The sequence below is a fragment of the Lygodium microphyllum genome, chromosome 10 (genome assembly GCF_053477565.2).
Source record: "Lygodium microphyllum isolate KBCC chromosome 10, Lygodium_microphyllum_v1.1.10, whole genome shotgun sequence".
Lineage (NCBI taxonomy): Eukaryota > Viridiplantae > Streptophyta > Polypodiopsida > Schizaeales > Lygodiaceae > Lygodium > Lygodium microphyllum.
The window spans coordinates 13,778,652-13,850,740 of NC_141144.1; the positions used below are offsets into that span (position 1 = coordinate 13,778,652).

Here is a 72,089-nt window from a genome sequence, read left to right on the forward strand (position 1 = left end):
CCTAATTATTCCCCTAAACAAGCAAGCCATATAGCTTCCTTGTTGTAAGCTTTAGTGGCTACAACATACTCTACCTCAATGATAGATAAATCCATGCATGGCTACAATCAAGAGACCTAAGGGGCTACACCACCGATGAAAGTAAAATCGAAATTATGAAGACACAAAAATAGAGCTTCATTAATTAATGTGTTGCACAATTTTTGTTGAATGCCTTTAAGTATGACATAAAAGTAGATGAAAACAATCTTTGTCAAACAATGTTTAAGCAATTTGTATTAGAATAATCCAACTAGTCTCAAAACATAGACTAAAGGGATACTTTGACCCATCTTGATTTCCCATCCTCCATCCAAGCTCTAATATCCCATCATTGGATATTTCGTGAGTCCTTCTCATCCTAATGATTTCTTCTCACACCATAGAATCATGTAGGATTAATGTTAATAGTATTAGAGCCCTCATCTGGCCCCACATCACCATAGAAGAAAACCTTCCTCACACATTTGACCTCATCATCTAGGTGAGGATCTCACACTCAAGATGGTATTATCCAACTGGTTGGAAAAACATCCCTAGCAAGACTCACGATAGGAGTACAATGCTAATCTCAATTCTACAATAACCTCATTATATCAATGATAACTATGATAGTTCTCCCTATAGTCATAACCTCAAATAGCTAATTTCTTACACTTTAAACCACTTACTTGCATTGACAAACATTTAAAGTTAATACCATTGCATGATCCCCATCTTCATCACATTCACCCATACACAAGGTATGATTCCAAAAGATCATTACATCTTAGAACTATCCCAACAAGATACTATAGTATGATCCCTATCTTCTAGTACTTTCATGCATGCACAAGATGCCATTGCATAGTTCCTATTTACAATAACAATACAACATAAAAGCACAAAGAATGATTCAAGAAAGCATTGCATTTTCATGCCTCAACTAACATCGATGTGCACATAGGATATCACTGCATGATCCCTAACTTCAACAAAGATGTCTCTATAGAAGCACAAACTACTATTTAGGAAACATAACATCTATATAACTCTTCCTATCTTACCTAGTCTTTTAGTGCTACCATTAGTGTAATTCCTATCTTCACCTACACTACAACTACAAGTATCATTCAAGGAATCAATTGCCTTGTACTCGCTTCTCTAAATTGTCCCCTTATGCACAACACTTAGCCATTATTTGTTACACACTAAATTGGGACTTATGCACAACACTTAGCCATCATATGTTAGACACTAACAAGTACTTCTTCCTTTCTAATGGGGTCATGTTTTGATAACATGATTTGTTTATGGTATCTTATGATGCTAGGCTTATGTCTCTTTCCCTATTTAGGTAAGGTTTTGCTCTAGGTGGATTGACTTCTCTTAGGTTTTGATAGGTGTATCTACTTGTGTTTTCCAAGATTTACTAATTATCTCTCATTTTTAACACCCATAACATAAGATGGTGTGCCTTTACTGAATACCTTAAGTAGCAGACCTCTAGTCTATCTATAAAATACCAACGCACACTATTTACTCATTATTTATTTATTTTCTTTCCTCCAAATTTTCTAGTGGGGGTGAGAGGAAGAATTATAATTTTCTTAAACAAATATATAGCATAAATATATAAGTAATCATGATGAAAGGTAGTGTATTAAATGGCATGTGGAATCATGCTTGAGAGACAATCTATAATAGCCATGTTGGAAGGTAGATAGTGACCCTTTCACATTGAACCCACTCCTTAGTACCAATGTTGCTTTGGGCTCCTTGCAAGCTGATGTTGAATTTGTAGGCATAATGAGGGTTAGAGCCATGCCACACCTATGCACATACGCGACTGGGCATGGTGTGCACTTACCTAGGTCACAACCACATCTTAGTCCAAGTACAATGTCAATGGTACCCATTTAACTATCTAGCCAACATTTGCTCTCTCTCTCTCTCTCTCTCTCTCTCTCTCTCTCTCTCTCTCTCTCTCATGCTCCTTTGTCTATGTGAAGCCACAACAATGGTCAAGCTCTCCCTCCCACTCTTCATTTCTCTCTCTCTCACTCTCACTTCCTCTCTCACTATCCCTCTCTATTCTTTCCAGTGCCATATTAGAGGTGATGGTCCTCTCTCTCTCTCTCTCTCTCTCTCTCTCTATAACATTTTAACATAATAGACATCTCTCCCACTCTCTCTCTCTCCACATCTATCTCACGTCTAGAAACCATAAGACCAACAAAAGTACTGAATCACAAATCTCCAAAAGAACCTTTATAAAAGCAACACAATTACTCTTTCCACATGTTTCTTTGTTTTGATGTGAGACATCACAAACTCGTTTTTCTTCAATATGTGCCTAGATGAATATTCTCTATTGAGCAAAAACTAGCCATTGTTGTTCTCCGTCTCTCATCACCCATGTGGCACATAGATGTGTTAGAATATCAAGCTCATAGTATGTGTGACCTGACATTAGTCTTGTCCAAATGTATCAGCAAGTGTGGGACATTAAATAAGTCGGTGGTCTTAGACCCAGTGTGAATGGTCCTACGGACCTTAGTACACTTACTCTTTGTGTGTGGTTATGATAGAATGAATGAATGAAGAAGATGAGAGTATGCTTGCTCCTCACTCTCTGTCTCTGTCTCTCTGAATCTCAACATGGTATCAAAGCACCCATGATTGGGCTCTGTGGAGAATAACATTATGGAAGAAGACCTGGAGATTGAAGGAAAAAGACTTGCTGTGTAAAAGGACTGACTATCATTGTTTCTCCAGAGGTATGTATTGAATGCATCTTCAGTATACTTGAAGGAGAGTGTGTCAGGACTTGTCTGGAGCCTTGTAAAGGCTTGGTTGGTCATCATTGAGTGGATCTACAATGAAGTGGTCATCAGTGTGAAGAAGGAGAAGCCCAGATTAGTCCACGCAAACTGCGCTAGTTTGCTGATCTACATATGCTGGCTGAATAAGCACATTGGAATGGAATGGAGCACTTAAATGCTTGCTGAATCATCACTAGAAGATGGTTTATTGTCCTGGAATGCTAACCCATGATGTATAGCTCATTTATGAGCTGTGACAGTTGATCACAGATCTGAAAACAGTGAAGACCTGCTGTAATCAGTGAGTATACAGCATACACTTGACTCTATTCAAGAGCCTTGATCTTCTTGGCATGCTCAGGAGAACTTGTTGAAGCATATACATGCTCTGGGAACCATATGCATTGTCTGACATGGTTGTGGATTGAAGTTATTGACTGAAATGCTCAGTTTTGGGAAGTCAATGACAGGTTGAAAACTGTCATAAAACTGTCAATAATATATACTCATTGGCCTTGAAGAAGTACATGCCTTCTGTTACCTACAAGGAGTAGTATGATACGGGATATGAATGTTGAATGCTATATACATTGATATGAGCACTGGAAGCTCTTAAAAACTAAAGTCTGAGTTTGGAAACAAATGTATTCACAGGGTATTGGCTGGTCATAAACAGTGAATGCATTATATGACATTGCCTCTTACAGATAGAGTGTCTGCGGATGCTTGTTTGGCGATGTATTGACCTGTACACACAGTGGCATATGTATGAAGTGGTTTGAGGATCTCCTGGGCTGAAATACATCTTGGTTTGACATTTTATTTGCTGAATGCAATCTGTGAGCAGGAAGTTTGACACCTATACGTGCTGATTATGCACTATTTTGTGCCCGTATGGTTATGCTTGGACTGCTCATGTACTAGCAGTTGTCTATGAAGGTTTGGGACATGTATGACATGGATATGACTCAGTTTTGGCTTTGAATAAGCTGCTGGTCACACTAACAGTTTACAGTTTTCAGACTGTATGTATTTATCCTGGCAGTGAGGTTGCAGGAGTTTAAGTTGAAGCAACTCCAAAGCATATGTCTTGACTGGTATACTTATGAGTTAGACCACTGATTTGTGGACTATTTTGAGCTGTCACTGGGCTGAAATACCTTGGTTTTTTACTGCAATTAATTGCAAAAAACTGTCATAAACAGTTGAGGATTGAATTTGGTCAGTCATACTTGTTGGCTTGCAGGAAGTCAGGCAGACTGACAACATAACCTAGATAGTGGGAGAAAAGCTTGACATTAACAATTATGCCATATGGAAGCTCCGCATGGAGAACTTCTTAATAGGGAAAGGCTATTGGGAGTTGCTGACTGGAGCGGAAGCAGAACCTGAGCTCCCAGATCCACCTACGACTGATCAGAGACGATTACACTGAGCTTGGATAGAAAGAGCTCGTAGAGTCTTGCACTGGCTCTCTTTATGTATCTTAGATGCCATGGTAATGCAGATAATGAACTGCAGCTCTCCTAAGGATGCATGGGACATTTTGGTCAAGTATTATGGCACAACCACAAGCGCCAAGAAGATACAGTTGAAGCAGAAGTTCAATAACATGGAGAGGAAGAACAGATCTATACAGGATTATGTCACGGAAGTTAAGACCATTGCGGATCAGTTGGCATCTGTTGGTTCACAGGTTGAAGATGAAGACATGGTTCCTGTGACCTTAAATGGCTTGGGGCTTGAGTATAAGTCTTTTGACACTTCTGTGTCTGTGCGGGCTGAAATGCCTGATTTCAATGAGCTGGTTGCATTGCTTATCCATGAAGAGGTTAAGCTTGGTTTGGCTATAGGATCTAACAGTTCTAAAAACAAGGATGCAGTTTTTTATTCCAATCAACATGGCCGTGGAAACCATGGTAGAGGCTATGGATTTGGCAGAGGAGGCCAGCAAAATGCATCCTATGGCAATAACAACCAGCAGGTATCAAATGCACGAAGTGGTGGAAACTTTAGAGGCAGGGGGAGATCTAGTCCTAGAGGTAGAGGCTCCTAGAAACAATAGCCTCCATCTGACAATCCGAACAAGGATAAGGATTCTCATTACTGCGGGAAGTATGGGCATATTGCCAAGGATTGCTGGAAGAAGCAGGGCAATCAGAAAGCAAACAACATGGGCATTTTGCTACATCTAGTCAGGCAGATGATACTTCAGGAGATAGATTGTTTGCCATGCAGTATGTAAAAGATAGAGTTGCTGAAAAATGCACTGATGATGCAGTTTGGTACATTGATTCAGGGGCATCAAACCATATGACTCCTCATGGTGATTGGTTCACTGATATGGTGGCTGAAAAAAATGGCTATGTCTGTACAGGTGATGATACGCAGCATAGCATTGAGCATAAAGGCAAAGTGCCCCTTGTGGTTCATGATGGCAAAAAGAAAAATTTGCATGATGTATTGCATGTTCCTTCAATTACGAAGAACCTACTGTCTATTGGTCAGATGACGGAGCAAAACTTGCAGGTTAGATTCAACAAGCATGGTTGCTTTATTGAAGAGTTTGGTAATGGATGCAAGTTGATAGCTCACGGTCACAGGAATGGCAGAATGTTTACTCTTGATGCTACCTTGCCAGAGCTGAATTCAGCTATGTTTGCCCATGGTTCTTGCACTATCAGAGATTTGAAAATTTGGCACAAGAGAGTGGGGCATGTAAATTTGCAAAGGCTGTAAATTATGCAGAAAAAACAGGTTGTTACAGGTTTACCTAAGTTCCAATATTCAGATATTGGTCATGTATGTGATGCTTGCCAGTTTGGTAAGCAGTCGAGATTGCCATTTGTCAGGCATGTAAGGCAGAGTAGCTGAAAGAAAGAACAAGGTCTTGATGGAAGCTGCTCGTGCCATGATGAATGAGAAGAAGATGCCGCTCTATTATTGGGCTGAGGCGGTTATGACAGCCATGTATATCTTGAATCGGACTCCCACTGCAGGTATTCATGAGATGACACCATTTGAGAAGCTGTATGACTATAAGCCGGATGTAAGTCACATGAAAGTCTTTGGCTGTCTTGCTTATGTGCATATTCCAGATGAAAAAAGGAAAAAGCTGGATCCAAAAGCGCATAAGTGTGTTTTCATTGGATATTCACAGGAGAAGAAGGCATACAAATGGTATGATCTCTCTACCAGGGAGACCTTGGTGAGCAGGGATGTTATTTTTTATGAGATGGGTTCTTGGTATATATCACCAGCAACAGTGCCATCGGATATGCCTTCCACTCATGTATCTATAGTTGATATGCAACAGAGCACTGCTATGATAGGACCTAGTAGTCAGACAGTATCCCCATGGATAGGGAGATTGAGGAGCTCACCATCCACTGACACCAGTATGTCAGTGAGGGGGAGATATGATGTCGCGGACAAAGGAAAATAGAAAGTTACTGAGGATGTATCTGGGATGATGATACCTGGTAGAATGACTTCTGGATATGAGTCTACTGACACTTTAGACAGTGAACTTGGTATTTCGACTGTCTATACGCTTGGCACAAGGCAGAGCAGGTACATTCCGCCTCATGAGAGAGGGGAATCGAGCAGTGCACCATAGCTTAGACGCTCACAGAGGGTTAGATACCCTGTTGACAGGTTGACATATAGTGGCTACAGTGCAAAGCATTATGCTTACATGACAAAAGTGATGGAGATCAAAGAACCAGGTACATATGCTGAAGCAGTGGGAAATGAGAACTGGTGTGCAGCTATGGATGAAGAAATGAATGCCTTGGCTGAAAATAAGACATGGGATCTTGTGCCACTGCCTGAAGAAAAAAAGACCATTGGCTGCAAATGGATCTACAAAATCAAATGCAAGTCAGATGGCAGTGTGGAAAGGTACAAAGCCAGGCTGGTTGCTAAGGGGTATGCCCAACAGTATGGACTTGATTATGAGGAAACATTCAGCCCTGTTGCCAAGATGGCAACCATACGCACTGTGATTGCCTTGGCTGCTGCTAAAGGCTGGAAATTACAACAGATAGACATTAAGAATACATTTCTTAACGATGACTTAGCAGAGGATGTCTATATGGTTTAGCCAGAAGGGTATGTTCACCCTGATTTTCAGCATTATGTATGCAAGTTGAAAAAGGCACAGTATGGGCTGAAGCAGGCTCTGAGAGCTTGGCATGCTAGGATCAGTAACTACTTGCAAAGGTTGGGATTTACTGTTGGTAGGGCTGATCACAGCTTATTTACAAAGAAGACTGGCAGTGGCTTAGTAGTGCTAGTCATATATGTTGATGACTTGATAATCACTGGTGATGATGACTTGGGCATACATCATGTAATGAAGATGCTGAAATCTGAATTTGACATGAAAGATCTAGGTGAATTGAAATACTTCTTGGGTATTGAGGTAATCAAGGCTGAAAATGGTTTATGGCTGATGTAGAAACATTATGCCATGGAAATGCTGAAGAAGTATGGCATGGCTGAATGCAAACCATTGGATTCACCCCTTGATCAGAATGTCAAGCTGGACATTAGCACTGGAGCTGAAATTCAGGATGTGACTATGTACAGGCAGATGGTTGGAAGTCTGATCTACTTGACCATCAGTTGGGCTCATAAGTCAGTTTATGCAGAAGCCCAGGAAGCCACATCTGGATGCTGTTAGGCGGATTATGAGGTATGTTAAGTCCACTGTAGACTATGGGTTGTTCTATATGAGAGATAAGCCCTTAAAACTAGTTGGATACACATATGCGGATTGGGCAGGATGCTCATATGATTGTAGATCTACGAGTGGTTGTGCTTTTGGCCTTGGAAGTGGCATGATCAGCTGGAGCAGCAAGAAGCAACCAACGGTTGCATTGTCTAGTACTGAGGCAGAGTACAAGGATGCTGCATTGGCAGCATGTGAGATTTCATGGCTGCTCAAGCTTATGGCTGATTTGGATATTCAGGTGGATGCTCCAGTGACCTTATTATGTGACAATCTCGGTAGTGTACTCCTGGAAACAAATCTAGTATACCATGCCAGGACAAAACACATAGAGGTACACTACCATTTTATCAGAGAGATGGTTCTTGCAGGGAGAGTAGATCTTATGCATGTAAAGACTGATGAACAAGTTGCAGATATCTTTACCAAGTCTTTGGGTAAAGATAAGTTCAGTAGTTTTAGACAGCTACTTGGAGTTCATCAGATGATTTGAGCTTGAGGGGGAGTGTTAGAATATCAAGCTCATAGTATGTGTGACCGACATTAGTCTTGTCAGCAAGTGTGGGACATTAAATAAGTCGGTGGTCTTAGACCCAGTGTGAATGGTCCTATGGACCTTAGTACACTTACTCTTTGTGTGTGGTTATGATAGAATGAATGAATGAAGAAGATGAGAGTATGCTTGCTCCTCACTCTCTGTCTCAGTCTCTCTGAATCTCAACAAGATGTATATGAGCATTTTGGATGTACTTGCTTAACAATTTCCAAATTTGTGGGGGACTTCTCATTGGCCCTAGGAAAAAATGGAAGATATTTACTCCATTGGCCCCAAATTGAGTCAAAACAAACTAACCAAGGTAAAGGAGGGACTAAATTTTGTCCCAAAAGTGATGGCTTAATGGTCTAGATTAATCACTTGGTGAGGACACCTATGTTGACATTATGTCTTTGCGATAGTTCAAGCTCTTTCCCACTTGAACATTGGATTGTTTCTTCTCCTTTTGCTAGGGGCAACACACAAGAGGGTCCTAATACAATTGAGTTTCATTGTTCATGTAGTTTGGAAGCTATTGCATATATGACTATTGCTAGCATGCTCTTGCTTGCAGTCTTGATTAGCATTTGGAGGGAGGCAACCCCATTCCCCTTGCGAGTGTGTGGGTGTGTGTTCGTGGCATTGGAAAAACAAAATGTTGATGGACTACAAAGTTATATCCAATGCGATAGTGGGCAATTATTACCTTAAAGTTCGATTTCCACTTCAAAATTTGCACACACATGTACAACAAATAAGCCACATTTGCTATTATGTCTATGGAATGCTAGTTTTAGTAAGAAATGCTTTCACAAATAGAGAGATAGATCCCTAGGGTGAGAAGTCTTACATTACAAAATAGTAGTAAAAGAGTTGATCCAAGCGTATAGATTTATTTTGCTGGAAATAGGAGCCACAATTAGGCCGGCGAAAGATGAGCTGGCATTTTCAGAAGTGTCAACAAACCAGCAAGTGCACTTTCGGACGATAGGCATCCCACATGCGAAAACATGTATGCAGTACACACTCGGGAGCGGTATATAGTGAGGGTCTCTCGCCACAATCAGCAGAGTTGATAATTCTCAGTTCTTTTTCGCGTGAGCGGATGAAAGACTCCGCACCACAAACATAAGATCTTAAGACGGACCGCCATATGTGATACCGGCGTCAAGCTTGGACAAAACGGCTGATGAGCTCCGACCCCCATGTCCAATGTTTAAAGCTCCTTGAATGTTCCCCGTCTTACGTGAAGGGCTTAGGCTCCCAGAGCCCGAAGAAAAAGTAGTAGGCAGAGCTCTGTTGCAGAGGTATCAACTGTATGCTATGGCTTTACAAGAAATAAGCTCAATGCATGTGGTCATGAAGAATTGGCCTTTGATGGCCATGTTTGTATGCATGCATGGTGTCACAAGAGGATGCATGGATGTGCCACTTTTAATCTAAATTGACCTAAGGGCCATCAAACGCCGGGTTGAAGGAATCAATCATGTCATTACTAGCTGTATCTTGTGTGATGGAGAAAGGGTGGATATTGTGGCAATCTATGCTTCAAATGTATGTGTTAGCAAAGTTTGCAAGTTGCTAGGAGCTTCTAGAGGAAAATTTGGATTACCCTATGACAACCATGCTTAGAGATTGGTATATGACAATCTTTGAGTTTGAGAGGTCGCACATGTCCTCATTCAAAAGAAATTGAGGCATGCGAGACTTTTGACAATATGTGATGCATCAATCAAAGGATATCGCTACACTAAATGCAGTTCTAGTTCCCTTTACTTAGGATAACCATCACAAAGATTCAACTTGTGGAGTAGCATGACTTAATAGAGCTCACATTGTTTTGCTAAAGATTGGTGGATGAAGTTCTATAATCTTGCTCTCTAATTTGAGGCAATTTGACCATAAGTATTCACATTGTCTGTACTTGATTTGGTGATGGCCCTCCCCCTTTCAAAATTTAATACTTTCTTTCTACATGGCAAAGTTTTGCAAAAGGTGATCGATGTTTCGATAGAGGTTGCAAGGAGAGTTAATAACTCACTCTATAGATGGGTGGGTTGCATAGAGGTAGTCACAAATGTGGCCAAAAAACATAGTAGGCTTATTCTAAAAATAGAAAGCATCCTCTCTCTAGAGCTACAAGATTTTGAGAATATGGCCTTGTTGGGAGGGTGACCCTTGATTGGCTGTTGTAATTTGGCTTTTCTTACAACTTTTGGGATTGTTGCACTTCCTTAGGTATTACCTTGCAATGGTGCTTTCATGTTCGAAAAAGGGGGTCATGCATATGGGATTCCTCTACTTTTAATTTCAAACCAAGTTACATTGTAGTGAATGTATTTGCTCTAAAGAACTGAAGAGATATGATTCGGAATATTAAGGAGGACTTACCTTCCTTATATGTTGTTAATATCAAGGGTCATGTCTAACCTTGTAAAAAATCACGATGGAAAACCATATGTCAAATTGAAGGTGTACAAAAACACATGAATGGGTAAGGAAGACTAACATAACGCGATAAAAATGTTTCTAGGAATTCATTGAAATCCGAGGCTAAGAGAGTGAATCAGGTGTGGTCATTGACAATGTCTCCAAGGCTGAAACTATTGCTACAATGCATCTTGTCGACTAAACTTTTGGCTAAGAAAAAGCTACTGAAGTCCAATAACATTTTGCATGTGTATCAAATGTCGCAAAAGAAAGAATTCTAGAAGTGATTGAAAGTTAAACCAATATGACTAAAATTGAAAGTTAAACCAATATCTTGTGTTTCATATGAAAATCAAGCACATACAAGTGATGTATCACTCTATTCCTCAAGTGCTTGAGGACAAGTGAGTTGAGCTTGTCAAAGTTTATATTGATGATAACTAGTAAGAAATTCTCACCAAGAATACACCCTTAAAAAGGTTTGCACATTGCAAGGAGTTGATGGGCATTGGGTGAGGGTAGCTCGCATATATATACCTCACACATTGTTTTATTCCGTTGTCTCCCTTAAAAGCACATTGGCCTTTAAGTGGGAGATTGTTAGGGTGATTGCCACCTCACACATTGTTTGTTTGTGTTGTTGCCCTTAAAGGCATGTTGGACTTTAAGTGGGAGATTGTTAGGGTAATTGCCAACCCAAAGTATATATATATGTACTCATGACAAGAGAGCTATTGGAGGCACCATGAACATAGTCTCTCTCTCTCTCTCTCTCTCTCTCTCTCTCTCTCTCTCTCTCTCTCTCTCTCTCTCTCTCTCTCTCTCTCTCTCTCTCTCTCTCTCTCTCCGTATAATCTCCATTCTCCTTGTAGCTCCATAAAATAAGGATCCTTAATAACTCCCACACCTTGAAACTTGGTATAATATGCATTGTGTTGCTACTAGCTTAATTACTTTAACCCAAAGGCTAGATCCACAAAGGTCACCTTTTTGCAATCCGATCACATAGACCTCATTTGATATACATAGGTTAGAACCAAACAAATTTTCAAGTTCACATGTTGCTTCTCCTCATAATGGGGGCCTCGTGACTTTGAGCACCATGGATCATTTATGGCACTATACAAGGGTAGGACATTGAGCATATATAATGTCCCCACTCCCCCCTAATGTCCACTCGCTCAAGTAAATTAAATCCTTGGTCCAATGTTGAGCCTTTGAAGATAAACTCTAAGTAGATCCTTCTTAAGTACTTTGGTAAAGTTATCTATTGCATTCTCTTCTATTTGGACAATAGACCAGCTCCACTATTCCATCTATGATCAATCACACGTATAGTGATATTAAGTCTTCATATGTTTGGTGCATGCATGGAACATCAGATTTTTGGTAAAAGGCAACTTTGACTATCACATCTTAGCACAGTTGGTTCCACATCTTGCACTCCCATGTGCCATACAATTCTCCTCAACCATTTTGCTTCATATGTAGCAAATAAGTTGCCTTGTACTCTACTTTGGTAGATGGCAATACCACTATTGGTTGTGTCTAACTAATCCAAGAGAAGATTATTGAGCCCAAATAAAATTAGTAATCAAATTTTGATTTGATAGAATTGTTTACTTCTGTCCAATTTGAGTTACAAGTCTTGAGCAAAGAGATTCCAAAACTATATATGATACCATATGCAAGAGTTTCCTTCAAGTATCTGGGCATTCACATCCTAGCTTTCCAATGGCTTCTGATGGGGTTCATTTAGGAACTTTCTCAAGACATTAATAGCAATACTCATATCTACCCGTGTTGCATAAATAGATGCCACTATTGACCAACCTCCTAAACCTCCCAATGTTTGCTAGTGCTAATGTATCCTTATTGGATAACTTTGCATTGATCTCCACAGGTATACCTATCTCCTTATAATCGACCATGCCAAATGCTTTCAAGATCTCCCAAGCATACTTTTGCTGAGAGATGAAGATATTTCCCAGCTTATGCTAGACTTCAATCCTAGCCCAAGTTTTTCATTTCAAACTTGGAAATCAAACCCATTTGAGTCTAATGGATCATATATTCATAGTCACCAATAGTATGAAGGTTATCCATACATAGAACAATTGTTATAAACTTTTTACCATCCCTTAAAACATATAAGTTAGCATCTAAGGCACATCTTTTGAAGTTTAAGCTTTAAAAAAATTATCTTTCTATTGGTTTTGTGATTAGGGGGTTGTTTTAGCCTATACAATACCCTTTTTAGCTTACATACTCTATTTTTAGAAAGAAAGCCTCGTAGCCTAGTGGTTGGGCCACACATGCGTCCTCCTTAAGGTCCCCATTCAAGATCAATGATTGACATCCATTTGACAAACTAGCTAGTTTTTATTAGTAGCCATTACAACTATTTTGTGAATAGTGTGTATGAGTAGCCATTATAACTATTGTGTGAATAGTGATTGTTTTCCAGTTGGAGTGAATGATTTTTGAAAGCCAAGCTGTTCAACTTGTGAAAATCATTGTGCAACTAATTTGACTTTGTACTTTTCTAAGGTCCCATTAGCTTTGTTTATTAGCTTCCCCTTGGATGGGTGATCCAGCCTCTTCCAAGTGTCATTCTTCATTATGATATCATACTTAGCATGCATAGTTGATCTCCACATTGGGCTTGCAAGTGCTTCTTTTGAGTCAGTTGTTGGCTCATGTCTTCTCTCATAATCTTAGACTATGTGAGTAAAAGACTTTCTTTGCCCTTCTATTCTTAAGACCTCCTTGGTCCATTTTCCTTTTTATCAATAAGTATAGGCACATGATTATTTCTCTTATAGAGCAACTTCATCCATAGTGGCAATGGCTTTTCTACTTGTGTGATGCCATACAGGTAAAATTTCTCTTCATCATTCAAAGAAAATGCTTCCTTCTTCTTAAGGGTAGGGATAGCTCTTGTGGAAGGCATAGTAGACTACTTCTTTGCTCCTTATACACCACACCACAGCTCACCATGATTTTCTTTGCCTCTTGGTCATAGAAATCGTGAATATTTTGCTTATCAATATAACCTAAGTAGATACATTTGATGCTTTCTGATTTTAACTTGTTTTTCTTCTCATTGTGAAAAGCACATTTGTATCCAAAAACTTAAAAATGAGAGATAAATAGTGTCTCATGTGGTGTCTTTCCATTGAGTGTCTTTGTGTAGCTCTAATTGAGGATAGAAACTGTACTATTAGCAGCTCAAATCTAGTTAGCTAATCCCCTCCTCTTAAGCATGCACCTTGCCAATCCACAATGGCATGATTCTGGTGTTCAATAACATCATTCTATTGATTGTGTGACATATCATTAGCTAAATCTTGATCTATTTGATCTTGCAAAAGTCCTAAAACTCCTTTGATTTGAACTCACCACCACCATTTGTTCTAAATGTTGTTACACTTTCTCCTATCCCATTTTAAACAAATTTTATCTATTCTTTAAACTTACCAAAGGCTTGAGCCTTATGACTAAGGAATTACAATCACTCTTCTTGTAGTAATTGATGATCAACAAGAAATAAGAAGATCCATCCAAGGCTTGCATAGGCATCTTACCAAAATTGTATAGGCGTATAATACATATTGGTTCATGCACTCTTAATCCTTTGATCACTTGTAGTCCCTCACCTTGTGATCCTCTTAACCCAATCTATCCCTCCTACCTAATTTGACCATGGATTCAAATCTATGGTCCAATTAAAAACTTGAAATAGGATAAAGAACAAAGATGAAGCAAAAGTACTCACCAATAGTTGTAGTCTTGACAAATTGATGAGCCCCCAAGTTCCACTAATCCTGTACATCATGCCATCGAGCTTTTCACCTCTGGAAGTTGATAGCTCCTCTTATGCCTTCAAGAAGAGCAAAGTGATATATATATATATATATATATATATATATATATATATATATATATCTCTCTCTCTCTCTCTCACTCACTCACTCACTCACTCACTCACTCACTCACTCACTCACTCTCTCTCTCTCTTGCATGTTCCTTGTCAACACTCTCTTTGTCTTTCTCACCTTAGATGTTTAGAATAAAAAGGGAATAAGGGAAAGAGAAATATATACACACAACAACTTAAAGAGAAGGCTTCCCTCAAGATCCTCAATCTCTCTTGGCGAGTAGACATTCCATTCTTGTAGATGAATGCATGCATTAAAGCTCACAATGAAGTAGGAAGAAAAAAGAGATAAGCACAATTTATTTGCACACACTAGAATGAACTTTTATTAGGTGTTTTTCCACTTTAAATATGAATGGATACATTTACAATAGGTTAGGTACATTTAACTTTGTGTGACCATAGCCAATTTTATTAATCAATTACTTTTGGCTTTGGTGCATTCATGTAAGCACCATCTTTATTTACAATTTGCACTTTTGCAAATTGTAAATAAAGATGGTGGGGAAAACTCCAAAAGTTCTCCCAACACTTTTTCACTTTGCATTCATACTCGATTGCTTGAGACTTGGCCTCATCTAGGGTTTTGGGATTACCTAATGTAAGACATACTAGAATTAAAGTCTAGCCCATTGATGAATAGTTCATGTAATGCCTCATCAGGCAAAGAGCTAAACTTGTTTGGACAAAGTCCTAGATAATCCTTGAAGACAAAGGACTTAAGGTCATAGAAGCATGCCTCTTTAGAGAAAGAGCTTTCTAAGAACTTGACAAATGAGTGGAGTGTTTCGAAATTCATCTAAGAATCACTTAAGGATATTGGATTAAAGTTATGGTCCTTGTAGGTAGGGTTTCACACTAGTTTAATGTGTCTCCCTTAGGGATATTAGAGGACTATAGATGGGCTCCTTTTGTAGCTTGAGAAAGGCTCTCATAAATGGTGCACATTATTGGTTCTCACTAGTGTCAACTACACAAGTAGCTAAGAAGCATACTACTAGAAACTGTAAATATCCCTCGTAAAAATTGAGGGATTTTATTTTTGCGAGCTTTTTTTTTTTTCTTTTGCAATCAATCTTTTTTTTTGAGCTTTTTCGTGCAATGTACCCATTCTATATATATAAATATCTCTACGTAGAGCATACCCCCATATGGAAATATCTTAAGTCACGCTGCATGAATTTCATGCATAGATTCATTGCATGATCAACAAAAATAGAAAAGATCCTAGTTCATGATTTTCATGCATACAAAAAGAGATTAACAATTCTTCACTATTACTAAAAGAGTATGACACTTTGCATTTAGATCAAAGCTATCCAAAAAACAAAAAAACAAAACCAACATGGTATATTCTCAACATAACCAACCAATTTAGGGTAAAAGTATTTCTTGCTTGTGTCTAATACATGAACACACATCAAGAAAACAAAACCAACATGGCATATTCTCAACATAACTACATAGTCACATGGCATAGTCATCTTCAAACTATAATCACATGATGAAATAAATAATAAACATATTAGAGTAGCAACAAAATGAAATGTCTAGAGTCTCTCAAGAAAAACACTCTCCCCCTCAGCATGGTACCAGTCCACATGCTATGGTGGATAAACACTCCCTATAGAGGGCATCATCTAGCTCTAGATACATGTAATATCTCATCTCCTCTGCATTGGCCCACGCCAAACCATCGCATCTCGTAAACAATAACAATCACCTATTAAAAAAAATAACAATCTCTCTACATCAACCCTGGTAGGAATCCCATGCACCTCCATAGGGATAGACAAAGCCATCTAGCATATAGTTGTGATGAGCTCGAAAGTGAGCTATATCAATGGCCTCATCAACCTCTCAGTTATTAAACAATACTCGCTTACCCACCTAATGCCACAAGAAAATGGTGAGGTCTAGCACCTGTTTAGCATGATGAAAAGTGCATGTGCATATATGTAGCATAAAGAAACTCACAAAACCAAATAATACAAGTAAAGAAGTTGCACATGTTCAAATTCTAAATAGGCTAATGTATCATAAATTGATCCATTAATGTTTTCTTGGAACTGTCACACCTAGTCTTGTCTATTCAAAAGCACTTGTTTTTTCATTGAAAAATTATGTGTCAATAGAGTGATTTGGTTCAAAGTACTAATAGATGACCCTAAGATAGCATTGAGAAACTATGTCATTTGCACATTGCCTAGAACCTTCCAAGGGTAGCTATGTAAGACAAGATCTTAAACACAAAATCAATTAAGCATACAAGACTAAATAGAGCCAAATTCAAGAGAGGCAATTAGAATGATCCCTGTAGCATAGCCAAGAAGGGAAAGCCAAAAAAGAAACACTAAGAGCTTGTAGGACTACAAGCAAACTCTATCACATAGCTAGAGGAAAAAATGACTCATCCCAAGTTGATGCATAAGAAAATCTAGAGTTAAGCATTTTTAACCAACCATTGAGGGAAAATAGGAAATACACATTAGGACTTTGAGTATTGAAGATCCTGTTGTCTTCACTCAGGTAACATATGTCTTCTTTGAGAGAGTAAATTTCCACTTCACTCCATGTAACAAATGTCTTCCTTGAGAGAGTATAAACATGAGTAGAAGGGTGAGTGAAAATGGTTTTCATCAATGCTGTGTCAAAGTGGGGTCCTCAAATTCCGGTGTGTGAATAGGACAAAAGGACTTAATTAACATCTACCCTGAGGTAGGGATGTGATGGAGGCAGTGGGGGGTCAATGCATGATGAGAAAGCCTTGGAAACAATGTGGTGAGGATGGAGTGATAGGGCAATGACATCAGCAATGGAGGGGGGAGACAATGAGGGGAAGTAAGAGAAAGAGGGGGCAAGTGGAGATATTAGAGATTAAGGAGTGTAGAAAAAATGCAACATAGATATGCTAGAATGATAGAGACAAGTGATCACTACATATAAGAATGGTGTTTTATTTCATTATTATTTTTCTTATTACAATGACACACCACCACAATCAATGTTTCATGATATTTTCCTTACATGAATACAATTTTATATATTTAAATATATGCTATTCATTCTTGATATCATTAACTGCCCTTTTAGTGCAGGAAGCCAATCTTCATTTTGCAACGATCCTAAAGCTCATAGTTTGATAGCTAAAGATTTGAGGGTTGGAATTCATCATGACAATAATATTTGCAAGTTTGAATGTCATGTTGCTTAATAATGTAAAAACTTAATTGATAACCAAGATATTTTATTAGCAACAAGAGTATGTATCCCACATTGCATGAGCCCATGCAACTAGGGGCATGGAAGCTTTCTTAGGCCATACCAAGCAGAATATCTAGCTCTAATGTGGCAATGATGAAGGACTATGTAGGGGATGTGAGCTCATCAAGAATAGTTAGCACTACCACACAAGAGAAAGCAGAGCGAAGGTGTAGTAGAAGGCATTGAAGGCTCTGGCAAAGCTAGCAAGGAGGAAGATGAGCCTCACTCAACACACAAAAAGACGTCAAACTATACTTGGAGGCCAATGCCCAAGTAGTTAAAAAAATCCTTGTAGTAATGCTTAACAAAAATAGGGATAAGAGAATGGATTGCATGGCCAAGTGAGTCACCTTGGATGCAAATAGGGTGAATCACAATGTATTGCACTTTAACATAAGAGTGTTAGTGGTTTTCTTTACTAGGAAAGCTTTGAAAGCTCTTGAATTGGCTAACTTGTTTCACATGATTCTCAAATTATAATACCAAGTTGAGTAGATCAATAATAGGGGTAGGGGGTAAGGTGGTATTTAGTAATAAGAGTGCAATGCAAAAAATACTCAAAATTGGAGTCTTCTTCTAAGTCTTGGAGCTCCTAGCCTACTTATGGAATCTTTTTCTCAGCGTCGTTAGGGGGTTGAGTAGACCTCTTTACATTCCCCCTCTTGCTAACCCTTAGAGAAATTACATTTTCTTGCTTTGGAACATAATGGAGGAGAAGCCAAACTTCATCGACCTTGACATTCCTATTTTGGGGAAAATTGCAACATAACCTTTTCTAAGGTTGATTTGCTAGTTTATGTTGCCATTGTGTTTAATGGGGCCGCTATTTTTCAAAATACCCACAAATCAAGGTAGAGAATAATCATGAAAAGTAGCTAGCTAGAGCACCTTTTGTGGAAACAGTTAATAAAGTTGTAAACAATAAATGTAAAAGTGTTGAAGCAACTAAAGAGGCAGATAAAAAAGGATGATAGAAAATTAAGACTAAAAAGGATAAGAAAATCTCTCAAAAGTAATCAACAATCCTTGATAGCATGCTCAAGAACCTACCTTAGGTTTAAAATATTTGGAATAAAGCTTCCGTTCCAAAGAATAGTCATGGTCAAATCAATGCATTTGCACAACTCAATGGAGTTCCACTAGAATAACTCAACATAGAGTTTCTAGGTTGGGACATAAAAATAAGGTAGCCTCACATGGGCATTGCTATGGAGTAGGGAATAAAAATCAATATTTCTTCATGGCTCAACTCAACTCTAGAGCTTGGGAGGAAGACATTAGGAAAAAAAAAAAGGTTTAAGGAGCACTCCTAAAATGAATATGGAGATAAGGGATATCAAAATTAGCCTAGATTGAATGGAGAGGTGCATACAACTTCTTTTTTGGAAAGGGATTACTAAGCATGAATTTGATGTTATTAATGCTTTAAAACACAAGTGACATAGATGGAGTAGTTCTAAGTTCTAGCACAAGCAATATTCATGCTACCTTGAGGGAGTGAAAAATGGTAATTTTGATTGCATGACATAGTCAAATCAAGTATAGACCTAGAATGCATTTATAGGTTTGAAGGTGGGAAAAGAGAAAAATTAACATCACCAATGTCTATAGAGCTAATGACAATACAAAAAAGGGGAAGCAATGGGCTCAACTACTTGATGTCTCACCAAGAATATGACTTGTTGGGGGTGACTTCAACATGATCATGGACTCTAGCATGATGCATCATCCTAATCTTTAGTTTGCTCAGGTATTGAGCTTGATTCCTATAAGGAAGTATTACATAGTTGGGGGGTGGAGGACATAGCAAGGGTGTTGCAAATATTTGAGCCATCCTTTACCCAAAACTCATTCATTCATAAAAATTATTGGGCTTGACTATATAGGTGGTATTGTAGTGACCATGACTCATGGCCCCCTCCTAGCAATCACCACCCTAGAGGTGGATATTGAATGTCTTTTATCTAATCACCTACCTATTTTATTGTAGCACAAAATAGTGGAAGTTGAAGGTCATTATGGAATGCATAAACCCCTTGTGGTGAGCCCAAGGCACTACTTGCAGAGGTCTTTTAACTATATACTGTTGGTGGCAATAGGAAAATTAAAAGAAGACATTGGCAAGCAACAAAGAGACCCACATGGTAACAATTTTCTATCACCTTGTAGCAAATGATCACCTTACATGACCTATAGCAATGTGCTAAAGACAGGATGGGAAAACAATGGTTTTTTTGAAATTTCACGGATCACCAAATGCAAGTCAATAATCTAGCAAGAAGGCCATGAAATTGATAAAGCACGATCCATTCATGGATTTTATTTTTGTGAGCTTTCCTTTTCCTTCTTTTGCAATTAGCTAAGGAATTAATGTGACTTCTTAACAATCTATATCATTCGTGCATCATGCAAACATCTTTTATCAAAGCTTTAACTTAGCTATAGTAATGTAGATAATTATTTTTGTTGTAGGAGTATCATTTTTCTCATGACTAGTGTTGTAAGTGATGCAATCCATTATGGCTTGCCTATGTGCAGAGCTATCACATGGCCATTTGAAAGGAAAGAAAGTGTCTCACACAACTCCACACATAACTATGATGTATCTTGTGATCTATAGGTCCGAATCATGGTGGACTGTATCATAGGAGCTTGTCTACACACAAATGGATAAGCTACTGGAGTAAGAATTCACAACACCCTATACTGAAATGGGACATTAGTCAAGTCTTACTATTATTCAATACCTCATAGCTCTTTTTCCACTATATCATAAATATACTTGCGCTAACTGATCCAATCTTAAGGCTACCTAACTTAAGCAAGGAATTTGAAGTTGTCACAGATGCTAGCTCTCTTGCATTGGGATGCGTACTAATGCAGGAAGGTTATCCTATAGCTTACTCTTCGAGAAAATTGAAAGCCCATGAAAAGAGATATTCTACTCATGACCTGCAGTTGTTAGTTGAAAATAGATATTCTACTCATGACCTGCAGTTGTTAGTTGCGATTCACGCTCTCAAATTATGGAGGCATTACTTGCTTGGAAATAAGTTTTCCTTAGTCACTGATCATAAAAGTCTTAAGTGGATTTTTACTTAGCTTGATCTTAATATGAGGCAACGACGATGGATCGAAATTCTATAGGAGTATGACTTTGAAATTAAGTTCAAACCTGGTAAACAAAATGTAGTAGTAGATGCCCTTATTCATAAAGCCTTCCCTAATGCTCTTATTGCTGAAAAACCATCTAGGGTAGAAATTTTGGCTACAATGGTATCAATGCCAACTAATCCTATCATCGAGTTGACTAAGGATGAAGCAACTAAGGACTAAAACTATCAACAATTATTTTGGGAAGTTCAGAATAAGGAATAAGATCCCAAATTCAAGACTAAGTATCAAGAATTCTCTATAGATGAAGATCAAGGACTTGTTTATTTCAAAATGAGACTATGCATTCCTTCAAGTCAAACTCTCAAGAGAAGAATACTTTGGGAAGCACATGACTCTCCTTTTCCAGGACACTAGGGTATGCAAAAACTCTTAGTGTTGTCAAGAAAAGCTATTACTGGCAAATACTCAAGGATGATGTACTTAAGTATATCACTGAATGTCTAAATTGCCAAATGGTAAAATCTTAACATGTCAAGTTACGAGGAAAACTCCAATCACTTGACATTCCCCAGATGAAATGGGATTTTATTAGCATGGACTTTGTAGTTGGGTTGCCTTGTATACAAGGAGGATATAACTTAATAATGGTAATAGTAGACATGCTAACAAAGGTCGCTCATCTTATTCCAACAAAAAACAATCACAAAGCTTCAGATATTGCAAGAATTTTTGTAAAAGAGATTTTTAAGTTACATGGATTACCTAAAAGGATCATAAGTGATCGTGATTCTCTTTTTACATCACATTTTTGGAAAAGTTTATTTGAAGCCATTGGAACCCAACTTTGTTTTAACACTACTTATCATCCACAAACTGATGGGCAGACAGAACAAGTTAATCAAGTGATTGAGGATATTCTACAAGCATATTGCAGCAAGGAGACTAAAAGGTGGATTCAGTATCTACCCTTAGTGGAATTTGCTTATAATGCCTCTTATCATTGAAGTATTCAAATGACTCCATTTTAGGCACTATATGGTCAAGATTGCTGTATGCCACTTAATTTTCCAATCCTACTCCAAGGGTAGAAACTTTGAGAAAAATGTTAGAAGAAATGGATGATCAAATCAAGATTATCAGACAAGATATTCAAGCTGCCAAGGACCGACAAAAGGCATATGCCAATCCAAAAAGGCAAGAATGAATCTTCAACAAAGGAGGCATGGTCTTCGTCCGTATCCATCCAAAGAAGAGTTCTTTGTCTTTAGGAGAATGTAAGAAGCTAAGTCCAAGATATTGTGGACCCTATAAGGTTCTCAAGTGCTTAGGACCAAGTGCTTACAAGATACAACTCCTTGAGAATATAAAAATTCACAATCCATTTAATGTTAGCTTATCGAAAGTATACGTAGCTAACCCTAACCATATCCTTGATTATCAACAAGTTGTAATACCCAACCAAGGAATCCTTGAGCTACAACTTGACAAAGTAATTGATGTAAGGGAAGGAAAATTGAGGAGTAGAACCCAAAGAATATCTCGTCCAGTGGAAAGACTATCTTGAAGAGGATGCCACTTGGATTGACAATCGGTCACTATGTAACCAATATCCCCAGTTTCATTCAAGATGAGAAAATCTTGATTTCTCTAAGGGGGAGAGGATGTGATATCCCAACTTTGATTTAAAATCTTTCCAACTTCTCACAAAATGGACTTGAAGAACTCTAAAATCATTAAATAGAAAAGGTCTTGAGCAACAAAAAAATGACGATTATAACTTGACATTTTTTCTGGATTGACAAGGACTATAGCCACCCATCACGGAAGTTACCATGTGAACGAGAGTTATGAGCCATATTAGTCATTAGTGTTAGTGTCTATAGTATGGATGGTCCAAAAATACTAGATTTTTGGACAAAACTAGCATATTTTTTATATTATTTATTGTAAATATCCTAAAAATCTATGGAAAATTCTAGAATAGGGTGCCATGTAACAAAAGCAAGTGGATTTTTCAACCAATTTTGGAGATTTAATGCAAAAAGAAGGATTGGCCAATCGCACGCGTTACGATCGCAGTTTAGAAGCAACAAATAGCACTCCAAATGGGAGAAGAATAAGGAGTGATCTAGAAGATTTCTGAGCAAGTATCCTACAATTTTACCCCTCTTTCAAAGTCAATGGAACTGTCAGATTTGTGATTTGAGCATCAGATTGCATCTTGGAAGCTTCAAATTGCTGATTTTGCCAAGATCCCCTCCATAAAGGGCTTTTTTTCTCTAATTTAGCAATAAAAAAGAGTCATGGGGAGCAGTTGAGGGAGAGTCCAAGCAAGAGGGGAGAGGCCCTTCTCAGGAATATAGAGCAAGAGGGAGGAAAAGAGAGGGAGGTAGAAGGATACCCCCTCCCCCCCAGAGAGGCTGAGGGAGTTAGAGAGGGGGAGAATTAGAAAGAGAGAGAGAGGGAAGAAGATCTTGAGAAGCTGCAAGAGAGGGAATTAGAGAGGAAATGAATTAACTCAACCTCCCCCTGTCTCGGTCTTCATCTCGGCAATCTTTTCTCACGCTATCCCATTTCAAATTCATTCCACCTTCTCTATCTCTTGAACTTGCTCGCAAACAATGGCTCCAAAGCAACGAGGCAAAAAGACCATGAAATCTAGCCCAACCGGTCAAAGAACGGGTATTGCCATAGATACAAGAGTGCTCGAGGTTCTCGAAATTTCCACTACCAACAGAACATCGGGTGTGGCGAACGCAAGCGCAAGAAAAGATGAAACTCCACATGATGTCGTGCCAAACCAGGTTGTTCTCAACTCAGAAATATGCTATTACTTTCATATTTCCACATAAAATAATAATATTTTTTAAAAAATTAAGTACATAAAATATTAGCTTTTGCATTTACACTTACATGTACACAACACCATACCACATGCACACATATTCGACCAAGAAATCAAACAAATCAAATAGTTAAGCATGCTCATACTCTAAGCTACCATGCTACCTATCTACTGTCTGAACCTTTTGGAAGAAATGAATGAAAGCTAATTCACCAGCTTTAATCATCCCTTCTTGCCCTGAACAATGGTGAATACCTGCTTATTGATTAAGACATACATGATGAGCAAGGCCTCCCTTGAGAAATCCATGAGGCCCCTACTTCCATCAGCCCAAGATCAAAGGAGAGGCAAGGAATAGTTACCCAAAAAAAGAAAAGAAAACACTCTTAGGGATTTCCACATGGAAAATGGTCCATGGTCGTGATCCATTGGCCCCTTTTCAACCTCGAAAACCACCTTCCCTCTTATTTCAACCCCCACTTCCCTCACAGTTGTTCATGATCCTCAAGGGCAAGACATCCCAAGAAATTGGTAGACCTATCACCTTGAACACCACCTCATTGCACCCAAACCTCTCATCGATTGGGTCCTCTCAAGTGTGGGACATACCTAGGGAATCTCGGTTCACCTAGAGTAGACCCATCTCCTAATCACACATTCACCCACTTACACCTCGCTCACTACACACAACTATTCACTACATGCATTTTGGAGAGCGAGAGAAACCCCCAACAACCACCCCTTCCTTTGTCAACACATGATCTCTTACCTTCCCTTTGACTATTCCATGCAATTTCCAAGCGCCTTCACCATTGCCAAGGGACTAGCACTTGTCTAGGAGGGGGTAATATTAAACTTTTTTGCAAAAGAGCTATAAAAGTAGCAACTAGCAAGCAATGAGTGTATACAAGAAGAAGTAACATGTGTCAAAATAAGTGAAAAGTGGGATATGTTTAAGGATCAAGGAGAACCCAAAAGTGATAGCATGAAGATACACTGTTCGTATCCTTAAAAAATTCAAAGCTTAGAGTAAAAAGCACTCGTTAAGAGAAAAAAAGACAAAAATAATATGAAGGCATTGATTGCTCCAAAAAAAATTAGGAATTAAAATCAATACCAAGAAGGTTCAAATAATTTTTTGCAAAATCATTCTTGAGTGTTGGGCTCACTACCGTGCAAATTGTAAATTAATGCACATTTAAGGGCATGCGAGTGGAGTGAGTTAAGATATCTAGACATGTCACAGGTCTCTATAGGCAGGCTTGAAGAGACCACGTGTGGTGGATACAATTGAAACATAGGCCTAGTCCAAATCTTAAATAAAAGGTCACATACATATGGTGAGAAAAATCTTATTGTAACTATTCCATTGACTAATGAAAAGCAAGCTTATCTCTTTTCTTCTTCACAATCTCATTTTCCTCTTTGTGTGTCCATCTCTTGCATGCAAGATCTTAGAGATATAGGGGGAGTCTTGTGAGAGCTTGTGAGCTTGCTCTTGGTTACTATAGCAAAACTCCATTGCTTCCCCTCACCTTTTTGGGGTCTTCCTAGTTTGAGTGGTGGAAGAGTAGAGACTTTTGCAGAGATAGAGAGCTAGAGGGGGTTTGGGGGGGAGAGAGAGAGAGAGAGAGAGAGAGAGAGAGAGAGAGAGAGAGAGAGAGAGAGAGAGAGAGAGAGAGAGAGAGAGAGAGAGAGAGAGAGAGAGAGAGAGAGAGAGAGAGAGAGAGAGAGAGAGAGAGAGAGAGAGAGAGAGAGAGAGAGAGAGAGAGAGAGAGAGAGAGAGAGAGAGAGAGAGAGAGAGTTGCATCGGCTTGGAGGAACAAGTGACAGATACAGACTCTTTTCATGTGAAGAACGACTGAGTGAGAAGTGCAGAGCTTGTGGTAGCATGTGTCGGTGGAGTCATTGGAGCTTGGGAGCTCTTAATAGGTATCTAGACTACACAATGTGAGTTCCCATGCATTGACTATTTTTCTTTGGTTGTCTTATTGCTTGAGGGGTTGCAGATTCTCATCTGTGACAAGTGGAGTGAGGGAGACAAGATGGTTAGGAAACCTCACGGGGTGAGAGATTGTGAGTAGACTTGGCTTGAGGAAGTGCATGACTGATATACATCTTTCCATCTAGATTCGACACATAGGTGAAGTGACTCTACAAATGCCATGGAAGATGATGATTTGAGCAATGAAAATGCTCATTTCATTTATTGTTGGTGAGAAGAGATATAGCACAGATTGTGCTCCAACAGGTTTCTCCTCGGTGGTTGTCCTTTTAGCCATTTGGAAGAGCCTACTCTTACAATGGAGGTCAATTTGGAAGCTCTTATGACCAAGTCAACAATGGATAGCCAACTTTAATGAGCAAGAGTTGAGAGATAAAATCATTTTGTTTGGATATAATTGTCAATCTTCATCTTCAACTAATTTAGAAAAAATTACATTGTAAGTTGGAATCATACTTAAACATATTCTTGTTGGAGTGACACTCAAAAGATACACTTTGCTTCCTTACATTTGGAGGGATTTGTCCACATATGTTGGATGTATATTAAGAGACAAAATCAATCTATAGAGATGTGGAATACATTTAAAGCACTTATGATATAAGTTTTTGTATCTATGATTGAAAAAGAAAGGCTTGCACACAAATGGTATGGATTTGAGCAAAGAGGACTCAACGTGTATAAATATAGTAACTAATTTCTCAACCTATGTATGTGGAAAGTGTAAGTGATGGTGCTGAGCTCCACAAAAATGTTTATGGGCTAGAATTGAGCCTTTTAGATGATATTATGGCCCAATACCCTAGCACTCTTTTTAAAGCCATTGAATTAGTGCAAAGTTATGTTAGCAAGTACAAGAAATACCCTACCACACTCAACAAGTATAAGAAGTACCCTACTACTCAACAAGGTTTTGGAAAACAAAGATTTAGTGAAAAACAAGGCCAAATCAAGGGTTCACTCAAAGTATATACTTATCAAGCAACTAACCCAAGGATCCTTATATACCATCCCTATAGTGCAACTATACAAGGAGTGAATTTTAGACTTTAAAATTATACCAAAGACACAGAACAAGCAATCTGAATTTAGGCCAAAATCCCCTTATACACAAGGCAATGTGAAATTTATTCCCATGGAACTCTTCAAGGAAAGGGTTATGTTCAAATGTGGAGAAAATTGGATATATGAGGAAGTGGATACCTTCATATGACCATGTGGATGATGGAGATACTATGGATGGCACATATTGGTTTAACAACCCATTTGATGGCTTTCCTTTGGATACCATCGATCATGTTTCTTTTGATTTGGGTGGGCATAGTTATGAAAAATTATTGGCTAAGTCTACATCATCCTTTTCTATGTCAATGGATGCATAGATATGTTCTAGAAATCCAACCACTTTGAAAATTCAAGGCAATATTAATGGAAAAATGTTCTTTATTTTGGTGGATTGTTAGAGTACCTATAGTTTTATCAACAAGAAAGCAAGGGACCACCTTAAATACTTCCCCACCAATTCACCTAAGCCAAGAAAGATTCAAGTAGCCAATGGGGATGAATAAATCAATGCTCAAGTTTGTTCAAATGTGCCTTTTCTATTGCAAGAAGCTTATACTGCTTTGATTAAGCTTAGAACTTTGGATATGGGCATTACTCACATAATATTGGGATATAATTGGCAATTAGGTAACCTCACATCTTTGGATATAGGCCCTATTGACATAGTTTTGGGATGTGATTGAATAAGGCAATTAGGTAAGATTACCACAGACTTCTCTTATAGAATACAAAAGAAGGCACGTTTTAAGCTTATAACCTCCAAACTATTGAAGAAAGAGTTCAAAAAGTAGTGTAAATTGTTTCTACTCCAATTCAATAAGAAAAGTTCAAATTAGCCTACTAATCCAACATAAGTTTCATCCCTCCAAGCTCTACTTGAAGAGCACAAGGACGTTTTCCAAGTATCTACGTATTTACCTCCCACGAGAATCCTATAGAGTTGCAAACTCATTCTAAATTGGTCAACAAGCCTCCCTTCCATGTTTCCAAGTATGAAAGGGAAGAAATCACAAAGCAAATCAAAAAATTATTAGACATGGGGTTCATTGAACCTAGCTCTTCACCACATGTTTCACTGGCCTTACTAGTGAAGAAGAAAGATGGTACTTTTTGCATGTGCATAGATTACTGTAATCTCAACAGGATCACCATAAAAAATTGATATCCCATACCAACAATTAATGACCTACAATGTGCTTAAGGGACCAAACTACTTTACAAATATTGATTTGAGGTCAGACTACTCTAAAATAAGGATGATAGAATGTGATCAAGTTAAAATAGCATTTAGGATTGATTGTGGGCTTTATTATTTCATGCTAATGTTTTTTGGGTCAACTGATGCTCCCACTGCATTTCAAACTCTCACAAACAAGATATTACAAGATTTTATTTTCAAGTTTGTATTGGTTCCATTTGATTACATTTTTATTTACAACAAGTCTACAAAAGAGCATCTCATGTATACAAGGAAGGTATTTTATATGATTTGAAAGCACCAAAAATTTGCCGAAGAAACCAAGTATTGTTTTATGCAAATGTAAGTGGAATACTTGGGGGCCGATCCAAAGAAGGTCAAGTGCATCAAAGGAAACCAACACTATTTTACTTAGAGGTTTTCTTAAGTTATCCTCATTCTATTGGGAATTCATTGGGCAGTAGGTCCAAATTGTAGCACCACTTATGAATAGGTTGAAGAAAGAAGCATTCTTTTGGGATGTTATTGCATATATAAGAGTTTCAATTATTAGCTTAAGAAATTACTTACTTCATCCCCCATATTGATATAGACTTAACCATGGAGTTCACTATCTAATGTGATGCAAGTTGAAGAAGTCTTGGTGTAGTCATACTTCAAGACCATGGTGTGATAGCCTTTGAGAGTTGCAAGCTTTATCAAGAAATGTGGGCCATTCTCCATGCTATAAAAAAGTGGTATCAATATCTGTATGACAGTCACTTTAGAATAAAAAATGATCATAGGGTCCTCAAGTATTTCCTCTCCAAAAAAAAAAAAACTCCAAAGCAAAGAAGATGGGTAGCTACTATATAAAATTATCACTTTGATGTATCACATATAAGAGGTAAAGACAATGTGGTTTTACATTCTCTTTCAAGAATGTGGGCATATATAACATTTTCTATCATGGAGTTGTATAGTGATTGGATTGAGGAGTCACAAGAGGCTTATCCTTTAGATGAGGAATAGTATCATACATTTTAGAAATTGTAGAAAGGTTTCCTTGAAGATAATTTCCATATCAAATCAAGAATGGTTCCATATGGCTACATGGTAATGTAATTATACCTCATACTACATCCTTCAAACAAAAGATTATGGAAGAAATACACTCAATATGGTTAGTCATTTATGCTTTCAAGACCTATGATAAGATTTCTAAAAGCTTCTATTGGAAATGACTATTGAGCGATTTGAAGAACTTTATTTCCAAATATCTTCCATGCCATCAAAATAAGGATAGTACTCAAAAGCCCGATGGATTATTTGAGTAGTTGTTGATCTCAAAGGCAAGTAAACACATATCACCATGGATTTTATTACAAGCTTATACTACTATCAAGAAGGGTTGGAATAGCATTTATGTGGTGGTGAACAAACTTACAATAGCAACCCACTTCATACCGACAAAAGATTTAATATACAGACTCACATGTTGCAAGCTAGATTATGAATCATGTCTTCAAGTTGCATGATTTACCTTGATTCATTGTGTATGATAAAGACTTAAGTTTATGAGCAATTTTTGGCAAGGATTATTTAGCTCTATAGGAATTAAGCTTGCACTTTTAACATCTTGCCATTTTCAAAATGATGGCCAATCAAAGAGAGTTAATAAATGGTTAGGGACCTACTTGAGGTACTATTGTTTCATGATATTGAGAATTCATGGGATTTATGGCTTTTCAATATGACCTTTCAAAGATGAGGGGTAGTATTCACATTAGAGGCTCTATTGACTGTATGTTAGCTCTCTATTTGGAGGGATCTTGAATTCATTATAGAGATGAGAAACTTATATGGGCTAAAAGTACATGAAAAGAGATTTCTTTGGAGCTATTAGTCTCTTTGTTTGGTTCATCCAATCAAAAGTCATGACGGTTTTTGTATACTAGGGTAGTCTATAGTGGATTGCACAAGTACCCAATTTTGCTTGGGCCTATACTTGAAGAAAAATCCATCACATTATCACCTTTATGCTTCCCCATTAAATCATAATGCACTTTCAACTCCAAAAAATTTATTTAATTTGGAGGATTTGAAAGGTTATAGCCTCTTCATCATGCCTACATAGAGTGATTTGCTTTCATCTTCACTACTTGGAGTTACTTTATGCGATGTTCTCTTTTGTTTCCTAGGACAAAAACATTGAGATGGAGATAGATTGTAATGAAACTATTAATAAACATTTACATGCATAATTTGGCATATATTTGACAAATACTTTGGTTTTACAATTTCCCAAGTGTAAAAGGATGTAAGATGCTCATTTTCATTTTTTTAAAAACCACAAATCCTACACTTCCGTCTCTAAGCTTTCATGCTTCGTTCTTCTTTCTCTATTTTCTCTCCTCTTCTAGTCCATCTCACTCCTCTTTCTCTCTCCTTTACTCATATTTTCTCTCTCCTTAAGTTCATTTTCTTACATTGTTTGTACCTTTCTAAATATTAGATTAGTAAATGTTTCTCTTCATCTTTTGAAGATGAGAACATTTTCTTTGCCTTACTCCTTAAAAATGTGGCTTGCACGATACATTTCCACTTCTTCAAAATGTTACCATAACTTGAAATGTATCGTGAAGCTGAAAAGTTCTTTGAGGCTCCTTCAAAACATGACTTGCATGGCACTATTGGTTGGCAAAAGGTAATTGAGGGACACTTTGGGATTACTTGAAAGGGGAGATAAGTGGCTTGCTGCTATTTTGCAAGGGACCTAGTCTACAAGGGCCCATTTTATGACATACAAAAGTACCTCATGAAAACTAAATTTAGGGAGCTACCACCCTTCTAATGTATCCATCAAGTTGTCAACCCTATGGTAGGGGGAGGCACGAGGGAAGCAAAGGGGGGGGGGGGGGGGATATTACAATTTTTTCATTTTCCTCTCCTAGTAGATAAAACATCAAAGATGCAATGGCACTAGACTAAAAACTTGAATTTTTTACAAAAGAGACAAAAGCTCTAATGCTTGGATCTAAGACCAGAGATCATGGTCCCTCTTCCAAACACCACTTCATTCCTTACATCCCAAATAGAGACAAGTGATTGTAGACATGACACTAATGATTCCAAAGTTAGCTCTCAATTGAGTAGTCCTACGCCACTTGGTTTTGAACCGTATGGGCACAACACAGGGACAATCCCAGAAGAGGTGCTTCTCACTCTCTTCTACTCTTTACCATAGGGGACACGTTGGGTTCATCGAAAACCTAGATGCAACGTTGGCTCTCAATTAATTTTTTTACCATGATTCTCCACCTCTATTTTGTGGTAGCTTAGCACCCCCATTTGATCTATCTGTCACAAAAGTTAGATCTATTTGTCACAAGAGTAGATCCCACCATATCTTTGCATAGTAATGGGAATCATCCTTAGCCCACGAAAGGAGCCTAATTAGCATTTCAATTTGAGACCACGAAAGGAGCCTAATTAGCATCTCAATTTGAGACCACCCAACCTTGCTGAAACAAAACATTAAGGCCATGAATACCATATTAGAGGTGAGCACATTCTCTACCACAATGGTCTTTCTTGCTAAGGTGAGAGGCAAGCCTTTCCATTTGTTGAACTTGGCTTTTAGTTTTCTTGTGCCCTAACCACTTTGAATCCATAATCTAGAAGCCTCCCCTTGGGGGTCATCCTAGGAGCAGAAAACCAGCTTTGTTTTTCAATTGATTAACCATAGAGGCTAAGAGACTTGCAAATTCAGAGTATACCTCAAGTAGCCCATCCACTAATTTTTTTTCAGCCTCTACAATAGTGGCATTATCATGCGTGAAAATTTGCACCTAAATTAAAAGGCTCTACAATGTAATTTACAATTTTTAGAGCCACTAAATTGCATCCCTTATTAACAGAACCATATTGTTGGAGTGTACCACCTTAGCAAGCATATGCTTGATTCTTAATGCAAGTGCTTTGGCAAACACCTTATATGTGAAGTTTAACATAGTAAGGGGCCTCTAGTTAGCGGCTTCATATAAAGACGGGATTTAGAGATTAGTTTGATGAGGCATTGATTAAAGGGAGCAAGGATAAAGCTTGATGACCTCATGAAGTTCATCAATGACATCAAGCCTTGAAAATGGTTTTTGATAGCATCCCATTACCTTTCTTGAAAAAATGATGTATTGGAGCAGTAGACTGTGGCTAGGAGAAGAATCTCCCCCCACAAATTGATTTGGACAGATATACAACTTCCATCACTTGCATTCCAATGCAATAAGGGGGTTAGAAGAGAGTGGTAACCACCTTTGCCACATCGGACCTGATCATAAAAACCAAGAAGTGTGGGAATTGAAGAATGATGCAAGCTAGGCAAGTTTAACTTCTTGTAATGCTATAGCATGAGGCTTAAACTTCCTAACCACACCACAACATATCTATTTTCTAAAGTCAGAGCACATTCCCCTTATGTTCCATGAGAGGAACTTCAATTTAGGGGAGATCTTGGGTTGCTCAACACATTACATTTGGAGAGTCCTGCAATTCATGATTATTGATTGCGGCATAATAATTCCTATCCACAAGAGGGGTTCTCCCCAGCTATTTGATGGATTGCTTTCTAGACTTCTTACTTGCCACCTTCTTAGATGGGTGCTAGGTTGTCAGTTTTCCTTGTTTTTGTGCTCCTTCATCATTGGGCTTGCCCTACATGTGAAGCTGATTTATTATTACGGCCCCTAATCTATGCAAAACATATAATAGGGCTACAATAAATATTATATATAGGAACAGAACCTACTACTGCAAGCATTGCGAAAAAAGAGATCATACAATATCAAGCAATCAACCTAAAACTCAAAGTTCTATAAAAATATATTCGAGAAAACTCATAACAGCAAAATAGAGATAGAAATTAGAGAATTTATTAGAAACACTGAGATAAAACATGGCACCAACTATCATATATCATGAATAATTAAAAAAATCCCATCATACATCAGATCGTGATCAATCATAATGGGACATGAATGACACCCTTTTAGGTCATGCTTGTAACAACATACATAACCATACCTACACCAAATTACTGCCAATGGTATCAAAAGCAAGAGGATGCTACTTTTGAGAAGAAGTGGGAGAGATATTCCTCTTTGGTTCCTTATGGGCTAGTTTAGCTTTGAAGTACTGAAATGCTCATTACCTCGACAATGGTAACAAGGGTCACGAAATGGCGAAAACTTGACACTAAGGACAAGCTCAATCCAAAATAATATTGTAAGTGAAGAATTTCAGGGGTCTCATTTTGACAGCCCCACAATATACACACATGCCTCTCATTACATATCTGCCTCTAGGCCGTGGCGACTGTGGGTGTGTATAACACTTTCTCAAGGGTGGATGCAATGGTGGTGGCTTCTTCATCCAGCCAGGATGGAAGGCTGACAAAGCTAATCCAAATAGGACATTTTTGTAAGAGCATAGTATCCAAGGAAACTGAGGAGGACCACAGCAGCACGTAGACCAAATTGCCTTTGTATCCAACAAAAGAAGCGAGGATCTAGTCCCTTTCTGTTTTGGATGCAAGAATGGTGAGATAAAAACCTTTCCCCATGAATTTGTACTAGAGCAAAGAGACCTTACCCTAGTACGTACCTTGGAACCACCTAGTGAATTCATCCTCTAGTGCTTGCCAACCCATAATATAGAGAAAAATGCCAAAAGTAGTAAGAGTTGCATAATGTTGTTTGACCTTATCCAATGCAATCGACATAGAGGCTTTATGGACACACTATTCTTCCACTGCTTTGGCTTGACATTCTTGGTTGTGTCTAGCCTGGTTGAGACAAAAATCCTTGTTAACCTCTACCATGTTGACCTCATTAGCCTTCTTGTGCATCCATGTAATATGGTTGTGGAAGCTACTTATTCTCGGGCATCTAGCTTGTGCAGTGTTGCCTCTTGGTTGAACCCACCTACATGCAAGTCAGTCCAACATGTGGCACATTAACTGTCATGATGTTGTTGTTGTTGCCACATCAACAAGGAGTTAATGTTCTGTCATGGAAGTTAAGAAGGAAGACTCTACAACCCTCTCACGCTCCAGCTTGTCCTCCAAAGAATTATTGACATTACTGAACCAAATCTTTTGGGTGCTTCACATGATGTTGAATAAATATATGAAATATGTATGACATAGACTAAGTTAATACATGTAGATTTCAACATAATCTCACACAGAAGTTTATTTTGATGAGGATTACAACTAAATTTAAGTATGTTAGGTAACATTGCAACAATGATGGACCATGGTAGTGTAGATTTCAGAAGGGGGAAAGAAAGGTTTATTTTCCTAATGTGAAAAGTGGCGTAATTAAATTACTGTAAAGAGAGTGTGCAACTTCCTGAACAAGAATAACAACCAATGTCACAAGAAATTATAATACTTTGGTAAGCATGTTTTTTCTACAGGCTCAAGGGAACTGCCCTTGAAGGTTTTAAAAATAGCAATAGCTTATGGTATGCACTTATGGGAGATTGTGGAAAAAAACAAAATAGCATTCCTTATAGCTCAAAATGCCTCTCATTGTTAATGGCCTAAGTACATTACAATACTTGACCTCTTCCTTACCAGTACGACATGGGACTCCCCCCTTGGGGAGCACCTACATCTAGTATATTTTGCTAATAAAACCTGATGTGAGAGATAGGGGCGGGGTGTCCCAAGAGTCAAACAATAAACCATAGATTAATGAAGCGCATGGAATGAAAGGAATTAAACGTGGAATTGAGTGCTGCGCCATGATTCCCCCCATCCTCCTCCTTCGAAATTCATGCCTATCAAAAAATTCACAGAGTCATGATCATAAAATCATAATCATAATCATTCCCCAATAATAAAGAAAATCAAGTGTGATTCCGTTCGCCCAAAAGAGACAAAATCAGGGAATTTTAGAATGGGGGATGGGGGAGAGTACGAGTTTGCTGGGTTTCTGAGCTTTTTTGTTGTGTATCTTCAGGGAATGATCTCTCGGTTTCCGTGATGTAAACTTTAAAGGCCATTGAGTGCTTTTGGATTACGCAGGTTTTTGAATCTTGATCCATTTGTTTTTTTAAGAGATGTGGGCTACACAAGTTTGATGCCTTTGATCCATTTCTGGATTTGGGTTACAGAGATCTGATGACTTTGATCCATTTTTGAGAAATTCCGTAATTAATCATTGGACCTTTTGATCCAATCTTTTGAAATTCTGTGTGTGTGTGTGTGTAGCAGTAGGTTGCCTATATTTTGAACCAAGCGTATGCTTTTGGCTACAATTTTTGTTGGCACTTGATTTGCTGTCTCTGTGTTTTGAGTTTTCCATTTTCATAGCCCAGCTTCATTTTCCATCCTGTACGCTACAGTTGAGAGACTTATTGGGGACTCTGCATGCATGCATATGAGAGAGAGAGAGAGAGAGAGAGAGAGAGAGAGAGAGAGAGAGAATTTGCAATCTAGTTGATTAGCTCGGCACCTCGGTTGAAGAGAATCAAAATATGTTGCCATTCAAAATCAGATGGATCTATCAACAAACAGTTGGTCCATTTCTCGCCGACAAAGTAGGACACAATCAGCAATCTATAGATTGATTCTAGGCTCAGTAGAGTTGATCCTTATGCCTTATGCTGGAGAGAACCCATCTGGTGCCTTCTGCTGCAATCCCCTGAAGCAGATGCTCCATTGTAGGCCCAGAAACAGAACAAGAGGATTGCTTTACTGTTGGATAAACTTGGGTATGTTTCTCATATGAGCACACAACTGTCGCAGGCTTTGGAGTAGGCTTTCATCAGCAGAAGTAAGTTGAATTGCGGGGTTTCCATCTTATTACTCCACAATGTTGTGTGTTTGTAGGAACATCAATATTGGCCTGTATCTGAATAGTGAATAGTCTAGGCATTGACCACACCTTAATCCTAATGATATGCATAGCCAACACCTAAGCTGCCTTTGAAACAAGCTGAGTGCCGAGCTGATTGATATATTGACAGCTACCGCCATGATGACACAAGTTAAGGATTGAGAATACAAATCTCTGTTTTGTATGTGCGATGTCAGGCGTTTAGTTGCTTGCCAAAAGCAGAACCCCTCCAGCCCAATATGAGGATAAGACTCTGGCTCCGCAGACTTAGAGGCATCCGAATTAAAGGTTTTAGGAGAAAACCTCAAACACATCATCCTGTCAATGTGCCCAAGACGGCCGTACAAAATTTGCGACCTTGTTCTGCTTCAAATTCCATTGCAAAAGCAACAACGATGGTTCGACTCTCACCGGCGAGTTTTAGAGGGTCGAATTCCGTCTCTCCAGGAATGCTGTCCCCTTCGCCACTCTCTCCATTACCATCGCCAGCCTTACTCAACACACCCACTGCAGCCTCTGTTCTGTTTGCCAAGGATATCACCAACCAGCAGGGGGCTCCAGCTCCCAACAGCCAAAGAACATCGAAGAGAATCACTCAGGTCGTGGATACTTTGGGCTGTGGTTCATCATTCAGAAAAGCAAGAAAAAACTTGCCAAGCGGGAGTTCTGACAAGATGAAACCCAAGAAGATTGTGCTAGAGAAACCTAATGCAACAGGGACAGAAAAGAACCCACTGGTGCAAACTTCTGGAAGGAGATGGACAGGGGCATGTAAGTGCATGCTCGTGAACATTGAAAATGGATTGACTAGGAGGAGGAGGAGGAGGAGAAAAGTCACAGAGCAAGATTGCATAGAAGGTTTGCCTACTGAAAAGAAGTTGGTCTTTTTGGACAAAAATGGTGAAGCTAATCTAATGATCTCAAAAAGTATCATCAAAGGCTCATTGGATAAATATGGTCCAAGGAACAGTGGAGAGTATCCAAAGGATGTGAAGGATCACAGTACCCCTGACAGAGTGGACTCCAAATCAAGAAGTCCAAGGTATTTATATGAGAATCCTGTGAATTCGAGGGGCTCATCATCGTGGTCCAATGAGCGCTCCACAGTGACCACTGACGACAATGTCTTCACTTCAATGGAAAAGGGCAGGCCAAGTGGGTCATCGGTCTCAAGCTTTGATGTTTCTGACAAGCTTAGTGGTCTAGGATTTTCTGACACAACAGCTGCAGCAAGTGGGCATTCCAGTACTAATGCAGAAGGTGGGCAGACTAGATGGCAGGGTGATGATGGAAATCAAAATGTAGCAAGGAGAAGCCACAGATCCACATTTTCTATTGAAAGCTTGTATAGTCATAGCAATCACAACACTCACAGTGATATGGATGAGGAAGAAGAGGCCTTGTTGCAAGCTGATTACTATGCAAGCTCCGACAATTTGAGTGTTGCTTCATGTAGCCCATATTGGCCTGGCCAAAATGACATCGATTCCTTTCACACTCTGGTTGATGTGGAAGCCAATGCAAAAGCTTGGGGAACTGATTGGGTGGTGTCGTCAGAGAATGGGGTGCAGAAGTGTGCTTCTATGCTGGACATGAAGCAGGGCATAGCTGTTCCAAGGAAGAAGGGCAAGAGGAGAGATGCATCAGCATTAAGAAGGAAGTATCGTGTGCAGCTGTATGCAAGCGGTCAAGAGACGATTGTGCTCCCTTGTGATGTGACAAGAAAGGGGAGCAGGGTGGACATTGGCCATGATCCAACCCTCAAAGAGGGGATACAGCAAAGACCTCCTGTTGTTGGAGATAGCCTAGCAGTAGAAAAGAGGTCACAGGACCCATACATAGACTTCAGAGACTCCATGGTAGATGTGATTCTACAGAATCAGCTTTACAAAGCCAGTGATCTTGAGGATCTATTGCAATGCTTTCTGTCACTCAATGCAATCGAGCACCACGATGTGATTGTCGAAGCATTTACAGAAGTCTGGGAGAAAGTGTTTGGGGGTAGTGTGAAAAGTCCAATGGCTTCTTCAGTGCAGTGACCTTACTAGTGTTTGTACTTCATTCCATGGGAATTTCGGATACCCAGTATCCCTGCATGCTTACATTAGGAATGCTGTTTTGATGTTAGACAGTTTACATCTTACATTGCAGGTATATTTAACCTGCAAAAGACTGGCAGATACTTTATACACTGTTTCATCTGCATCAACCTTATTATTTCAATGAGATATTGATGTGAATGGTTGTGAAGCATAGTTCGTGAGTTCAGCCCAGAAATATGTGTAATTCATGCAATATATACGATGGTGTTATCTTGTCACATTCATGTTCCTGTTTCCCAATTCTGACCTGTTAAGCAAAGAGTTCACCATTTTCATTGATAATTCTCATCCCAACTTCCTGTGGAACCTTTGTATGATGCTAACTTGGTCATATCTCAACACGTTTCCCATGTTCATCGTCTACAGCAGTGTTGTCTTAACCCCTCTCTGGCAGTTGAAGCTAATCTAAGAGGTCCTAAACTTTATGTGAAGGCTAACCCACAATGGAAACACATTGTTACACATCTCAGGTTGCAAGATTATCGGTCACCCCTTAACTCATTGAATATGGCCTTTTTTACGTGGCATTGACTAGTAAGTCACACCTTGGCATTGGTGTCCTTACTCGAACCGCTGACTACAGCTGGTGATGAAGGCCATGGCTTTTTAACTCACACATTTCAGGCTCTTCAATGTTTCAATAAGTCGATGGCAAACCCATGACATTGGAACCTCTAAGCAGCATTGCAAGGCTCAAGCTCAATTAAGTGATCCTGTGATCACAAAGGGCACACTGCAAGCCCAAATTGGCCTTTTCGCACACCAGCAAGGGAGAGCAGCTTGGGGATACACATCTTGTGTGATACTTAGGGTAGTGTCATGCCTACTGATGTTTTTAGTATGGATTGATAAGCTAGGGCTTACATTATGCATTTGCTATGGAAGGGGCACCCAAAAACCCTCAATATGTGTCCCTTACAACATGGGCCCCTTGACCTTGGAAGTTGGGAACTTCACATGTTACTTTTTGAGCTAGAGGATCTTGGCCTCTCTTGCATTGTTCCCTCTCTTTGGATCCATGATCAAGAGAGTGTCTTGAGCCCTAGTGGACGTCAACACCTTGTATGGTGGTAAGGGTCATGTTACATCTAGCTCAGACTAGACTTTGTAGGAGTTTCGCAATTTTAATTGAACATGATGTGGCAAGTCCTTTTGCATTCTTACTTACTAAAAATATAGCTATCTTTACTTTGAAACTCTAGTCAAGACTACCAACATTTACAATGCAAGGAAGGCCAAGTCACTCTAGAGGAAATTATTGTGGTTGATTCCCCCACCCGTATTGTATAGCATCGATTGTAGTTGTAGGTTGTATAGCATGGATTGTGGTTATTTATAGAAAAATACCTCCATCACCTTAGGATATTCAATGGGGTTCATTTGCAAATGTGGTAAGCATGCCACTTCCTTTCCACCACCTTTTGTGTTGTTGATCTTTGGGGAAGTGGTTGAGCTAGAGCGGGCCTTTGATCACATCCTCCTAGAGGACCTTTTGGAGATGAATATGCATAGTATTGGGCATTCATGTGTCACCATAGTATGATACATAGGTTTGCATTCACTTAGTGAAGTATTAACATCTAATGCTCATGAAAAACATTCTTAGTAGTATATACCAAGACCTCTAGGTTATTATTTTGGAGGGAATTTTCGCGCACTTCACTTTTCTAACTTTTAAAAAATCATAACTTTAAAGGTTTTAAACTTTCTACTTCAAATTTTGTGAGTCGTCTTTTGGAATATTGCTATCCATTTTAAACTAAGTTTCTTTGTAAACATGGGACATATCTAGCCTTGTAGCTTTGATCAAGCCATCTAAGAGATGAACACGCAAGTCAATTTGACTTGCAAATGTCCATGAAGTCTTAAGTAAGGTTGTGTGGCTAGGTACCATTCACTTGAACTCCTTTTTTGGAGGAACTCCCATCAACCAATTGAGTACCCTTCATTTTTTATGGTACTACGTTCACTATGCAAGTTAGGGTGCATTTATGATAGCTATTTAATCTTATACTTATAATGGGAACTATTATGGCATTGATCTTGCAATGTTATTGTTGCAACCATAGGACATTGCTACATCGTAAAGCCTCATCCAAAACTTATGTGATTTGTAATATGCAATTTGCATGCATACCATTGCCATGCCAAGATGCCCATCAAGAAAAAAGGTAGATATTGGATGAGATAGTAGGGCAAAAGAGAGGTGACCCTAACTTTCTACTTAGGAATTCGAAGGGGTGCACAACTCTACCTGAGGTGGAAATTTGCATGCTCCTCGATTATCCAAACCATGTAGAGAGCCCTATCTACCATTTTATCCCTCACACAAGTACCCATGTGTGGAGGATTGAAGACAAAGACATTGCTAAAGAAACAATGACAATTTTAGGCTCCTACAGTGATTCACATGTTCTTATAGGTTTAGAAAAAAAATTGAGTATACAAACCAATTATAGGAGACTAATCACAAGTTTATACAAGTAGATTGATAGGTTTCAAATAGTTTTACTAAGCTCGTATAGTATTGAGATAGTACCCCACAATATACCTACATGTCAAACTATATTCTACTAGGCTTTATAGGATCAAAATTGGGTATACAAACCAATTATAGGAGTCCGATCACAAGCTTATACAAGCAATGTGATAGGTTCTTGACAATTTTTGTCAATCAACTTTCAGCTTCTATAATTTTTTTTGTACAAAATTGATTTCGAATCTGAAGTGTTTTTCTGCAGAGGACGCAATTGGCTTTGATTTAAATATTAAATTTTAGTAGTTGGAGCTCCATAGCAAAAGTTATCTTAGTTTTAGTGACAGGAGGTATTACAAGTCTGCATAACAATGATAGGGCATAAATGCAAAAACAAGGTCCAAGAGAGTTAACCCAACAAATAAGAGATTCTATCATGGATAACAATACCTAAGAACCCCCCAAAGGTAGTGCATGTAGAGCTCATATAACTAAATATTACATTGTACAAACATGAAACCCATCATGCTACAAGGCATATTGAATTGGTTGTAGCTCTAGATCAACCATTGAAAGGCATGTAGAGACTAATGACCCAATTTTCACAATGGATGAGATTTTAAATTTGGGAGAAGGAGAATAGGAAAAAGGCACAAGTTGATGTGAATAGAATACCATTTCAACCACTTAATTCAAATTCACATGGCATCATAGGAAAAAGAGAAATTCCTAATAGTTAGTATGAAGTGGGGGAACCATTTGAAAGGAATGAAAACCATTTTGGCAATGCAAATGAGATTGTGACATTTTCCTAAGGAGTGATGAACATAAAATACATTTTGCAACTCTACATTTGGGACACTTTGCATATGCTTAGTGGTGCTATATGAATAAGGAAAACTAGCTTGTAGATACTTGGGAAGAGTTTAACATACTTATGGCACAAGTCCTTGTCTCCCTAGTTAAAAAAGAGAAGCTTGCTTGAAGACGGTATGGCCTAGAGCAATGAGGACTCGCCATAATGGAATACACTAATCAATTCCTTAACCTTACCATGTATGTGGAAAGCAAAGAATGGGTTGGAATCAAATTTTTTTGTTGATGTGGTGGCTTAATTTCCTATAAGCTTATTCAAGGCTATTGAATTAATGAACATATATGTTAGGAAATACCAAAGAGAGCCTACAATTTAGACATTTGTGGTGCAGCCAAGGACTATTATAAAGCATAGTTAGTTTGGGGAAACTTTTGGAGGCAACAATGTGTCCAATAGTAGACCTAAAGTTCCAACTTATCCACCTTTTAATGTAGCAAGGAAACAAGGAAGTTTTAAGATAGCATTTAGCCCCAAAGTAGAGAGTAAGCAAGATGAAAATAGGCCAATAAATGCTCCATCCCAAGGTGTCCGAATAGAAGTTTACTACTATGGATCTTTTTAAGGAGAGCAAAGAAAAGGGCCTTTGTTTCAAATGTGGGGATAAGTATACCCTTGATGATCCCACTAAATGCATGTATAAGAAAGACAAGGTTAATAGCGTGTTTATCATTGAAGAGCCAAGAGCAGAGGATGGAGTTCCATTTGTGATAGACAAGGTTGAAAATGAAGATTATGAAGATGATAGTGGCCAATATCAATTTTATGACCCTCTAGAAGGATTTCCTTTTGATCCAACTAGCCACATACCTTTTAACCTAAGTGGACAAGAGTGTAGCCATTGAATGCCACCACTAGGAAGTGTAGGGGATTGCAATCTTGCTATGAAACCAAACAAGACCAATTTTGAGTTGAAATTGAAAGTTCTCCTCCATTAATCCTTGTCGTAATTTCTTAAATATATGGTTAAATTCTTCATCTAATAAATAGGCCTCTTGGAGCTCTTCAATCCAATCTCTACGGAGCTCGGTCAAAGATGAAACCTTGTGTGCCATATTCTTGAAGAAAGAGAATCAATGGTAAAATTATCATTGCCCCTAGTATGAGTGATATCAAAGTCATAATTTTGTGAGGTAGCCATCCATCTTCATTGCTTAGGAGTGAGTTTAGACCGCAAGATAAAATATTTGAGAGCTCTATATATATATTTGCCCTAAAACAACTGCCATAAAGATAGTCACTACTATTTATTGATTGCATTGATAATAGCTAATATTTCTTGCCCATAGACATTCATTTCCACCACCTTTTCTATCAAGCTTGCAAGTTTCAAATGCAATGATTCCATGCTCCTGAAGTAAAATTGCATCTACACCCCATCCCCTTACATCACATTGGATAGTGAACTCTTTTCAAATAGTGAAAACCAAGATAAGAGTTGAAGTGATGAATTTTTTAAATTTATTATAGCTCCAATAAGCTATAACATCCAAGAACAAAGGTTCTTGCTTTAGCCTAACTATCAAAGGTTTTCTCATAGTCACATAATGCTTGATAAATCTTTGATGGAAAGAAGTTAAATGAAAAAAACCATGAAGAGAAATGGTATTGGTAAGTGTTGGTGATCCTTTGACACACTACACTTTCCTAGGATTAGCCTTGATTCCTTCTTCACTCGTAGTGTATCCTAAATAATCCGCTTCATTCTGCATGAATGGACAATGACTTTCATTAGCAAATAGCGTGCGCTGCCTCAAAATATCACATGGCTTCCTCATATGCATCAAGTGATTCTCTAATGACTTATTGTAGATGAGAATTTCATTGAAGAATACCAATACAAACTTGAAAGAAGGTGTACAATATTTTATTCATGAGACTTTGAAGGTGGCTAGAGCGTTTATTAACCCAAATGGCATAACATGAAAATGATAAAGTCCTCTATTAGTCATGAATGTTGCCTTTACTTCATCACCGTCTCTCGTTTAAATTTGATGGTAGCCTAATCAAAATCTATCTTGGTAAAGTACTTTGCCCCCTTAAACTCATCAAGTAAGTCATCAACTCTAGGTATAGGTTACATGTTCTTGATATTGATCTTATTGATGTCCTTGTAATCACTACACATTCAAAAAGTATCATTATTTTACTTGATCAACAAGATCAAAGATGCATAAAGTGAAGAACTAGGCTCAATGAATCCTATCTCTAGTAAATATTTAATCTACTAGGCTACTTCATCCCATTCATATTTTGAGAGTCTATAAAGTGGCTTATTAATTAGCTTTGAGTGAGCTCCAAATCTATAGGATGATCCATTACTCTCTTAGGAGGTAGGGCTATAGGTACCTTAAAAAAGTCTCTATATTCCTCTAAAATAACTTTCTATCACTAAATTGATTGCTTATTACACATTCTCTATTTAGTAAATTTATATCAATAAACTAATGACTGACTTTTCTTTAAGTTTTGATAATGATCTAGCATGGCCATGAGACCATTTAGAGACCAGTATTCCTAGTGCATCACTTTTAATGGGTGCTTAAAGCACTGTGACGGGGATATCTGGTACCGTCAGTACAAGTTATAAAGGGGGAAAGAAGTGTCTTCCAAGTGTAAGAGTGTACACAAGAACCAAGGAGTTACACATAAATAAAGATGGATTGAGTTCTAAGAAGAGGAAGTGAATTAACATTGTGTATATGTATTTATGTGTCATCCGAGGATGCCCGGAAACATTTAATTGTGTGTAATGAGCATTGCATTCATTTGGGATCATCGTCTCCCTTACAAGTCAAGGTTTTAATGTCTTTCATTAAGAAAGACGAGAGAGGTAATTCTATCACTAAGAAAGACGAGAGAAGTGATCCTCTAGAAGTGAGGCGAGAAGTGTTTTTCCCTTTCTAAGGCCTAAAATGACACAAGCCCAAGGCAATCTAATGAACTCTCTTTATCTATGGCTCAAGGTGGTTGCATGGACCACAAGTTAAGAGTAGAGTTTAAATATCTATTTTTCTTAAAATAGACATGGTGAATCCATTTTTTAAAATATCTCACGATAGAAATACAATCTCTAAAAACGACCTGCGAAGATTATTGGAAACAACAAGATCTACAACTTTCTTGTTGGACATTTTTTCATTCGAACAATGTACAGAGAGATATTCCAAAATTGGTGATGTATAGTAGGTCATGGAACATCCACATCTTGCATGAATATCAACCTTTCCAATCTTGGCACTCAATTCTCTCTCCAAGAAGAGAAGCTCTTGAAACCTATAAAAGAGGAGGCTCTCCTTGGGTGTGTGAGAGGTGAAGGAAGCATCACTTTGCATGCATCCAAGAGGAGAAGAGAAGGTGCAAGTGCTACGAAAGCTCTGTTGAAATCAAGTTTCAAGAGGAGAAGAGAAGATGCAATTGCTGTGGAAGCTCTATTGAAATCAAGCTCCAAGGGAAGATCCCTACACATATTGTGTAGGAGAGAAGGTGCAAGTGTTGCGGAAGCTCTGCTGAAATCAAGCTCCAAGAGGAGAGACCTACACATATTGTGTAGAGGAGAGAAGGAAAGACTCAAGAAGGATCAAAAGGTGCCAACTTCCAAGTAAGAACTGGTTTATGTGTAACGGAGGAGCTTGCTCCTTGTCAATAATATAACTCCACAAGGGGGGGATTGGCCCATCTTCCAGTCCCTAGTGTGTTGTCAATCTCTCTCTCTCTCTCTCTCTCTCTCTCTCTCTCTCTCCCCTCTAGATCTTTATTTTCTCTCATTTGTTCTCTCTTTGCGCCGGCATAATATTCACCATATATCTTATAGCAGATATTATGTCGGACTGGTTTATGTGTAATGGAGGAGCTTGCTCCTTGTCAATAATATAACTCCACAAGGGGGGGATTGGCCCATCTTCCAGTCCCTAGTGTGTTGTCAATCTCTCTCTCTCTCTCTCTCTCTCTCTCTCTCTCTCTCTCTCTCTCTCTCTCTCTCTCTCTCTCTCTCTCTCTCTCTCTCTCTCTCTCTCTCTCTCTCTCTCTCTCTCTCTCTCTCTCTCTCTCTCTCTCTCTCTCTATCTATCTTTATTTTCTCTCATCTGTTCTCTCTTTGTCCATTTGCGGATTGCACAAGACTTAGGACTCTTTCTTATTGTGAGTATATAAGAAATTCGAGCGTGTATCTCAGATCTTATAGCAGTGGTATCAGAGCAAGTCTCTTTGCTTTTCTCAAAGTAAAGACGATCCTTGCAAGAAGAAGGTAAATATGGTGATTGATGAAGTGCCTACAAGTGAGCAGGTACAAGCTCAATTGATAGAGTATCGTAGCTTGTTGGAGATTCTCAAAGTACGTCAATTGATTGAGAACTTAAGGGCAAGGGAAGAAGCTACTTATGAAGGACTGCATCCTCCAAAAGATGGTGATACTAGAGGAAACACCATTGCACCAATTGATGGTGAAGGTGCAAACCATCCAATTGCTGAGAAGCTTCCTAGAAGGAAGAAGGACTTTTGGGTCAAGAAGAGTAAAAAGACCTCACCTCGAGAGAGGCAGATAAGGAGGGAGTCATCTCCCTCAGCAACCAGCTACTCCCCTGATTACTCAAGTTCCTCCTCCTCCTCATCTTCTAGTTCCTACTCTCTTGGTCCTAAGTCTCGTGCAATCCGCAAATGGACAAAGAGGGACCATAAGAGGAGAAAGCTTAAGAAGAGTAAGACTTTCAAGTTTGGGGATAAGGACATAAAGTTTGACTCTTGCTCTAGTAAGAGAGATCTTGCTAAGGGGTTAGCCTTTGTCAGGCAATTTGAAGTTACTTTTTTTTATGGTAAATTCTCAGAAAAGTCCAAGCTCAGGCATGTAGGCATGGACTTGAAAGACACCGCTAGCAATTGGTGGTTGACTCTCATTTTGGAGGGAAGGAAACCTATGAATTGGGAAAAGTTCAAGAAGAAGTTTTATGCTCAGTTCTTACCTCTTGATTTTGAGAATGATATCAAGAAGGAGTGGGATTGGCTAGGCCAGAAATTGCATGCAAAGGTCACTAGTTATGTGGACAAGTTTTGGTCTACTCTACTCAAGGTTACTCCTTTCATGGAGATTAGCGATGAAGAGAAGAAAATGAAGTTTGAAGCTGGCCTACTCCCTCATTTACATAGAACCATGAAGGTGTATCCACATGAGACCTTATCTCTCATGATGGAGTCTGCCATTATAGCTGAAAGTTTGCATACACCTGGTACATCTCGAAAGTTGGAGATAAGTTCTTATAGAGCTAGACAAGAGCAGCTCTATGATCAACCAAGAGATAGGACTAATTGAAGAAGACCTACCTCTACCCATGACCAATATTCAAAACCAGAGGGTAACAAGAAGAAACGCAAGTATCTCTCACCCTCTAAGATACAAAAGTACAAAGAGAAAGGAAGGTGTTTTCTTTGTGGTGAGTTAGGGAATATGAAGCCTGATTATCCTCACAAAAGAAAGGAAGCAAATGTGATTAAAGATCCTCCTTCGCCATCCTCAAATTCTATTCCAAATGTGCAAACTAACACTCATTTAAATGAGAAGAAGAGACAACTCTTAAAGGGTTGGGGGACACTCAACAATCAACGAGTTTTGATACTCTTTGATCCATGGTCCACAAAGATCCTCCTTCGCCATCCTCAAATTCTATTCCAAATGTGCAAACTAACACTCATTCAAATGAGAAGAAGAGACAACTCTTAAAGGGTTGGGGGACACTCAACAATCAACGAGTTTTGATACTCTTTGATCCATGGTCCACAGATACTTTTGTGTCAGCATATACTACTAAAAGGCTACAAATTCCACTAGATCGATTGGGAACACCAATTGGATTAGATTCGGCATTTGAAGGACTTACAACCAATTCTACTCCTATCCAGGGGAAGTTAAATCCTGGAATTGGGATTACCGTGACCAAGAATCTTTTCTACTTGCACCCATTGGTAACTGTGATGTTATCTTAGGTATGTCTTGACATTAAAAGATTAGACCTCTTCCTGATTTTGTTAAGAAGACCCCTGCATTTCAATTCAAGGGTTGGATCATAGTATGCATTGCTGATGTTGGAAATTGGCCTGTGCCAATGGTTCGTCATGTTAGCATTTCTAAAGAAATGAAGAATGCTATTTCTGTGTACATGATTTTTGTGAGAGAGTCAAAAGTAGCTAATGATTCAAGGGCACTTGATGCCTCTAATGAACACACAATACCAACTAATGCTTCTAAGTCTCAGACTTTAAAAGAACCCCTCTCTTTAATTGATCAAGCTAGACATGATTTTGTTAAACAACATGAAGATTGTTTTGGTGATTCACTCCCAGGAGAGTTACCCCCTAAGCGCCCGAAAGATCACACAATTGAAATTATCCCAAGCAGCTAACCAACCGCCTTACCGAGCAAGTGTAAGTCAGCTAGAGGAGATACTAAAACAAGTGACGAACTGTTGGAAAAGGGTTAGTTCAACCTAGCTCTTCTCCATACTGCTCTCTAGTCTTACTTGTTCAAAAGAAAGATGGTTCTTTCCATATGTGCATAGACTACATATCTTTGAAAAAGATCACAATCAAGAATCATTTTCCTATCCCAAGGATAGATGATATCTTGGATAAGTTGCAAGGGGCTAGTATCTTTAGTCGAATTGATCTCAAGAGCGGCTATCACCAAATACAGATAGCACCTGAAGATGTTCATAAGACAACTTTTCATACAACGTTTGGACTATACGAATTCTTAGTCATGCCATTTGGTTTGACTAATGCACCCGCCACATTCAATCGAATGATAGAGAGAATTTCTAGACCTCAATCAAAGTTCACAGGTGTCTTCTTTTATGACATTCTAATATTTTCACGGTCTGAAGAAGAGCATAGAAAACATCTATCTATTGTTTTTCAAGAGCATCGCAAGCATAGACTACAGGTCAATGGTAAGAAGAGTGGATTTTTCCTTTCAAAAATTCATTGCTTGGGCCATATTGTTTCTCACAATCTTGTGAGAATGGATCCTGAGAAGATTCAAGCCATTGTTGAATGGCCTACACCTACCTCTGTACATGAAGTTAGAAGTTTCTTGGGCCTATGTTCATACTACAGGAGGTTCATACGAGGTTTTGCGTATGTTGCATCTCCTCTACATGACCTTACTAAGAAGTGAATGCCTTTTCGATGGGGATCATGGCAACTACAAGTCTTTGAAAGAATTAAGTTTCTTGTGACTCAAGAACCAATTCTCATAGTTTCAGATCTTCAAAAACCTTTTGAAATTCATTGTGATGCTTTTGGGGATTGCTTTGGAGCTATGCTTACCAAGAGCATCATGCAGTAGCATATGCGAGCTGACACCTCAAGGACCATGAGCTACATGCTCCAGTATATGAGAAAGAGCTTATGGCGGTGGTACATGCTTTTCAAGTATGGAAATACTATTTACTTAGTGTAGATTTTGTTATTAAAATAAATCACCAAAGTCTAAGATACTTCCTCATTCACTCAAAAGAAGCTCTCAGAGAAACACATGCGTTGGAAAAATTTCTTATCTATGTTTCACTTCCAAATCCTTCACACATCTGGAACTAAGAATGTGGTAGCAGATGCTCTATCACGATGATGTCGAGTGAATGCAATCACAATTGTTTACCATAACGAGTTCATGGATTTACCCAAAATATATGCAACTGATTCAGACTTCTCAACCATATGGGATCAACTTAACTTAGGTCAACCGATTACACCTTACTTAATTCGAGATGGTTATTTGTATCATCATCAAGCAATTTGTGTAGCATTACCATTGAGACACAAGGTAATGGATAAAGCATATGCATCTCCATATGCTAGACATAGGGGGTATTCTACCCACTATTCAAGCATTGGAAAGATATTTATTTTGTCCCACTCTTAGAGCTGACATTGAAAGATATGTCCGCGAGTGCAAGATATGCCAAAAAGTAAAGTGTGACATGCATAAACCACCTGGTCTACTAAAGCCATTACCTATTCCCAATGAGCCTTGGGAAAGTATAGCCATGGACTTTATCATGGAGCTTCCTCGCACACAAGCAGGCAATGGTGCAATCTGGACTATCATTGATAGGTTCAATAAGCAAGCTCACTTTATACCTGTGCAAAAGACAATCAAAGCCGATCATATGGCTAAGCTATTGATTGCTCATATTTTCAAGCATCATGGCATGCCTAAGTCCATTATAAGTGATTGAGATCCCTGCATGACCAACCCTTTTTGGCAAGCTCTCTTTAAGAACCTCGAGACTCAGTTAAAGTTTTCATCCTCTTATCATCCTCAAATGGATGGGCAGAGTGAAAGTCCTAATTCTACTATTCTAGACCTTTTGAAATCCAATGTCTCTCAAGTTTTCATCCTCTTATCATCCTCAAACGGATGGGCAGAGTGAAAGTGCTAATTCTACTATTCTGGACCTTTTGAAATACTATGTCTCTCATAATCAAAGAGAATAGGAAAAGTATTTGCCTTTAGTAGAGTTTGCATACAATAATACGGTGCACTCTAGTACTGGTAAGGCACCCTTTGAGATCATCTATGGTAAGCCTCATTTACCACCCATTTTTCTTACGAAGGATAAGATCTTTGTAATAGATGAGTTTGTTAGAGACATTGATACAGCTTTCACTCAAGTAAAAGCTGCTATCCAAAGGACACAAGAGAAGCATAAACGCGAAGCTAATAAGAATCATCATAAGTTAGATCTCAAGTTGGGACAATATGTTCTTAAGCTTGAAAAGACTCACTTGAAGAAGCAGAAAGGTCAAAAGGGTAAAGTGGTAAGCTTTCTAATTGCTATTATGGCCCTTTCAAGATCACAGATAAGATAAATGATGTGACTTTTTGTTTGGATCTACCAAGTCATTGGAACATTCATAATGCTTTCCATATAAGATTGCTACGTCCCTATATTGGAGAACCTCCAATGGAACCCATCAAGGAAGATTTACCTGACATAGAAGAAACAGAAGAGTTCCTTGTGCTTAAAAGAATTTTACACTATCGGGACAATACTCTTAGGTCAAGTAAGGTATTACGAAAGTATTTGATTAAGTTTAAGAATTATCCCCCATTGGATGCTCAATTTATGACTGAGAGAGAACTACAAGACTTTCTAGATCTTCTTAAGGACTATGCATCCCCTCTATAGTTGAGATCAATTGTTTAGAAGCTAGAGGGATGTCACTAAATTGGTTACTTATCACGCATTCTCTATTTAGTAAATTTATATCAATAAACTAATGACTCACTTTCTTTAAGTGTTGATAATGATCTAGCATGGCCATGAGACCATTTAGAGACTAGTATTCATAGTGCATCACTTAATGGGGTGGTCAAAGCACTGTGGTGGGGATATTTCTCTCACTAAGAAAGACGAGAGACCTGATCCTCTAGAAGTGAGGAGAGAAGTGATTTTCCCTTTCTAAGGTCTAAAATGACACAAGATTTTGTGTGGAAGTCAATCTTAAGGTTGAGGCCCAAGGCAATCTAATGAACTCTCCTTATATATGGCTCAAGGTGGTTGCATGGACCACAAGTTAAGAGTACAATTTAAAAAGCTATTTTTCTTAAAATAGACATGGTGAATCCATTTTTTAAAATATCTCACGATAGAAAGACGATCTCTAAAAATGACCCACGTGAGTTATTGGAAACAACGAGATCTACAACTTTTGCGTTAGACGTTTTTTCATTCGAACAATGTACAGAGAGATATTCCAAAATTGGTGTTGTAGAGTAGGTCATGGAACAACCATGTCTTGCATGAAGATCAACCTTTCCAATCTTGGCACTCAAGTCTCTCTCCAAGAAGAGAAGCTCTTGAACCCTATAAAAGAGGAGGCTCTCCTTGGGTGTGGAAGAGGCCACGTCTTGCATGAAGATCAACCTTTCCAATCTTGGCACTCAAGTCTCTCTCTAAGAAGAGAAGCTCTTGAAGCCTATAAAAGAGGAGGCTCTCCTTGGATGTGGGAGAGGTGAAGGAAGCATCACTTTGCATGCATCCAAGAGGATAAGAAAATGTGCAAGTGTTGAAGCTCTGTTGAAATCAAGTTCCAAGAGGAGAAAAGATCCAAGGGAAGATCTGTACGCATATTGTGTAGGAGAGAAGATGCAAGTGCCGCAGAAGCTCTGTTGAAATCAAGCTCCAAGAGGAGAGCCCTACACTTATTGTGTAGGAGAGAATGAGAGACTCAAGAAGGATCAAAAGGTGCCAACTTTCAAGTTGTGCAAGTGTTTGCCGGTTGTATACCGTGCAAGGAATCATGATCTTGTTCCCAAGATCTACAAGTAAGAAATGGTTTATGTGTAACGAAGGAGCTTGCTCCTTGTCAATAATATAACTCCACAAGGGGGGGATTGGCCCCCATCTTCCAGTCCCTAGTGTGTTGTCAATCTCTCTCTCTCTCTCTCTCTCTCTCTCTCTCTCTCTCTCTCTCTCTCTCTCTCTCTCTCTCTCTCTCTCTCTCTCTCTCTCTCTCTCTCTCTATGCTGTCGGAGGGGTTTTTGTCGAAAGGTCGAATCCACCGGGGATCAGAGGTAGAAGGAAGTAGAGATAGGAGGTGAAAGAGAAGAAAGAGAATGCACAAGTGGTAAACACGAAAAAGACAAAGCATAATGAATTGAATCAATATGTATTGAAAGAACCTGGAATCCTTGTACTACTCAGAAGCAATCTCCAGGCATTAGATGTCCTGGAGCTTCTTCGTAGAACAAAACGTGCATCAAAATTACATCTCATTCTCTACTACTCGGAACCCAAATCTGCTGGCTCCGTTGGCTTTGAAAGGGGGGTAAAACTTCAGGACACTTGGTCACGGATATCCTAGATCACTCCTTCTTCCTCTTCCAGTTCAAAATATAGTTTTAGTCTATCAACAACGATCGCGACGCACACGATTTTGCCCATCAGCCTTTTTTATGAAAAAACTCATAACTGGCTGAAAAAGCAACTTGCTTTTTGCATGCCATCCTAATCTAGAAGCTTTTTGAACTTTTTCAAAAAAAAATTAAAATAAATAATATAAAAAAAGGCTAAAATTATCTAAAAATCTAGTATTTTTAGATAATCCATGCCACTTACACTAGTACTAATGACTCAGATCACATTGACTCTCTTGATTAATAAGAAAGTCGGATGATGATGCATTCCATGCTTTTTCACACTGTGTCTGCATAGCATCACAAGATCTATCCCCTTTGAACCTGCACATCCTCCGGTATGTGCCAAAATCCTAGTTGTCACCGAATTCTGAGTCCTCATCCTCTGCAACCATATTCTTTGCTTCTTCATCTTCCATATCTTCATGGCTAGCCCCTGTATCCTGGCCACCATTTTCTTCCAATTCTGGCAACTCATAGGTAGTAGACTCTTGCCTCTTGAATCATTTGATTCTTTTCCCTGCTACCGAAAGTTTTATAGTTGTCCCATCCAGTTCATTTAATGTATAAGTAGCATTATCAAACACCTGTCTTACCACATAGGGTCCAAACCATCTTTTGGAAACTTTACGCATGGCACTATGTTGGTTGTCTAAACTGCTATCATAAACCAATACCCAATCCCCATCTTGTATGGTTCTTGGTCTTAGTCTATGTCTTTTGTCAAACCGTTTTTTGTTCGGTATCCTTGCTGCCCTTAACTTTGCAATTGCTGCCTCTATGTCTTCTGACTTTCTTTCCAACTGTCTAATGCATAAGGCCAATAACTCCTCTCGATTCAACTCCTCCTCCCAAGGTAGTACACTCCATGTGAATGTCATCTCTTCTATCAGCATGATAGGTTTTTGACCATACATCAATTCTGCAGGCATATATCCTGTAACGGCACTATGAGTTGTTCTGTTAGTCCACAAAGCATAAGGGAGCAATCGTGGCTACTCTTTTACCTTCTCTCCACATGCTTTTGCCAATGCCTTCACAATAGGTGGATGACCTCTTTCACTTTTTCCATTTTCTTCAGGGTTATAGGTTGAAGTTAAAGCAAGCTTTATCCCCAACCATGCAAAGAAATCATGAGCCTGATCTACATCCAACTCACCCCTATCTGCAGTAATTTTTCCCACACAGCCATACCGATAAAAAATCTCTTCTAAGAGAAAAGTACACATAGCATTTGTTGTCTTAGTACGTAAAGCTCTCCCTTCCACTTGATTAGTAAAGTCTTCACGGGCAAGCACAAGATACCTCATTTTCCAAATACCTATAGGCATTGTGACCAAATCCACCACCCACTTAAAATGAAGAGACAATGGATATGTGGGCTGCAATCCATCCCTATGTCTCACATATGAATACATTTGACATGACATACATGTTTCCACAAAGTGAGCAACATCCTTATACATACCCTGTCACCAATATCTTTCTTTGATCTTTGCAAAAGTACCCCAAACACCTCTATGACCAGCCCACAAGCTTTCATGAAATTTTCTGTCACCCAAAACTCTCAATGGCATACCCAGTTTCTTTTTAGCATGTTTCCATAAGTATCCATATTTTAAGAAAAACCCATAGGATTTCCTCTTGATCTTATTAAACTCCTCATCTAACCATTCATTTCTCTTTGTTAATGTATTGAGGTATTGACCAATTCTCAGCCACTCTCCTACATATTTGTCTTCCGAAAACACTTCTACACAAGATGCAAGACATCTAAAGTGTCTTCTCTTTGTTGTCCAAGCTTCTGTTAATGCTGTAGCAACACCTTGCATTGCTAAATTCACTCTTGCAACATCATTTTCAGCCGCAAGAAAGTCATCTTCTTCCTCCTCATCCATCATCCCATCTTCATTCTCATAGCGTGCTCAAGATAACATGTCTGCCACTGGGTTATCTCTTCCTGCAATATGCTGAAATTTAGGGTTCAAAGATTTAATGTATGCAATCCACCGGAGCATAGCAATGTTTGGGGTAGCAAAACTAGTAATCATACCCAATATTGGCAAACAATTAATCTCAATGACTACATGAGCACCCATAAAATACTCCTTATCACATTTGAGGGATGTCACAATTCCCCATAGTTCTCTTTTAACTAGTGGATACCTTCTCTATCGTTCAGTCAATACTTTAGCACCAAAGCGTATTGTATATCTTTGCCCTTCCTCATCATCTTGCCCAATTGCCCATCCAATCTCGATTGGGCTTGTATCCACAGTAATAACGATAAGCTTTCCATGTGAATTGTCAGCCTTTCTCAATGTAGGAGAAGATTTTAAGAGTTGCTTCAATTTCTTCATTGCTTTCTGATGCTTCCTTTTCCAATGAAATCTCTGACCTTTCCTCAGAAGTTGATATAGATCATTGGCTACATGTGCAAAGTGAGGAATCCATATAAAATAGAACACACATGCTCCCAAGAATCTATGCACCTCTGATACATTCGTGCATACATCTTGCATTCTATCAATCCCATCTATTTTTGCTAGTGATGGTCTTTGCCCATAGGGCCCACACATATGCCCAACAATCAAAACCTCTTCAACTCTAAAGACAGACTTTTGTCCAGAAAGAGTTAAATGCACCTCTTCTAGACGTGTCAAAATCCTCTCACAATCCACAATATGGTCTGCAACAAACTGTTTGCACCCATGAGCATCCATCTCTTCATTCTTTTCATCCACTACACATCCTTTTATTGGAATATCATCCAAGAATGGCATAGTCAATTGTGGTATAAAATCCCTGAGTACTTTATTCATAGCATTTGTCATGTGTGCCACTGAGTTTGTTGCACCCTGTGGGAGAGTACATATCTGTACTAATCACAAGGGAGTCTTCATGGTTGTGATATTCCTGCTTTCAATTGCAAGATGAAACTGATCATACCCCGAGTAAAGATCACCCAAAGAAGAGATCACTCTGCCTGCAAAAGCCTCCGCAAATTCATCAACCACAGGACCTGCACCCACATTTCTTATGGTCACTTTATTGATCGGTTGCATGTATTGAATAAATCTCAAAGCCCCATTCTTTTTGGGCACAGTAAAGCAATGGTTTGAGTACGGGGCTGAAGAGGGCTCCAAGATCTTCATGTGAATTTTTTCATTTAGCAAATCCATCAGCTTTGGCAAGTAAGCTTTAGGCACTGGAATAGGCCTCAAGTTCCATGGTACATGTGGCACAGTAAATATGACCATAGGAGAGGCAATATTTGGATCCACACAACCTATTTCACTTGGCTAAAATGCAAATGCCTTTCCATGCCTAGCCAACATCTACATAAAACAGTCTCTCTTAGTAGGCAAAAGAAACCCTTCTACACCAACTTTCAATTCCTATAATGTTTCAGTGGTTGTCTCAATGGGTGCTTGCCCTTCTTTTTGCGCTCTTGTTTGTTATTCCGTTTTGCCTCCCGACTGACCTCTTCCATAACATGCTCGGGAGGTGGCTGATTTGCAGCTTTAGGCTGATCCACACTTCTTCTTGTCATTATTTTAGATGCCCCTGCATTACCTTCATCTCTTTTTTTTTCTTCCATCAAGTACATCCATGTTTTGTACCTTTGCTAAATATGCATACACTGAATATGCATCTACCGGTGATTCCCAACAAGTTATGCCACGAATGTCTTGCCCTACATGAGACATTTCACAATTAGTAAACCTTTCTCTTTTCAGCTGCATGTAAAGCATGTGTCCATGTTTTAGCCTTTGGACCAACCATCACTGTTGGCCATGTTCCATCCAACTATAGACCAAAAGTCAAAGCATGTACCACTGCATAAGCATTTTGGACAGCCAAGTCTTCCAACAACTTTTGCATACCTCCCTTTCCAAAATTCAAAGCAAGAGGCAATCCTAATTCTTGTGCATTGATCTTTCCATCTTTTCAAAAGATGAGCTATTGTACCAAGGCCTCCTAATAGACAGCACAATCCTTTCTCTCATGCTGCAAACTATCACACCACATACATATTTTTATAGGCTTAGGGGTTGTTGCCCGTCCCCTTTCCTCTTGTCCTTTTTCATCCAATATTGCAACCTTCAATTGAAGATCTTGCATGACTTTGACCAATTCATCTAAGACATCTTCCCTAACAGAGGGGACAATAGCAGGTACAACCATAGGGTTAGCCACAGAAGTGGGTGGCTTACTGGATACATCAATTATCTTTCCCATAATAGTGGGCAAGATAGAGACATGCAATCTTTATCTTCTTCTATGCTTCTTCACAAGTGCAGTAATAGCTTCCTTAACATGTCTCCACTCTGTTTTCAAACTTGTCTCTGTAGTCTGATCCTCCAACAAATCATCAAGCTTCTCTTGAAGCTCAAGATTAGTTGCCTGTAGAAACAATTCAATTTTCTGGCTTGCAAGAGCTTGTTGTTCTACAAGATCCAACTGCTCAAATCGAGTTTCAAAATCTCTTAACAATTTTGTAGCCACAAGACCCTTATTGGGTTGTAAAACCCACTCTTGAAAAGTCTTGCACGTTATCAAACTAGTATCTTCAATATAAACTTCTTCCCTTATTGTCTTCTTGAAGGCTACCCAGTCAACATCATGCATATATAATTCAGTAATCCATGCTTTCAGTTCATGTACAGTAACATGTAAAAAATACTGGCTCCATGCAAGTTGAGCCACTCCAAAGAATTCCATCTTCTGAGCATAGGTATGTACATATGCAAATACATTCCTGCCATTGAATAACTTCACCTCACACTCAACTGCTTGCAAAGTATTCATCACAACACTTTCTGTTTGAGCAGAAGCTTGCATCACCTATTGTTGTTGTTGTACTTGCATAAGCATATTCATATTTTGCACCAACTATTGCAAAATATCATTGGAGATTGTATTCATAACATCTTTATTAGGGTGTAAAACAAATATTTGTGAGTATTTCTTAAACTCATTTTAAAGTTTTTTTGCCATAATGAGTTGAAAATTTTCTTTACTGTGGACTCCCTATAGATATATGCATTGTCCTTCATTGGAAAACTCCATGTATAGCTGAGAGAAATCCATGGTAATTTTTCCTAGTTGCTTTAGTTAATCATAACATAAAATCGCATCAATAGGGCCCATCTCTAAAGTATTTGAGTCCACCAGTGCTGTATAATTTCCAGCAAAACATAAGGGAACTTTGGAGCACATTTGGATGTTGATCTCTTCGTCACCATTAGCCACTTGAATCATAATAAATTGCTATAATTCGATGAGAAGACATTGCAATTGGTCCATTGCATGCTTATTTACAAAGCTATGTGTACTACCACTTTCTACTAAGATATACATATTTTTCCATGAATGGTTCCTTGAATTCTTAGTGTGCTTGGGTACCTAGAACCTACCCATGTATCCATTGATATTGAATAGGCTAAAGTGGTAGCATTCAATGGAATAGCACACTCTTGTCTGCTTGGATCAAAAGGTATTTCGCCACCCGAATCAAAAGGAAATCCTTCTATAGGGTCATAAAATTGATCTTGGCCATTGCCATCTTCATAATCTTCATTTTCAACTTTGTCTATCATAGGTGGAACTTCATCCTCTTCTCTTGGATCTTCAATAATAAACATAATGTTGACCTTGGATTTTTTATACATGAATTTAGTGGCATGATCAATAGTACACTCCTCTACATATTTGGAATAAATGCTCTTTTCTTTGGCTCCTTAAAAAGTTCCATAGGAATAGATTGCTTTGCACCTTGGATTGAAGCATTTGTTAGCCTTTTTTCAACATGCTTGCTCTCCACTTGTTCAGGGTTAAATGCCACCTGTGCCTAGCTTCCTACATTTACTTTGTACACAATGCCTACACACCCGTACACGACAAGTGGTGGCCACCCATCATTGTCACTTCATTCTTAATTCTTTTTATGACAATAGAGTAAGGGAAGGCAGGTCACACATTGTGACTATTGGAGTTCTCACATACCGTCTTGCTCTCTCTTACTTGAACCTCTATGTAGCTCTTACTTCCTCTTGCTTTTTCTTGTGTTGTGACTCCTACTCCACCTTTCAACTAGTATTAGAGTGGAAATTTGAGGAGCTTCATCAACATTCACTTCAACTCGAGAAGAGAGTTTCATTCTTAGTTTTCATGGTAGCCACTCATTGAGGTATGCAGTAGTTTCATTACTTCCCCCATCACTTCCACACCTTCCAAGCTTGCTAAGGATATTCTAATGATTGCTTTGAGCTTTTTGAAGTCCTCAAACAAGAGAAACAATAGCTGAGCATGATTTGTGTCAGATGTCCTAGCAGCTCCTTCTCAATCATCTACAGTCCCCAACTTCAGCTCCAAAGATTGCTCTAACATTGGCTACTTATTTTGCATCCCTTTGACATTGAAGGATTTTGTTCAATATCTTTCTTGAATGGTTGATGTTTGCTCTTTATTGCTACATTGGATAGACCTAGTGTCATACACTTTGGAACAATACACTCCATTGTTTATAGGCCAATGATACTTATACACTCATGTATTGATGTTGGGATCATGTATGGATCATCATCAAGGATGCTTTGGAGGAATGAGTTGAGATCATTTTTCTTAACCACTCAAAGTTTTATATTGTTGATGTGATAAAGTTTAGACCACAAGCTTACAAGTTGCAGGCTTATGTATTGAATGCCTACAAACGCTTTGGGGATGCTACATGGATGTCTTGATGCTTGGCATTGATTATTATGCCTAGCTATGATTATATTGAGGTCTAGCCTTTGGATTTGAGCTATATTGGATACATACTTGTAATGGCTATTTGCTTCAGTGGTTTCCCATTTACAAGCTTGCAGGTTTATTGTGGGTATATGCTCCTGGATATATTGCTTCATGTCTTTGGGCACTCGGATATTATGAGATATATATTGAGCTTTGCTTTGGTCTTGGAAATTTTGGATTTTCTTTCGTGGGAGAAATTTTGATACGTTTCATTGTAAATGTTGGTTTATTTGAGAAAGTGGGAGTCTCTTGGTTATGTACATATCCTCACTTGGTTACAGTATATAGTGTCCTTGTTGCAGACGTTGATGATTGTGGGATGATTTAGCATTGATTTGTACACCTAGTACTTCCTCTTGTCAAATGGGTTTGTTAACTTTGGATGCATGCTTGGTTATATATTTGAGCTTCCTTTCACAGAGGGCTCAAAATAATCAAAAGGATCAACACTAGCTATGGGGCATGTACTACATGTCCTCTTTGTCTAGCATCATGATTCTGCACAACAAGTGGATCCTTGGCCATTATATCATCATAAGTTGTAGGTTGTCTAGCTGGGCATGGCTATACTGTAAAATGAGGCTCCTCTTGAAATGTAATGAAGCAAATTATCAACATGAGAGTTGAAGCCTACTCCAAATATAAACCTTGTAAATACTTGAGCCAAGAGAGATGAGGGCTTTAGGGTTTAGTATAAAAAGGCAAGGAGTGCTAATGTAGCATCATTCTTTGGCACTATCACAAATTTTCCCTTCTTGTCTCTCATCTTCTTGTACTTGGTTTGCAGCTCATGGCTACATTGTGCTATGGTAATAGAAGATGTTCCATGGCATGGCCATGCTTGTTTCTCAGTTTGGTATATTTATTGTTATGTGTAGCTTAGAATATATTGCTTTTGTGTTCGTTTCCATTGTTAGATTAGTCTTTCTTTACATGAAAGATCACCTTGTATACCACAACCACATGCTCTTGTCTCATATGTATCTTATCTTCATGTAACATAACATCATGGCTACTAATAATCTTCCAAGCTTATAGATCCCAAACACAATACCTATGGTTAGTTTAGTCTTTCTTTACATTGGTATCAGAGCATTAGTCTAGATCCTTGTCAAGAGTCATTTTCTTGTACTTGATCCAGTTTCACAGACTAGAGTGTGGAAACCACAGTTAGATTTGAGTTACAGGACTTAGTTTCTTCATAACTGGGGTTATATTTGAAGGTTTGTTGCAAACAGTGACAAAGATGGTGATTATTGGCATTACTGTGTGGAAAATGGTGGCCTCCAACCAATTTGGCAACTCCTAACCAAGTTCTAGACCAAAAATTGGGGTAAGTTGGACAAAATGAGGGTTACAGGACTTAGTTTGGGTTAAACTTGAGTTACTTTCCAAGAACAGGGGTTTCTTCCCTTTCCTTTCAAGCTGGCCCCAAGAATCCATTGCCAAAGGCTGATCAAATCTCCTTCCCATGATGTCTATCATGCCAATGAGCTCCATAACCTTGCTCTTGACCTCTTGAGATGTTTGTAGAGTAGTGATTTGGCTTACTTAGCCTATTTCTTTCTTCCTCATCTTGTGGATTGCAGCAGCGTGAACTACACTTGATCAAGGAATCCGCCATATTTTTTGAAAATATGAGCTCTATTGCTCAATTAATTCATGCTTGAGACTTACAACCTGCCTGGCAATTGGTCTTCTTCAAGCTTGGGCAAGATTACTTCCATTCTTGGACTCTTCTCTCTCCCATGAAACCCTATACATGAAAATTTTGGATAGCATCAAAGAATTTCATATTTCTTGAAGCAAATGAAGGGATTATTGGTGGCAAATCACTCATGGAGCTTGCTTACACCCGTGGCTTCAATCTATTGTCAACATTGAAGCAACATTGAAGATTTTTTGGCATATATTGGACTATGGAAGTTGTGGACAGCATGCATCTTCAATATCACTGAAATATTTTTCTCTTCTCAAATTTTGGAGTCTAAAATCTACATTGGAGTTGTTCATTATCATCCTTCGAGCTCTACATCAAATGGAAGAAGAATATACCTTCATCAACCATACTTGAAGCATTGGAGCAACAATGGAGTTCATAGGAGAAGAATATGAACCTGAGAGCTTATTCCATATTGAAGCATGCCTAAAATGGGACTTTCTTGGATCATTTGAAGCTGAAGACAATTCATCTTTGTGAGAGGTATCTATATCAACTACATTCTTCACACACAAGCATAAGAGGTACTTTCAATCATCTTTAATCTCTCTTTTTTGAATCCTATTGCTGAGCTAATCCAATTGGTGGAAGAGGGATTAAAACGATTAATAATTCCAATCAATTTCTCAAATGCATTTCATGAATAATCCATAAGCATACTGTAGCGATTAATCACTACTTGATCACTTTCATTCATTGAAATTATCACTCTCAATGCCTTTGATTCTCAACCTTCCCCTTTACAATGGCATGAAAGTAAAATTTAGACACATTGAAAACAAGGAAGTAGAAGAAATTTTGGCAAGAGAGTCCTCCAGAGACTGAAGCCCCTCTAATTCTCTTCTACTTAGTACAAATAAATTGGGTGGAGCTAACTTCCTGATGAATGACATAATAAAAAGGAAAGTACTAGAACAAATCTAGAGGTATGTAAGACTCAGATAATGTAAAAATCAAAGCCAAGAACATGCTAGCAGTACTAGAAGCTTCTTTTGATGCCCTTGCGGCACTCTTTATAGAAGTCTCAATGGCAAACCAAGGTTCCCTTCTGAAGTCCCAAGAGAGACACCAAGGAAAAAGGGTTTCTACTGCAAGAAAATCTATCTTGTAACATCAAAAATATTTTGTTTCATTCTTTAGAGAACCACAACAAGGAAAAGAACAAATCTTCACACAGCATCATAGTAGATATCTCCCATGGATTTGATAGAATCAACCATAATCTTCAGCATCTTCATAGAATCTATCAATAGAACAAGAAACACAAAAGAAAGACACCAATTTTGAATGGAAATAATCACATATGATTCATCTTCATTGTCTTCATAGTTCTATCTCTCAATCTCTCATAGATAGATACATTATTTTGATAGAATTGGCTATCTTTGACTCTCTCTTTCTCTCTCAATCAATAGTACATCATCTCCTCACTAAAATACTCAATAATCACTCTCAATAATCCTCTCTTGGTCATGGATGCCCCTTCCAAGAGGCATGGGAGGTATGAAAGGGTACCAGGGCCACTATAGTGTCTCTTCATAGCTCACTACTGTCACTTCACTCCAGTCTTCTTTTCAGTCTTCAACAACTACTTCTTCCATTTTTTAAAGCTCTTTTAAACTTAGATTCATCCTTTCCAAAATTTAGAAAACTTTCCCAAAGTACACCCTCATATCTCAAAACACATACAGAAGATCTACATAACATAACAGAATAGGAATAGAGCAGGAATAGAGCATGAGCAGAGGCTATACAAAAGGTCTACAGAGGTTCAACATCAACTAAACAGCAAACATTTAGCTCAACTAAAATCAAATAAACCCATCATAAATCACTCAATAAGCTATCATACAACCTTAAAATTCATCATTCAATATCTCAACCTCACTTACTCAAACAAAACAGAGAAAAACAGAAGCTCAACAGGCTCAAATAGGATCATACAGAAGCTATCAGAATGTCATCAAAACCTATCACATCAATATATCTTTATCAAAAAATATCATGAGCTATCAAAATCAATACAAACCTATCCAAACCATTCCAAATAATTCTAAAATCAATTAAAAATCATACCAAATCAATCATTCAGTCCACCAAAAACAACAAAAATCAGTCAAAAATTCAATCTTTTTCCACTCTCAACATATCCCCACACTTAGAAAGGAAGCGTCCTCGCGACCTAAGGAAAAGAAGAATATAATTTCAGTAAACAGCTCAATGTGATCTTTTGTCTTCAACAACAATTCATAAAATCATCCAATCATGACCCTAATAAGTAACCTATATATCTAATAATACTACAACGAAAGAAAAACACCCTTTTGGACATTATCTCCATTTTTTTTAAAAAAATTGATAGCAACACAAACTCATAAAGGATATAAGAGTTTTCTTTAAATAAACATCATCTTCTGCTAGCTTTTAATCCAATATCTTCTTCATCAATCCAACTTCAACTTCAACTCCATTCAACAAAGATAAACAATATACACATACCACAACTCACGCCACTTACACAAACAATTATCTGAATGGCACCTCTTTGGAAGGAAAAAGATAGATAGATCTATTCTGATCAAACATCAAAGTTACAAAAGATAATGGATCAATGAAGATGATCCCTTTTAAAGGATTGATGATTTTTAAACCTTTCTATAGGGATAAAGATTCATCCACAAAGGTTTTTAGAGGATTTTGCAAGAATTGTAAACAACACATTCTCTCTAGTAGGATATCAAATATGCTTGGCAAGCACAAAGCATGAAAATAAAGCACATCTAGCTTATGAGTATCCACATCTACATTGACGTCCAAACATAACTTTCTCACTTGCTTTTGGTCACCATGAGAGTGATGATGCATAAAGGCTAGATACCATGAAAAATGGGCAGTCAGTCTCACTGATGGATCCAAAGATTGAGAATGAAGCTGAGCAAAACGTAAATAGTTGTGAAATGCTTGATTTGCAGTCTTCCATTCTCCTGGAATCACATGCCAATTAATTTGGGGTCCCATCAAAGAATCTCCACTACTCCAACTTCTTCTTCTCAAGATTTTCTAATCAAAGCCTTCATATTATGTAACCAACTGAGGGGGGGTCTGAATAAAAGATGAAAGAGATGGCAATGAAATAAGGGATAAAGGATGAAGAGAGGAATAAGCGAAATCATAAAAAGAAGAATAAGATAAGGTAGGAGAATCCAACAATTTACCAGTATCAGGAAGGAAAGGGGCAAGGAAATGTGGCGGGAACGTGGATAGGACATGAGAAGATAGGGGAGGACAAGGAAGAAGGGGAGAAAATACGCGATCAATCATGAAAGGACATTGCGTAAAAATAGGAATATGGGGGTGCATCTTTAGGTTGAAATAGAAGGGGTAAAATGACATGTGGGGTATTTTGGAAAAGAGATAGATAAGCGTCATACCTATGAGCCATGTGTTGATAGTAGGTCAAGGATGGAACGGATGGTCCTAAGGCAGAACGTCTCACATAGGCCTCAAAAAATAAAGGATCAAATGGAGGTTGCTTGGAAAGATAGGATAATAGATCCACCCTCAGTTGCTTGACATTTTGCACATGAGACAAAGCCTTTAATTGTCTTTGATTTAAGATCACAGAATCTAGCATAGGATGCTAAGAATCCTCTGAATAGTTAGCTACTCTAGAAGAATACTTTTGAAACATTTCATCAATCTTAAGCTCCAACTAGTGTACATAGAGTACTGCTTGCATGACTACATCTCCAACATACTAAGAGAGGTCTTCATCATCTGTAACTAACAAGTCACCTATAAGGTACATATAGGACATCAACATGGAATCTGGGACTATTGAATCCTCAAACACCATCCTGACCACTTCAGACAATAGATTCACAGACCAAGTTCCACTCCAACCATCCTTTGGAGGAGACAAATCCATGGTTGAAAGTTTAACATAAAAGGCTAACTTCTGTTGTTAATAATGAACAAAGAAAGAGTGGGCGGGAGAAATAAACTCCATAAATTACTCAAAATTAGTCCATAAGATATCCATTCTAGACGGCAATCTCTCAAACTTGGCTCGAAATAAAGGACATAAAGCCACATTCCGTTGAAGAGCAGCCAAGTCTTGCTGAGACATAGAAGGAATCATGGGGACACTCAGACTTGGGGAATGGATCGTGACTCTACCAGTTGGTCCTCAACTATTTAATTGGGAGGCTTGGGATTCCACTGTATTGTGAGCAGTCTGCACGTCTGACAGTTTCGTATCTAGAAGAGTCTTGAACTCTTGAGCTTCTTTGGACATTTTCTCTTTCTCATCAGAAACCTTGGTGACCTCTGACTGAGCTTCTGCTAACTAATTTTTCAAAGAAGATATTTATTCTCTCTAGGTCTCAATCATTTTGGTCTGTTGCTCCATTTGCTTAAACAGAATGGAAAGAGTAACTTTGTGGCAGAGGCTAGCTCTGTGATTGCCTTACTCATCTGGTCTTTGGATTGCCTCAATTCTTCATAGAAAGAAGATTATAACTGTTGAGCACAAGCTATCAATGAGAGTTCAATAGAACTCTAGATGTCTTTACAAAGGAAAGGGATGGCATCCCCTGTCACTAAGCAGTTCAGCAAAGGAATTGATATATCCAAAGAACCCTCTCGATGTGCCTGAATAAATTGTTGCATCTGAGGTAGGCAGGGAGTTCACTTCCAGAGGTAGCAAGAACTGACACTGAAGGAATGTCTGGTGGAATTGTCTCTGCTGCATGCTTCAAGTACTTCTGTTGAATGACCACTGGAGGAGGGGAATCTGTATTCTCTATGTGAATGGGTTTTGAATCTTTGAAGGCTAGAGGGAGAGGGACTGGATCAGATGGAGGAGGAGGAGGTAAAACACCGTTCTTAAGGCCTGAATATGTCAGAAAAGCATATAAATATGAACCAAAGGTTACATTGGTAACATTCCCTCTAGTCACCTTGACAAGACGCTAGTCCATCTTTGTAAGAAGGTAAGTGCTCCAATCAATGGCAACCCCTCTTAAAACCATCTTGGAAGCTGTAAAGAGCTCCTTGGACAAGTAGTGAGATGGTGTCTTGGCAGACATGAACCTATCTTGCAAAAATTGGCAGACTAGCTTCCAAAGAGGATCAGTGATCATTGAGAAAGACACTCCTGAAGTGTTAATCACCTTCTTGACATCGAGGATCTCTTTAGTCTACTTACATAACAACTTGAGGATCTCTTCATTTGAGAATAACGGTCTGGCTGTGACAAAGGGTTCCCCTTTGTAGGGAAGAGGCAAGCCTTCCCTATGTTGAGATGACAAGCTCAACACATGCGGACATTAATGATGGAATGCCTGGTTAGATGGGTCCACACATCTACACTTAGCACGTCAGTGGTCATTATGACTCTCACATGGCCACTGACTCATTACTTATTATATTCAGGTTGTTACACCTATTTACAGCTGGTATAGTTATAGCGCTAGTCGACTAGTGTAGTTGGTTATGCATTGTTTGACTTAGTAGGCCACTTTCCTTTATGTTGTATCTTATCTATACTTTGTGTACATTGTATAGTGTGTGAAAGAAGAAGAAGAAATCAGCAAGAAAACGTTCTGGCCTCCATCTCTCTTCTTGTCTCTTGAGTGAGCTTCTTCTTGTGCATTCTGTGTGTGTTCGGCGCAGCATCTTGAGCAAATCCCCCCACCATGCGATTCTTGACATGGTATCAGAGCCACGCCACTGAGAGAGGCTGATTTCGATGGCTGAAGTGAAGGAGAAGAAGCAAGGTTCGAGCAAGCAAGCCACGGGTAAGAAGCTCTCCCATTCTTCCACTCTTTCTCTTGGACAGTGCCTGTGGAGGCACCAGAAGCAGGGCAGAGCAATAATCTCAGATTGCAGTGAGATTTGGTGTGCACGAAAAGCGCCATGTATTTTGCAGATTCTGTGACCTGTACACCTGTATACAGTAGACACAGTTGAAATTGCAGGGTATCTCGAACTGCTATCCGAAACCTTGCTGCTATTTTGGCCATCCGAGGTCATTTCAGGCCCCATTTTAGAGCTACAAGGTTTCGGACAGCAGTTCAAGATACCCTACAATTTTAACTATGTCTACCGTATACAGGTGCACAGGTTACAGATTTTAGATTTGTAAGTTCAAAGGTGTTTACCAGCGAATAAACACAAGGTTTATCTGCAAATTGATTGCAGATTGCATGTATTGTTGAGCAGATAGTGAAAAAGGCTGTCTGGTGTATTGCTGTGCACTACAGGTTGAGGGTTGCAGAAGATTTGCTTGTTGTTTGGTATTAGTTTTGTGATAATGGCAGAGAACAGTGGAAACCCCATCATTCAAAAGCTCGACAAGAATAACTACCCTTCATGGAAGTTCCGTGTCACGAACTTCCTTATTGAAAAAGGCCTCTACAAGTTTGTTTCAGGTGAAAAAAAGGAGCCAGAGGTGAGTGATCCTCCAACTGCAGAAGAGACAAAGGCATGGAAGGAATGGAATGCAAAAGACAAAAAGGCCATGTATTGGTTGTCTACAATAATTGACAATAATATACTGGGACATATTAGAAATGCAGAGAATTCATATGCAGCTTGGACCATACTTGAAAGTATATTTTCTGTAAATACAAAGGCACGAAAGATTCAACTCAAGCAAGAATTGAATACATTGAAGAAAGGGAAGATGTCTATCAATGAGTGTGCATTGAAGGTAAGAAGCATTCCGGATGCCTTGGCAGTGATTGATGCAATGCCCGATGATGATGATTTGGTGTCGTCTAGCTTTGGTGGACTTAACAATGAAAAGACTTGGAAGTCTTTGGTAACTTCCGTATATGTCAGAAAGCCATTTCCAGATTTCGATGAGTTGGTCTCCCTTATGATCACTAAAGAGATCAACGTGCAGAGTGAGACATCTGAAAGAAGTGGTGAACATGTCTAAGCTTTCTACTCCACTTCAGGAAGGGGACATGGCAGGTTCTCTTCAAGAGGCCATGGTATAGGACGTGTAGTGACAACTAGCAAAACAGATTGAATCAGCAATTTGGTGATATGCAAGTTTCAGGAGGTCATGGTAACTTTAGAGGCAGGGGGAGCTTTAGAGGAAGAGGTGGATGGCAGAAAAGAGATTCTAACAACTCTGGTATTGTGTGTCACTACTGTGGCAAAACAAGTCATATTGCAGCCCAATGTTATGCTAAGAAAGATGATATTCGCTGTGGTAAGTTGCAGCAAGGAAACTATGCATCATCTTCACGACAGAATGAAGGCAAAAATGAACGTCTGTTTGTTATGCAGCATATGCTGAATGCTATTACATGAAAGGGAACACATGATGATATTTGGTATGTTGATTCAGGTGCATCCAATCATATGACTAGCCATGCAGAATGGTTTGGAGAGATGCAAGATTTGCAAAATGCAGATTATGTGCAGACGGGTGATGATTCATGCCACCCAATTTCACACATTGGAAATTTTCCCTTGTCCTTGCATGATGGTAAGACAAAGAGTCTTTCAGATGTATTACATGTGCCATCTATTACAAAGAACTTGGTGTCAGTCGGTCAGATGGTAGAGCAAGGGCTGAAAGTCAGATTTAATGCAAAGGGCTGCTTTGTAGAAGACTTCAATGACAAGTGCAGGTTAGTTGCAAAGGGAAGTAGAGTTGGACATATGTTTACTCTGGATGCTGGAATTCCTACTATGAATGCTAAAGGAAAAGGTGTTGTTACAGATATTGAAATTTGGCACACAAACGCATTGGACATGCAAATGTACAAAGGCTGAAATTAATGTAGTCCAAAGGGTTGGTTACAGGTTTGCCTACATTTAGAGTTGCAGAATTTCATAAGGTATGCGAAGCATGTCAGTTTGGTAAGCAGGCAAGACAACCCTTTTCACATGACAGAGATGTAAGCAAAAATATCCTTGATGTTGTGCATACAGACATTTGGGGGCCTACACAAAATGTATCTCTTGGAGGCAGTTCATACTTTGTCACATTCATTGATGATTGTTCTAGAAAGCTGTGGGTATATTTTATGAAGGAAAAGAGTGAAGCATTTGAGCACTTTATAACTTTCAAGGCTGCAGTTGAAAGAGAAATAGGCTTGAAAGTAAAGTGCTTGAGGTCAGATGGAGGGGGAGAGTACCTCTCGAATGAGTTCACTGATTTTCTAAGGTCTCATGGGATAAAGAGACAGTTCACATGCAGGTATACCCCACAGCAAAATGGGGTTGCAGAAAGGAAAAACAGGCATATTGCAGAAGTTGCACGCACCTTGATGGCTGAAAAGAATATGCCTATGCATTTTTTGTCTAAGGCTATTCATACTGTTGTTTATATTATAAACAAAACTCCCACAGCTGCAGTTCATGGGATGACTCCTGAAGAATGCTTTACTGGCAAGAAGCCTGATGTATCACACTTGAAGGTATTTGGCTGTGTTGCATATGTTCATGTGCCAGATGAGTTACGGAAGAAGCTTGATCCAAAGGCAGAAAAATGTGTCTTTATTGGATACTCTTTAGAGCAGAAAGGGTATCATTGTTATAACCCTGTCACATGTAAGTTCAGAGTGAGTAGGGATGTCATCTTTGATTAAATGAGTAGTTGGTATGCATCTAGTGGTGATGCATTGGATGATGATGATGATCATGACACTCATGTGCAGGCTGAAAAGCAAGAAACACAGACTCTTAGTGGAACACAGACATCATCTGGTAGTCCTTGGTCTGGGAGACTAAGGAGTAGCTCTACATATTCAGGTGCATCTAATAGCACTACAAGTAAAGACAAAGGAAAGAATAAAGTGTCAGATGACATTGATGCAGTTCTTGATGGAGACTCCAGTGGCTCAGAGAGCTTGGATGATGAGCTTGGCATTCCTTCTATCAGGACACTAGGTGTACAGAGAGCTCAAGTAATGTAAAGGCTCCATTGAGTGATCCGGTGGTACGCAGATCTAGCAGGGTCAGATACCCTGTTAAAAGATTTGGTTTTGAAGGTTATGCAGCTCACCATTATGCTTATATGGTGAAACTAGTTGAGGATGTTGAGCCCACTTGTTTTGAGGATGCTGTTGGTCATACTCATTGGAATGCAACAATGGATGAGGAGATGGCTGCATTAGAGGCCAATAAGACTTGGGATCTAGTATCATTGGGTTTATAAGATTAAGCACAATGCAGATGGTTCTATTAGTAGGTACAAAGCTAGTCTGGTTGCAAAAGGCTATGCCCAGACATATGGCATAGATTATGAAGAAACCTTCAGTCCAGTTGCTAGGATGACAATTGTCAAATGTGTGATTGCTTTGGCAGTAGCCAAAGGTTGGAGGTTGCAGCAAATGGATGTGAAGAATGTCTTCTTGCATGGTGATTTGCAGGAAGAAGTGTATATGGATCAGCCAGCAGGTTATGAATATTTAGAGCATCCCACGTATGTGTGCAGGTTGAAGAAGGTGCTCTATGGGCTCAAGCAAGCACCTAGAGCATGGTCTGACAAGATCAGAGAGTATCTTGTCAATATTGGCTTTTATGTTTGTGATGTTGATCACTCACTTTATGTGAGAAAGGGAGATGCAAGTTTGATCATCATAGTCATCTATGTGGATGACTTGATTATTACAAGTGATAGTGATAGTGGGATTACTGAAGTCAAGGAATTTTTTAAGAAGAAGTTTGAGATGAAGGATTTAGGTGAGCTAAGGTACTTCCTTCGCATTGAGGTGATCAGATGTGATGATGGTATATGGCTGTCCCAAAGACAATATGGCTTGGATATGTTGTCCAAGTATGGTATGACAGCATGCAAACCACTTTTAGTCCCGTTGGAGTAGAATGTAAAGTTGAGTGCTGATATTGGGGATGAGATAGAAGACCCTACTATATTCAAGAGGATAGTGGGGAGTTTGATCTACATGACCATTACAAGGCCAGACTTGAGCTACGTTGTTGGTCTTGTGAGTCAATTTATGCAAGTACCTAGAAAGCCACATTTGGATGCAGTCAGACGCATATTGAGATATGTGAAGTCCACATTACATTATGGACTTTTCTATGAGGCAGGTACAGATGTACAGGTGTTTGGATACACAGATGCAGATTGGGCTGGTAGTATGTCTGATAGAAGATCTACCAGCTGATACATGTTCTCTCTTGGTAGTGCAGCAGTTGCTTGGAGCAGCAAAAAGCAATCTACAGTTGTTTTGTCGAGTACAGAGGCTGAGTATAGAGGTGCTGCTATTACAGCATGTGAGGTAGTATGGCTGCAAAAGTTATTGCCTGATTTAGATGTGCAGGTGGAAAGTCTAGTTGTCATTTATTGTGACAACATGAGCAGTATACAGTTGGCTAGGAACCCTGCGTTCCATGCCATGACAAAACATATTGAGGTACACTACCACTTTGTGAGAGAGAAGGTACTAGCAGGTGAGATTGACTTGGTGTATGTCAACACATAGGATCAGATAGCTGACATCTTCACGAAGGCATTGGGTACAGAGAAGTTTCAAAAGTTTCAAAGCTTACTTGGAGTTGCAGAGATGCAGTTGAGCTTGAGGGGGAGTATTGAGATGACAAGCTCAACACATGCAGACATTAATGATGGACCGCCTGGTTAGATGGGTCTATACATCTACACTTAGAACGTCGGTGGTCATTATGACTCTTACATGGCCACTGACTCATTACTTATTATATTCAGGTTGTTACACCTATTTACAATTGGTATAGTTATAGTGCCAGTCGACTAGTGTAGTCGGTTATGCATTGTTTGACTTAGTAGGCTACTTTCCTTTATGTTGTATCTTATCTATGCTTTGTGTACATTGTATAGTGTGTGGAAGAAGAAGAAGAAATCAGCAAGAAAACGTTTTGGCCTCCATCTCTCTTCTTGTCTCTTGAGTAAGCTTCTTCTTATGCATTCTGTGTGTGTTCAGCGCAGCATCTTGAGCAAGTCCCCCCACCACGCGATTCTTGACACCCTAACCATCTAGGTGTTAGGACCATGGAAGTACCACGAACCAAGCTCGATTTCTTACTGTATAACACAAGAAACTCATCACAAAGGGCTGGATCGTTTGGAAATAGAGGGAGAGGAGCAGCCACAAAGATGCAAGGCCAGCTTTCGCAATAGGCTCAAAAGTTAGTAGGGAAGAATAATCCCTACTAATCAATGGGACGTACTGAATAGGAGGCGTACGGGGTGTCATTCAGATAGTGAACACAATACAACTCACAAACAAAAGAGATGCCTATAAAACCAACATAAAAGATTAAAGATAAGATATCAACCAAGGGTTTTAAAACGAGACTCGACCAACTATCCCAAGCAAGG

General features: G+C 38.8%; 1 protein-coding gene across 1 annotated transcript; it reads left to right on the top strand.

Annotated features, from left to right (window-relative positions):
- Positions 1-34,945: 34,945 nt before the first annotated feature.
- Positions 34,946-38,206, top strand: LOC148029728 (uncharacterized). The gene has a single exon (XM_087687118.1). The coding sequence runs from the start codon at positions 36,100-36,102 to the stop codon at positions 37,897-37,899; it is 1,800 nt and encodes a 599-aa protein (XP_087543244.1). The 5' UTR covers positions 34,946-36,099; the 3' UTR covers positions 37,900-38,206.
- Positions 38,207-72,089: the final 33,883 nt, after the last annotated feature.

Bases quoted from the DNA above. Each gene is read 5' to 3' on its own strand.
- LOC148029728 (XM_087687118.1), top strand. From the start codon at position 36,100: ATGAGGATAAGACTCTGGCTCCGCAGACTTAGAGGCATCCGAATTAAA.